The sequence below is a fragment of the Salminus brasiliensis genome, chromosome 4 (genome assembly GCF_030463535.1).
Source record: "Salminus brasiliensis chromosome 4, fSalBra1.hap2, whole genome shotgun sequence".
In the NCBI taxonomy this organism is placed as follows: domain Eukaryota; kingdom Metazoa; phylum Chordata; class Actinopteri; order Characiformes; family Bryconidae; genus Salminus; species Salminus brasiliensis.
This window is the reverse complement of record NC_132881.1, coordinates 13,108,071-13,180,159: the sequence shown is the minus strand read 5'-3', so window position 1 is coordinate 13,180,159 and position 72,089 is coordinate 13,108,071. Positions and strand designations below refer to the sequence as shown.

At 41.3% G+C, this 72,089-nt stretch overlaps 1 long non-coding RNA gene across 1 annotated transcript; it reads right to left on the bottom strand.

Moving 5' to 3' along the window:
- Positions 1 to 36,339: 36,339 nt before the first annotated feature.
- Positions 36,340 to 42,178, bottom strand: LOC140554452 (uncharacterized). The gene is made up of 2 exons (XR_011979613.1): positions 39,293 to 42,178; positions 36,340 to 38,139 (listed from the first exon to the last, which is right to left on the bottom strand). It is a non-coding gene; the product is annotated as an uncharacterized lncRNA (long non-coding RNA).
- Positions 42,179 to 72,089: the final 29,911 nt, after the last annotated feature.

The window sequence follows — 72,089 nt, the reverse complement described above, 5'->3', positions numbered from 1 at the left end:
TGTTACACACTTGCAGACAGAGTAGCGAGTCCCACACAGTTGCAGATGCAGACCCTTGGTTCATGCAGTCCGAAAGACCTATGAGACAAAAAAATAAAGTCAATACATGTATATAAACTGAATGATCACTTACCTGTTACACACTTGCAGCCAGATAGTAGCGAGTCACACACAGTTGCAGATTGACAGAACCTTGGTTCATGTGGTCCGAAAGACCTTTAAGACAAAAAAATAAAGTCAATACATGTATAGAAACTGAATGATCACCTACCTGTTACACACAGTTGCAGATGCACAGACCCTTGGTTCATGTGGTCCGAAAGACCTTTAAGACAAAAAAATAAAGTCAATACATGTATAGAAACTGAATGATCACCTACCTGTTACACACTTGCAGACAGATAGTAGCGAGTCACACAGAGTTGCAGATGCACAGACCCTTGGTTCATGTGGTCCGAAAAACCTGTAAGACAAAAAAAGAAAGTCAATATATGTATAGAAACTGAATGATCACCTACCTGTTACACACTTGCAGACAGATTGATAGCGAGCCACACACAGTGGCAACGCACAGACCCTTGGTTCAAGTGGTCCAAAAGACCTGTAAGACAAAAAAATAAAGTCAATACATGTATAGAAACTGAATGATCACCTACCTGTTACACACAGTTGCAGATGCACAGACCCTTGCTTCATGCGGTCCGAAAAACCTGTAAGACAAAAAAAGAAAGTCAATACATGTATAGAAACTGAATGATCACCTACCTGTTACACACTTGCAGAAAGATTGATAGCGAGCCAAACACATAGTGGCAATGGAAAGACCCTTGTTGGCTGTATGCACTATCAGGGAGCCATTGGTCCTGAAAGCCTGTAAGACAAAAAAAGGCAATACATGTATAGAAACTGAATGATCACTTACCTGTTACACACTTGCAGACAGATAGTAGCGAGTCACACACAGTTGCAGATGCACAGACCCTTGGTTCGTGTGGTCGGAAAGACTTGTAAGACAAAAAATAAAGTCAATACATCAATAGAAACTGAATGATCACTTACATGTTACAGAGTTGCAGAACACACAATTCAGACGAGTGAGCCACACAGTTGCTGATGAAAATACATTTGTTGGGTTGATGGGGTTCCTGAGAACCTGTAACACAAAAAAAAGTCAATACATGTATGGAAACTGAATATAGTGAGGCCGATGGGGTAGACTTGGAAAGGAGAGTGGGTTCCGTTCCCAGACCTTATGTGAGAAACTGTACATGAACTGAACAAACATAATGTAAAAGAGATGTTAAGGGGTCCAGCTGTGTCTGCAGCACGTAGACCATGTAAATAATGGTGGGAGCTAATGATGATTCCTTATGGATGAAATGCATATTCCTTATGGATGAAATGTAATGGACATCCTGCATATGAGAACAGTCCAACAACATATGACGTATAGTAGAGTATAAAACATAAGGTATTCCTTTGTCTGGGAGAGAGAGAAGAGGGGCACCCAGAATTGGCAGACTCTCTCCACACTGTACTTTTGATTGGAATAAAATGTTTCATTGTTACAATTGAAAGACGGTGGTCACGAGTCTCCTTTCAAAAGAAGTCCTCCAAAGAAGAAGAAGTAGAAGAACCACGACAAAGTTTATTGAGGTACCTGCTGAAACAGCCTGATAAAAGTGTGTTGCAATAATCTAACCGTGAGGTTAAGTGTGTACTAGCTTTTCTGCATCCTGCAGAAAAGGAATTTCTTAGTTTGGCAATGTAGGCTGTCCTAGTTATTTAGCTATATGTTGCTGAAATGATAGATCTGAATCAAATAAGACACCAAGATTTGTAGCTGCTGGATAATGAATAATGCAAAAAAACAGCCAAGTCTAACATTTAGTCTGAGTTTACTTCTAGTGTCTTTTGGACCAAAAAAGAGAACCTATGTTTTGTTACTGTTAAGGAGAACGAAGTCATGTGGCATCCAGAGTACATCCTTCACACAGTCCTAAATTTTCTTTAATCTAGAGTTACTATCAGGTTTGGCTGATATATAGAGCAGTGTCATCTGCATCTGTAAGTTAACATCCTGTCTGCTTATAACTGCCCTGTGGTAACATCTGTAATGGAAATAATAGATACCCTTAAATAGAGCATTGTGGAACTCCATATCGGACTTCTGTGTAATTTAGAAATACGGACCGATAGGGTTCGTTTAGATATGATTTGAACCACAATAGGGCTGTTTCTGTGATTCCAACCATGTTCTCTAATCTTTCAAAGAGAATGGTGTTATCTATAGTGTCAAAGGCTAAACTGAGGACGAGTAGGGCTACGTAGCCTTGATCAGAGGCAAGAAGAGATCGTTTGTAATCTTCACTTGGGCTGTCTGAATCCAGATTGGAATTTCTCATACATTTCATTTTTACTCCGGTATAAGCAGAGTTGTTGAGGCACAGCATTTTCTAATATCTTGAGATGGGTCTGTAATTGACAGTAATTAAGAAACCAAATCTTGGTCCTGGTGTAAAGGTTTTATAACTGCAAATTAAAAGGATTTGGTTACATGGCCTTAGGTAAGGGATGAATTTACTATTGTTAAAAGAGGTCTGATTATAATTGGGAGTAATTCTGTCAGTATTTTAAAGGGAATCGGGTCGAGTGTACAGGTTGTAAAATTTACTGAGGAAATAGTTTTTTGTTAGTTCTGGCTGTGGAAGTGAGTAGAAGACTTCCAGCCTTTGTTCTACAACTAACATTTTAACTCATGTTCTAAATCAGCTACATCAGGTGACAGCCATGTTTGCTTTAATAAGGAGTGTTGGATTTGTTGTCAAATGTTTTCGATATTATTATTAAAATTTTATTATAAAAATATTACTGGTTAAGGTAGTAGGGATCTGGGGTTGAGAATCTGCCCGGCATACCTGACTTACGTTGTATATTTATCAGTCTAAATTTAAATTTATTTGTGGAAGTTAGTGGTACTGGTAAGAATTGATATGTAGGTTTCCTTTTTTCCCCCAAGACTGTTAAAACCAATTTTCTGTTCTCAATATATGCTCGATACTGCAGGGTTTGTTTAAATGTGAGCAAGTGATACTAATATTACTTTTTTAATACAAGCAGAGAAAGGGAAGAACAAATGGTTTGAATATAGTAAATAATCACTTACCTGACAGATCTCAGGCAGCACAGGTGTAGCCTTTCTCGGTGGTAGAGGACAGAATGTTAAACCTGCAGTCAGCAGTGGAGCGCGAAGAGTCAGCTGAATGGCTTGCTTCCTCGATCCTGGCGTCTGTTTTCTTCCAAACGTGTCTGGAATTTAGTGTACTAGAGGTCTTCCAGGCCACAGGTACCGCAGCATTACTCTTTGGGCCCGATATTTAATAGGGTCTTACAATAAAATCTCCAACAATGAGAACACTGTCTGGAGTAGTTGCCCTCTCTGCTGGAGCATGCAGAGCCATAGACAAGTTGATAAAGACCCAGTTGCTTCAGCGTTGAACAATATCTCTCTCAGCAAATCGCTCAAAGAAAAAAATAAATATACATCAGCTCCCACCTTAGGCCTTCCACTTCCTTTCTGTTTTTCTTTTTTCTGGCCCAGGGAGAAAAAGGAAATTGCGCAATATGCAGAGGTGGTCAGAGTTAGGGGACATGTCAATAATAGGTGCCTTTTTCACACTTTTCTACATCTGTTGAAGAAAAAATTAAGAAAATTATCTCATTAACTTGTTTACTGTAAATGCAGTGTCTTGTCTGCTAATGATACTGAACATGTATACATCACTCTGTATTTAAAAGTGCAAATTAATTAGAACATTTTTGTGTTTTATGTAAGCTAATTACAAATAATGCTAATGGGTACAATACACACACAGTGCAGCATACAGAACGATGAAGCATCTGGTGCTAAGGTAGTGGTATGGGGGCCCCAAATGAAAATCTGCTTAGGGCCCCATAGTCCCCACAAGTCTTGGGCTGGCCCTGGTCACGCTGATGCTCCCAGTGCCTCTCCATGGCCACCAGATTCCTCGAAAGTAAACACAGAAGTTAGTTAGTGAGATAATGTCTTAAAAGCTGTGAGGGAGAAAGGAGGTGTAGTGTGGAGTGGAAGCAACATTTCCTTGTTTCCATACATGTCGAAGAAGCTGGTTGAGAGGAGGAAAACGTTCTGATTGGCGAAACAGCTGCTGCGTGACAAGAAAGTGAGGTTTCCTGCAGCGCTCCAGTTTGCGTGGAAGAGGAGAAACAAAGTTTGACGTCACAACAGAAGCTGTCAAGTTCATCAAGAAGCAAGTTACTGATGGAGAATAAACTATAAAACATCCACTAGCACAAGGAGACTGAGAGGTATGATTGGTCTGGATAGCTTTGAGTAGCTGTTTAGGCTATAACCTAGTAGACATCTGAGACATTCCACTGACCTAAGTTAAGTTCTCTTCTTTTTTTTCTCTTTGTTGTTAGTTTTGTGGACATGAATTTAACAAGAAGAGAATCCTCAGCTGGCTAATGGAGACATTTTTCTGTTCTGTTCAAGATTTTTGTTGGCCTGTTTGGCTATGTTGGTTCTATTTAGAATTACAGATATCCTAATAATGTTCACTGGTACAAAAGCAGTAGCCTATATTTTGAAATTAGGAAGGTCAGATGGCATGGAACGATTGCTATTCCAATCTTTTATTTCAGTTTTGTTATCTTATCATATGAATGGCAAATAGTGCTTATGTTAAGGTAGTTTCCTGGAATATTAATGGTTCTTATGGAGTTCTTATTTTGGTCCATAGGAGGTTGAACTTTGCTGAGAGAGTATAAGGATAGTAATGGTAGAGTTATTTATATAGAAGCCAATATAAATGGGGGGGGGGGGGGGGGGTGTAAATAACACTGTGTAATATCTATGCTCCTAACATGGAGGATCCATCTTTCTTTCATGGAGTTAATAAATTGGGAAATGCCCAAGGACAAATGCTTTTGGCAGGACTTCAATTAGGTCTTAAATGGGATATTAGATAAAAGTAAATAATCAGGTACCTCAACGCCGAAGGATAGAGCTGCCATTCACATGCTGATGATGGACAATGACCTGATTCAATCCTAGAAACCAGGAATGCACATTTTACTACCACTGCCATAATTCCTACCCAAGACTTGACCTTGATTTTGATCTCCCAGAGTCTAACCAATAATATCATTGATAGCACTATCACTGCTATTTCCCTGTCGGACCATGCACCTGTTTAGCTTTGTGTGAATATACATTCAGACAGGCTTAGAAGAGGTAGATGGAGAATGAACACATCTCTACTACAGATGTCTGAAAACCTGTATTAGACCTGATCAATATTCAGCACTAAATAAAGCCACCCCCGCTTGATATTCAAAAACACTATAAAATTCACTTTGTTTGAGATTCTCTACATTAATATATCAAATCCAGCCACAAATAAAAATACATTCACACTATTATTTGTAGGCCTCCAGCATCACACTCTGAATTTTTAAAAGAATTGAGTGGTTTTGCTGGCAGTGTGCAACAAGTTATAATAGTAGGAGACTTTAATATTCATTTTGAAAAAGCAGACGATCCATTAACAAAGGCCCTTGCATCGATCTTAGATAACTGTAACTGGACCCACACATTACTGTAATCATACCCTAGATTTAGTCCTGACCCTGGGTGTTAGCATTGATAATCTAAATATTCTACCTCAAGCTTAGTAACATCAGACCATTATCTAATCTCCTATGAGCTACATCTTAGGCAAAATGTTAATTTGGCCCCTTGCCACTTTCTAAAGCATGCAATAACCCAATGGCAATTGTACAGTTTACTAAAAACCTCCCAGACCTACCGACCTTAGCTTACACTCCGTCAGATTAAACATAGCTAGATAGATTAACAAACGGTCTATAAAATACCCTTCAATTAACCTTAGACAAAGTGGCTCCGCTCGCACAGTGGTACAGTGAACTCGTACCTTAAAACAAACAGCACAGAAACTAGAGTGAAAATGGTGGACAACCCAACTAGAGTGTTCCACTCTGCCTGGAAGGACAGCCTTAGTCAATATAGAAAGGGACTCATTAAATCTCTCTCAGCGTATTTGGCCTCACTGATCGATAATTACAAAAACAATCCCAGAGTATTTTTAGTGAGATCTCTAAACTTACTAAAAGCCAGGCAGATACTCAACCCCAGATTCCAGCTTCTTTAATCAGTAATGTTTTTATTTTAATAATAAAATAGAAAGCATTAAACAACAAATCCAACACTCCTTATTAAATCAAACATTTGACCTTAAATCAAAATTGCCTGGTACAGCTGCTTTAGAACAGAACTTGGTTGTAGAATAAAGGCTGGAAGCCTTCTACCCACTTCCACAGCCAGAACTAGAAAAAGATTTCCTCAGCAAATTGCACAAACTGTACACTTGACCCGTCTAAAATACTAAAAGAAATGCTCCCAATTATAATCAGACCTCTTTTAACAATAGTAAATTCATCCCTTAGCTTAGGGCATGTACCCAAAACCCTTAAATTAGCAGTCATGAAACCTTTAATTAAGAAACCAAATCTCCTAGTCCATCCATGAATAAGAAATTCCTATCTGGATTCAGACCCCATCATAGCACAGAGACAGCCCTAGTGAAGATTACAAAGATCTCTTTCTTGCCTCTGATCAAAGCTACGTATTCTTTATTAGCCCTACTAGACCGCAGTGCAGCCTTTGATACAATAGTTCACACTATTCTACTAGAAAGATTAGAAAAAATGGTTGGAATCACAGGAACAGCCCTACCGTGGTTCAAATCATATTTAAGGGAACACCATCAGTTTATAAAGATAAAAGATTTATCATCAAATTACACAAGTAAGATATGGAGTTCCACAATACTCTATTTTAGGACTGCTATTATTTACATTATACATGTACCATGTATACCACTGGGCAGTTATAATTTCCATTGCCATTGCAGATGACACACAGCTGTATATATCAGCCCAACATGTTGATAAATTCAGATTAAAGAAAATGGAGGACTGTGTAAAGGATATAAAACTCTGGATGTCACATAACTTCTTTCTTCTTAACAGTAACAAAACAGAAGTTCACCTTTTAGGTCCAAAACACACTAGAAATAAACTATTTTTATTCCTGGTCCAGCAACTAAAAATCATTTGACTGAAAAAAGATTTGAATAAAGTAAATCATCACTTACCTGACTGGGTAAGGTCTTGGTGTAGCACCTTCTCGATGTTTTCGGAGAGCACAACAGATTCCAGGCAGCAGAGGTGAAGCCTTTCTCTGTGATAGAGGCCCGGACGTCATACCCAATTTCATCACTTTAACTGGTGGTACTATTTCCACATATTTCTCAGACTAAGAGAAGCTTCATTTGCAAACACTAGTAAATGAAACTTCACAGAAATTAATCGGGCTGTCTTACTAATGAGCTAAAAAAAACACAGTCACTTGTTTGTACATCCAAGCACATTTGAGTTTAAGAACCTTGAGTTTGGAAAGCTCAGCCAACTTAGTTTGATATTGGATCATTAGATATTCACTTTGCCCCTCCTCTCACTCACAAACAATGTCCTAAAATCTCAAACATGACTTTAAAAAAAACGATGGAGAACAGAGAAACTACACTCATTATATTTCCTCAACATTTCCAGTCTTTCCATTTTGACAAGGATATTTAATCAGAATAGCCAGAATTCCTGCAACAGGTGCTGTTGATGGTAAAAGACAAAAACAAAATGTGCACTTTTAGCACTTTAGAGGTTCTAAACATGCATGTAGTGCATTTTCATAATGAATAAATCACTACTGTGACACTATCGTACAATATGCCTATTTTAACCATTTTAATGTAATATTGTTCCAGTTAAACATCCATAAAGCATATAAATCCAAAATCAGCTGTAGTGTAGAGAGACATCTAAAAAATATACTACTACTCTTAGAATAGCCAGATCACAATTTACAAAAAAAGTACTTAAGAGAGCCTGCAGATTTCTTGTGGACTGCTCACTAGTGCTTGAAGGTGGGTAAAATTTTGTCTGTACTCACCCTCTTATTAACGGTACTTACTTGAAGTCCATAGAACCAATCCAAAACATAGGAGTTGGAAAGCTCTCACAAAGTGGTTTGTATTCCAGACATCCTTCTTTCTGATAACAGTTTATAATCCTGGGTGTTTCCTTGTGAAAGGAAAGTCTGAACCATGGAAATCCCTGGTTTGAGTTGCTGAGAGTCAATTCAGGAGTGATACATTTGTCTTCTGTGTTTAAAGTTTATCCCAATGTCCATTAGAAGAGCAAGTTAGTTGTAAGGACTGCAAATAAACAAACAAACAAAAAAAAAATAACAAGAAAAAAAGTGAAGCTTTCTGCAAAAGCACAACAGAACAAAACCTCATGAAGCCACATCTAAACCACCTTGCTGCTTCATAGTTCCCTCCCTTTTGGCTTGTAACCTGGCCTACTTCCAATATACTGCCACATAGTGGATGGAGTAGGAATTACCATGAAAAAAGGTCACAACACTGGAGTCAAACGAGTGTCAGCTATGGCTTCAAGTAGGCCTAAGTTTTTGGATTTTTTTTTTTTTGCCAATATAGAAAATAGACAATAGGCAAGTGGCTTAAAGTTCCAACCACAACAGGCACAATGAGACCTAAAGAACCAGCACAACAGGCCCAATGATAATGATAATTACAAATCAACACATAACCAATCATCAAAATTACTGCATTTTCAACTAAAAAAAAAACATTCTGTTAATAGACATCTCATATGAAGACTTTTGTATCCTTTGAAAAGAACAAAATCTGGCATGTGTGACTGTCTCCTATAAATACTTATAAATAAATGAACACATTGTAAGGTGAATGCTGTGCCAAGCTCTCACAAAGTGGTTTGTATTCCAGACATCCTTCTTTCTGATAACAGTTTATAATCCTGGGTGTTTCCTTGTGAAAGGAAAGTCTAATCCATGGAAATCCCTGGTTTGAGTTGCTGAGAGTCAATTCAGGAGTGATACATTTGTCTTCTGTGTGTAAAGTTTATCCCAATGTCCATAAGAAGAGCAAGTTAGTTGTAAGGACTGCAAATAGAGAAACAAACAAACAGAAAACAAGACAAAAGTGAAGCTTTCTGCAAAAGCAGAACAGCACAAAACCTCATGAATAAAACATACACAAAGCTTGACTGAATATAGAAAGAATTAAATGATAGCAAACTTACAGTGAGTGTTAGAACCTATAGTTCCACCAGTAAGGATCTTCATTACAGTGAGGCCTGAAGTGAGCCACATCTAAACCACCTTGCTGCTTCATAGTTCCCTCCCTTTTGGCTTGTAACCTGGCCTACTTCCAATATACTGCCACATAGTGGATGGAGTAGGAATTACCATGAAAAAAAACAGTCACAACACTGGAGTCACACGAGTGTTAGCTATGGCTTCAAGTAGGCCTAAATTTTAGGATTTTTCTTTTATGCCAATATAGAAAAAAAGTTCCAACCACAACAGGCCCAATGAGACCTAAAGAACCAGCACAACAGGCCCAATGATAATGATCATTACAAATCAATACACATAACCAATCATCAAAATTATTGCATTTTCAACTAAAAAAAACATTCTGTTAATAGTCATATCTCATATTAAGACTTTTGTATCCTTTGAAAAGAACTAAATCTGGCATGTGTAACTGTCTCCTATAAATATTTATAAATAAACATTGTAAGGTGAATGCTGTGCCAAGGTCCTGCACAATTGTTTCTTATTTTAGTGACAAATAAATAGCAATTTACTACATTTATAACTATTTTACAAAGTTAGTGAGATAATGTTTACATCAATCCTGATGCTTTAAATCTCTCCCACATGGTGAGGTATACAGTTTATTTATTTAACAATGGTATCAGATCGGTACTGTGTATCGATCAATAAGTTTATGTATTGGTATCGATTATGTATGGTGTATCTGTAATTGTAACATATAGGAAACAGCATATGACAGCATTATTGTAAGGCATTTCTGGCAACTTCACTGGTTAATAGAATATGCCTACATTGATAAATAAATAAAGTTGCACCCTGATTGGTGAATGTTTAGCATGTCAAATGTATGCTTGAATGTGATTGGCTAATACCAACCACAATAATTGACATATCAAGTCCTCTGGTCAGACTATTATAGAACAGGCTAAAGATGCAGCATGTAAAATTGCAGGTTGACTGGATGAATGGTTTCTAAGAGTTATGTACTATTGGCCTCGCTTTCTTGTGACAAATGTCCACCAAACTTGACATACCCCCTCAAAATAATGTGCTGAACAGATTTTGTTAAAATGGGCTTGTTCAAAGTCAAAGTGTTCAAAATGTACAAGTTGACATTATTCATTATAATTATTATTAATTATAAATATTGCAGGTATTTTGCTACCAGATATGTGAGGATTGGTAAAAAAAAAAATCTTGAAGTAGGAAGGATCAAGAAATTACCAAAAAAAAAGAAGAATTTTGTGTGTAGGACACAGATGCTACAGACCAGATGCTATTGAATAAAAACGCTTAATGCTTTCCTGTAACGCCACCATCAAACCAGTGAATGTCATTTTTCTTGAAGCTGCTGTAACTTCTTTGATGTTTCTGGGATTTACGGCTCTTTATGGCAGGAGTAAACAGACCCAAAGTGTCATTCACAGTGCTGAGGCAAGACTTTCGTAATATGGTATGTGGCAGTGGATGGCATTTTCAGATGATGCAGTGGCCACTTCCTAGCGCCAGATGTTGATTAGGAACTGAACCCCCTTACAAAATGTGCCTCAGCTCTTTACGTATTGGATAGGCTTGACTCTGGGCTTAAGTTTTCTCGCTAATCGGAGGAATCCTGCTTTGTGAAATGCCCCCCATTAGATGAGCAGAATTACTGGATACATTTGATTCATTTTGTTGCTCTTGATGTGCAGGTATCCCACCAATGCAGAGTATGTCCAAGTTACCAAAGCTTTAATGGCGAAGAGCTCTTTTCTGAGGGATGATGAGGAGAACAGTTATGGAAGTTTGTTTAAGAACGATTTTATTATGGTTGATCACAGAAGAGTAGTTGGTGTAATATTGGTATTGGAGAGATTTGAGTAATTCTCTTTTTATGGTTGGGACTGATATTTTGTGTCTTTAATGAGGAAATCATGCGTTGTTGGAGAGGATACTATGTCTGAGGCCCACAATAAGGTGTTGCCTGAAAAACCTGATTTGATGATCGTGAAGGACCTTATGAAAGCCTTTGCATTGGCAGCATGGAGAACTAGCTGAGGGAATGACTATTGAAAAGCTCTTGGAAGATTCTTGGGGGTAAGTGGAATAATGTAATGGGGAAAAACAGCAGAGCCATCAAATGTGATGTGATGAACCAACTTCATATGAATAGTTGTGTCTTTTATAGTCTATTATAAGATATTTCTGACTGTTCTAGGTTCTTTACTCTCCACTACTGCCTTCATCACTACACTTTTTTGCAACATCATAATGAAGCTTATGTGTATTTTGAGGTTAATGTCATCCATCCTGTGATGGTGTACATTGTCACCGCTTCATCTGAAACAGTGCTTGGAGTTTTCCTCTGAAGGACTCCTAGGTGATCTTCAGGAGATGCTCAGCAAAAGTGAAAGCACACCACTTTCATTTCCACCAGCAGACCTACAGAAGACTCTTAAATTCAGTGCTGCTCTCAGAGGTGTACAGGGTCAAGGGGAGGTGCATCAGTGTGTATCTAATATTACACTAAATTATTAAGTATTCCCTTGATGCTATTGGTGTGTGGCAGATGAAGGTGGTGAGAAATTCCCAGCACCTATTTCTCATTTCTATCCAATAGAAATGAGAAATTTATTTCAGTGGACTTTGTTTACCTTACAATTCATAAAGTAATGTGAAGGAAAGGACACTCTCCCTCTCTATGGAGTTCACTTTTTCTGTACTCAAGAGTCTAATACAATGTCTTTAATATTCAGCCTCTAATTCACTCACTATTAAGGGCACAGAAGCCATGCACTTGAATAGAAAAGTGCACACCTATAAAGAGAGAAGGAATCTGTTTGGAAGAAACAGACATCTTCACCTCTGGTGTGTAAAGGAGTGATACAGGAGGTCATTCCTGCTGGTACTATTATATTTTTTAGTTCATCTGCTTTTGCCAGGCCTGCTGGCAACTGAACTGTCAGTCAGTGTCTCATCCATTCATGAGTCTTTCTGCTCATTCATCTCAGCCGCTGTACCTGTTGACATTTGTACATTAATGAATGTGGCTGCTATGATGATTTAAGTATAAATCAGTTTGCAAGTGCGGACCAAGCTAGCTAAGGCAAGGAGGCAACTTGAGAAATTTGGGCTGGAGTTCTGAGGGGCTTCAAGCAGATGGATTTCGAAACCAGACCCCCCTTGCCAGGTAGAGGTTGAGTAAAATTGGATCAGGAGGAGCAGGGGTGGTGGTGGGATGCAAGTTTCGGCACGAGAACGAGAAGGGAGAGGAACGGTTTTATAGCGTAGTAATTGAGGGGAAGAGTTTGGGCGTGGTTCTTCTCCCGAACTTTCAGTTATTACATAACTCCATTTTGAGGATAAGGTGTGATTTCACTTCTCTGCAATTCTCTCCATAACAGTACATTTTATGTAAATGTGCCACATTCTAATCGGGGGGAGGAGTGCAGGCAATGGAAAACAGTTGGGGTCTACCTGGGGGGGGGGGACTGGTCCTAAGCTTGAAAGGCATGAAGGCATATGCCTTCTTCTGCAGACATGGAAGGCCTGGCTGCTCACAACCATTGGAATGCTAATAAACCTGGCATGAGACGATGGGGAGAATACAGAGATAGAAAATGTCATGACATGAATGTAATAATGGAAATAATGCCATGAAACAAATACCACTGAAATCCTTCACTCGGTAGGGGTCATATCAGTGTCTGTAAAAAACATACAAAGCATGACATCCTGCCCTTCTATTACACAGAAATGAGGACAAATTTAGTTATTGCCACAGTTGCTGTCACAGTTAATGTTACTGTGTGATGGTAACAGTAATCCACGGATGAGGTCGTTTACAGTTGCAGTATTACTGCATAGTACTAAGTACTTAATGCAGAACTGCTGTAGTATTGTGCAAAAGATTACTAGAGCAGAACAGGCAGTGATGGAAATGCAGTGCAGGTGATATACAGATATCCAACGATGCTGAGTAACAGATTAATTTGATGGATTGGAGTGTAGATTTGTACAATCTGATGGCTGTAGGAAGAAATGACCTGTCAAAGTGTTTTTCCTGCAGCGAGGTCTGCTGCCCATTGGGTGCTCTCTGTCCATGTAGTGTTTTGTGGACTAGGTGAGAGTTCTTCATGATCACGGACACCTTTGCCAACATCCCATTACCCTCTCCAGCACCATCTCCACTGTGTCCAGTTTAGCCCCCAGGACTGAGTCGGTCAGTCTAATGATCCTGTTCAGTCTGTTTGGGTCTTTTGTTGTAGTACTGCTGCCCAGCACACAATGGCACAGAAAAATGATACTTGGCACCACAGATTTGTAGAAAGTTCATAGCAGCTAGGTTGTCACACCAAATAACCTCAGCCTTCAAAAAGTAGCTCTGGCTTTGGCCTTTCTTGTACAGCTTGTCCATGTTCACTTCCCATTCCAACTTGTCCCATAGATGAACACCCAAATATAGTCCAAGACTAAGCTTAATCCCTGTGCAGGAAATTGGAACCTGTAGTTTCATGGTTCTTTCATAAGAGTCTGGAATTTCATCTTCATACTGGATTTATAATCACTGTATGCTTTTTATCATCACCTACATTTGTTTAAAACTAATTATAACTGAAAATGATTCTGATCTGCTATTTTCATGTTTTTTTCATTTCACTTAGGTTCTCACTCTGTGTGGCCAGGCCATCTGATAGTACACCAGCCTGGTCCCTCAAAGCCCTGCAGGTACTTGTAAGATGGTTCCACTGTTGTCTCATTTCTTCCACAAGTAGAGCCTCTTCCTCGGTAAGTCTCTCCAGCTGCATCACCTTGTCAAAAACATTCTTCTTCATGTCTAAGTGTTTCAGAGGATATAGGTAGGGCTAGCTCGTATTGGGTTTCACAGTAAACAGGATGGTGCATTGGTAAGGACACAGGAATAAAGATGAGGGAACATCATTTCTTCTTATTAAACTGTATTGTAATCCAATAGTACTTCGCAGTACAACTTGACATTCAGCATTGCTCACAGTCTGAAATAACAAATAAAAAAAAACAAAACATCAAATCATATTCGAACAAATATTCTAAACTGCTGAATCAGACAAGAAATGATCACTTAATAAATAATAAGTATTAACATTCAGTTCTAGCAGGAATAGTATTTAAGGGACATTACGTTCTAGAGAATATGCACAGGGTTACATATAGAGCTTCCCTATATTTTTGGCGAACATGAGAACTGCACTACTATGTCCTCAGGCAGAAGCCATTTTCCGCACAGAACAAGAACTTTACTGCAGCTCGAACGACTTTCTTTGTCTCTTTATTCTTTAACATGGAATTAATTCTCACAAGGAACAAACTTGAACAGCCAACTAGCTGGCACTTACTTGTCGTCATCAACTCAGTGCATGGATATCCCCAGCTGAACGGAATTGGTTGGCAGGGGAGTGTAACTGAACTGAAAGGCGATGCACACAGCATCAGAGCTCCTGCTTCTCTCTCTCACTCCACATATCATTTCCAGTTCTCCTGCAGTGTGAGTGTTAATAATTTGACATCTGATGTTAGTGCTGCAGCTTTCTGTCCTGACTACACAGGCAACGCGTGACTGGTTTTACATTGTGGAGGAAGAAAAGCAGAAGCACTGTGACAGTTAATCAGAGGAGTCGGGCGTTCAGTCACTTCTCCTGACTCTGGAACATGGTCACTCTGTAAGGATGAAAGCACAGTTTAGTGCAAGTGGTCAAAAAAGGGGGTAAAAATGTCCGGTCTAATGATCTTCATGGTCAAAATCTGCACATTTCTACGGTCTGAAACAAATGAAAAGCACATAGACCTCTTTCCTTTAAAAGTCTGAGTTTAATGAGTTCAAATGAAGAGTCACGAAAATGGTTCATGTCAAAATTAACATACCAGAATCCCAAGTCATAACGTCAGCGAATACAAAAGTAATCGTCGCATACATCAGAAACAGCAGTGCTGCTAGAGTTTTTAAACATTGTGTCCACTCACTGTCCACTCGATTAGACACTCCTACCAAGTTGGTAGGTGTGTACAATTACAAGCAAACGTCTCCAAAGCAGAATGACAAGCTTGGTTTGTCTACAGAGTGAACAGTGAAAACTCCAACAGCCCTTCTGTGTCTGATTCAGTCACACCAGTGCAATAAACTGGTACTATCTGGGTGGTGGGTTATTCTCAGCACTGCAGTAACACTGACAGGGAGGTGGCATGTTAGTGTGTGTTGCACCAGTTGCACAAGTGTTCAGCAACTCATGAAAATGTATTTTACAAAATGACCTGTAAAGGAGGGACAAGGCACTGGTGACCCCTGTGTCCATCAGGGGGGTCAATGTGGACACTGTGGAGAGCTACAAATATCTAGGAGTTTACATTGACAACTAACTAGACTGGGCTAAGAAGACTGACGCCCTCTACAGGAAGGACCAAAGTCGTCTCTATTTTCTAAGGTCCTTCAATAACTGCCAGACTATGCTCAGGATCTTCTATGAGTCTGTGGTGGCAAGTGCAAGTGCATGCTGGGACAGGCTGAGAGTGGCAGACACCAACAGACTAAACAAACTGATCCAAAAGGCCAGTGATTATGTGGGTGTGGGTGTGGACTCACTGAGGCAGTGTCAGAGGGGAGGATGCTGTATAAGCTGCATGCCATTACGGATAATGGCTCCCACCCACAGGAGCACATTCAGTGCAAGACTCATCACCAAAATGCACCACAGAGCACCACAAGTCATTCCTACCTGTGACCATCAAACTCTAACTCCTCCCTCAATGTGTGACACTGTGGTTCATCAGAAAAATACTCAAATTATACTGTTTATATGTGCAATAATACTGGTAATGCAATTCATTGAAATATGTGCAATAAATCAGTGGTGCAATAATTTCAACACATTACACATTGTTTCACACATGGTGATTTAGATCAGAAAGGGCTGATTACCCAGACATGGATTGATCATCATTGATTTTTTCCAGTGGTGATCTTCACTTCACTCTTTTAGTCAAGGACTAGGTTTAATGCAAGTCTGGAAAACCAGCTCAGATAGCTCTAACATTCAGATGATTAACCTCAAATAATCAAATTAGCCCATTTTCACAAAACCCATCATTAACTCATCTGTCCACGTATCGAACTGGTCCCTGCAAGAGGCAGAGAAAGACACTGAGAATGCTTAAAATAAAAAACATCCTGACTGTTCTACAATTCATTTAATACAGTCATTTATCGAACTGTCCTAAAATTCTCCAAATGGATAAAAAAAATGACGGGTTAACAGACACATAGCTAGCTAGAGAGATAAATAGACAGATAAATAGTTAGAAAGATGAATTTTTCAGAGTTTTCTACTCTCAGTATAAGAGGTAAGGGCTAATTTAATTTTAAAAATTCTTGATATTTTTCTATTTAAATGATAAACAGCATTATCTGATTTCTTTTTTTTCATTACAAGAACCTGTGTTTGAAATTAAACAAAGACAAACACCCTGACTGTCCTACAATTTCTCCAACTGGATAAAAACAATGACCGGTTAACAGACACATAGCTAGCTACCTAGATAAATAGAAAGATAGAAAGAAAGATAGCTAGATAGATGGATTCCTTCGAGTTTTCCGCTCTCAGTATAAGAGGTAAGAGGTATTCTTTTTTTCATTACAGGAACCTGTGTTTGAAATGAAACAAAGAGAAACACTCTGACTGTCCTGCAATTTCACCAACATAAGTAGCAATATGGCCTAGAAGCAATAATACGGTAATAAATGTCGTCCCGCTGCTAGAGGGAAAAGCTAGAGCTGTGTATGTTGCCATGGATAACTATCGTGAACTGTATAACTGAAATCACTGTCTGAAAAGTGGATGACTCCCAGAGAAAAAAAAGAAACCAGTACCTTAGAATTGTAAGTCCAGACCTCAGACGTTGGATAACTGAACACAGCCCGGCATCCATAACACAAGCAGTGGAAGCAGCTGAAGCTTTCGTGGCAGCAAGGCAAGCTGAGAAGGAGTTCCTGCTCTGTGATTCCAGCATCAGAGTGTACCAATACGCGCAGACAAGTAAGTCTGGGGCTGGGGTCAGTTGTGGTCCTAAGCCGCTAGTGAATTTATCACCACACAGGGGCGCTGGAGTACTAGCAAAAGAAGCAAAGATAGTCAGGCAACAGATAATCGCCAAACTGTTTAAACACAGCTAGCTAAAATCAGGTTGGCCAAAAGATTTAAGATTGTCCTAAGCTTGTTACCAGCACAAATCATCTTTGATATGTTCCAAGACCCGAAATAAGCTTTCAGGAACAGGACAGTAGTGAGATAACCATACCTGTAAAAATAGGACACAAAACATTTAAAGCCCTTATTGACACTGGAGCTAGTCACATCCTGATAACACCACAGTGTCTTCCAGAATCCCAGTTTGTGAGTACAGGTAAACTTGGGGTCAGGTGTATACACAGAGATGAACAGGTATACCCCACAACTAAACTCACGGTTAACATCAATAACCAAAGCTAGACATAATGCAAAAATCTGCTCATGCTGTCGTTTTAGGCAAAAATATCCCGATTCTGGTAGATCTTTTAAACACTGAGCAGAGAACTGCAGAGGTTATGGCTGTAACAAGGTTGTAGGCTAGAAAGGTTTAAACTGCAAACAAAACAGTGGAGTTTTAAAAGAATTACCATATGTTGTCAAACCAAAATGCAAGAAAACAAAAAAGACAGGAAAAAATTAGAGGCACAACAATAGTGGAACAATTGGATACACCCATAAGTGAAACATTTGCCTTACCTGGTGACATAGCAACGTTGCAAAGGCAGGATGAAGCACTCAAACCCTTGTTTTTAGACTGTGCTAAGGAAAGAGAATAAGCTCAGAGAAGTCAACTCATTCTGAAAGACAACAAGCTCTAGGTCAAAAATGGTGTTGAGCGATTAGTGGTTCCCAAATGTCTCAGAGATGAAGTTTTAAAGCTGGGTCATTCGGACCCGTGGCCAGGTCAATTGGGTCAGGCTAAAACACACAGCAGATTTGCAAGTCGATTTTACTGGCCAAGTCAGCTGCTAGATATAGCTGAATTTCTCAGCATCTGAGAAAAAGTCAGACAGGGTGCCATTAATAAGTCTGACAGTTATTGACATGCCATTTTCACGGATTGCCACGGATATAATACGCCCTTTACCAAGAGGCCGGGCAGGAAATCGCCATATTTTAGTAATCTGGGTCTATGCTACCCGGAAGCATTTGCTCTGAGAAAGACTGAAAGGCTAAACATCCTGTCCTACGTTCTCAAGATAAGGGACAAGCTGAGGGAGCTGAAGGAAAGGATACCAGCTGGGCTGTTTAAAGAACAACCAGGACAGACAAGCCTCATGCAGCACATTATCTGGTACTGGTATCTGGTATCTGTCACTGGTAGCTGACTCATCACCAGCCCATACACAGTAGAGACTTGTGACTATGTGACATGTTAACTACCTGGTGATTCTGGGGGAATGAGGGCGCTGCAATTTCACCAACTGGATAAAAACAATGACGGGTGGATAGACACATAGCTAGCTAGCTAGATAAATAGATAGATAGTTGGATAGATGAATTCCTCTGAATTTTCTGCTCTTAGTATAAGAGGCAAGGGGTCATTTAATTCAAATAATTCTTTACATTTTTCTATTTAAACAATAAGCAGCATTTTCTGCTTTTCTCTTTCATTACAGAAACCTGTTTCTGAAATAAAACAAAGAGAAATGTCCTGACTGTCCTACAATTTCTTCAATTGGATCAGATCTGTCTAGTTAGGTAGATAGACAGATACGTAGCACGCGTAAATGTAACACAGGAGCTACGTTAGCTAACTCAGTGTCTACACCAACCGTTACGCCACAATAGGAATTACTATTGAGGGACAGAGATGCGACGGACCAGTGAGTACAGGGTTAAAGATACACTCATATATTTATTCACAGAAATGATGTGACCTTCTTCTTATGTGTGTGTGTGAATAGTTGTGAGTGGCTAATAGGAAAGAAAAAAACATATAAAAATGGAGTAGGAGGTATAAATGAGTTATAAGAGGAAACTGTAGATCAATGAGGCTCTATAAAAAATAAAATAACGGTACTGGAAAAATGCAGAAGTTCAGATTTAACAACAAAACCCAATACACATAAGGCCCTCAACAAAAGCTTAAATGGTAGTAAAATAATAAACTTCAGAGGCAAGAATTCGTGAGATATTTTACTCAACTTTAACAATATAACAGTCCTTTAAGTCTGAAATGTGAACCAACAGTTTTTTCCTTTTGTTATAATCAAAGTTCCTTTCTGGAGTAATATCGTCTCAAAGTGTCAGAAAAGTGTGTTTAAATCTTCACTACCCGGATAGACTAAGATTGTGTGTGTGTGTGTGTGTGTGTGTGTGTGTGTGTGTTCCCGCTTCTGACGTCACTCGCGCAGTACTCTGGGAAGTGTAGTCTCGGGTCGGCTCGCCATCTTGGACAAATTCGCTCGCTTTTCCCGTCAACAAAACAACCTGTACGATACAGCACTAAGTTCAGCAAGACTGTACGACAAGCATATTCATCTCAGCATGTCTCTGAGTCCGTAAACAGCAGGATTTAACACTTAACATCGTAGATTTACACTTAAACAAGATGCTAATCCCGCTAGCCTCTGCCTGTTAGCCTACAGCTTAGCAGCTGAAACGAACTAGCCGAGGTCTGTCTCCCACATTTATACTCCGGCTGTTTAATAATCTTTTAACTCCCTTATCAACACTTTCAACATCTTATCACTTGGAAATCTACACTTACTAACTCATAATCCCTCCTTAAACAGCCCTGTCTGAACTCACCGGTGTTTCTCTTCACAACTGAACAGAAACTGATGAGAGTTTATCAAACTCAGGACTAAAGAACACTGAAAAAACGAGGAATGGGGGATTTTATATCCCCTCTGGACCCTTAATCAGCTTTTAACTTCAATAACTGCTCACAAAAAATAGCACCACAGCATCAGCTCTGGACACAACACACACTCACACTTGAAGAGAGCAAGAAGTGAAGAGGGGGAGAGAAGGTGGGCGGGGCAAATGAACAGCCTCTGTAGAAGAGCTCAGAAAGAGGCTCCTAATTTTAACAGGGTTACAGACAGACAGACAGACAGACAGATAGAGAGACAGACAGATAGATAGACAGATAGAGAGACAGATAGATAGATAGATAGATAGATAGATAGACACCTTAAAACAAACAGTGCGGGAACTAGAGCGTAAATGGCGGACGACCAAACTAGAGGTGTTCCACTCTGCGTGGAAGGACAGCCTTAGTCAATATAGAAAGGCACTCATTAAAGCTCGCTCAGAGTATTTGGCATCGCTGATCGAGAAAAACAAAAACAATCCCAGAGTTCTTTTTACTGAGATCTCTAAACTTAGTAAAAGCCAGGCAGATTCTCAACCCCAGATCCCAACATCTTTAACCAGTAATGTTGTGATGACTATTTTAAAAATAAAATAGAAAATATTAGACAACAAATCCAACCCTGCTTATTAAATCAAACATGGTCATCACCTGATGTAGCTGCTTTAGAACATAACTTAGTTGTAGAACAAAGGCTGGAAGCCTTCTACCCACTTCCACAGCCTGAACTAGAAAAAATTATTTCCTCAGCTAATTATACAACCTGTACACTCGACCCAATTCCCTCTAAATTGCTAAAAGAAATACTCCCAATTATAATCAGACCTCTTTTAACTATTGTAAATTCATCCCTTTGCCTTGGGCATGTACCCCAAACCCTTAAAATAGCAGTTATAAAACCTTTAATCAAGAAACCAAATCTTGATCCTAGCGTATTATCTAATTATAGACCCATCTCCAACTTAACATTCGTATCTAAGATATTAGAAAAAGCTGTGGCCCAACAACTCTGCTTATACCTGAGTAAAAATTACATGTATGAGAAATTCCAATCTGGATTTAGACCAAATCACAGCACAGAGACAGCCCTAGTGAAGATTACAAATGATCTCCTTCTTGCCTCTGATCAAGGCTACGTATCTTTATTAGTCCTACTAGACCTTAGTGCAGCCTTTGATACAATAGATCATACTATATTACTAGAAAGATTAGAGAAAATGGTTGGAATCACAGGGACAGCCCTATCATGGTTCCAATCATATCTAACGGGACGCTATCAATTCGTAAAGATAAAATATTTATCTTCAAATTACACAGAAGTAAGATATGGAGTTCTGCAAGGCTCAATTTTAGGACCACTATTATTTACATTACACATGTTACCACTGGGCTCAGTTATAAGCAGACATGGCGTTAATTTCCATTTCTATGCAGATGACACACAGCTCTATATATCAGCCAAACCTGACGATAATTTAGACTACAGAAAATGGAGGACTGTGTAAAGGATATAAAACTCTGGATGTCACATAACTTCCTTCTTCTTAACAGTGACAAAACCGAGGTTCTCCTTTTAGGTCCAAAGGACACTAGACATAAACTATCTGACTTAATGTTAGACTTGGCCGATGCTTCCATCATTCCTGGTTTAGCAGCTAAAAATCTTGGTGTCACATTTGACTCAGATTTATCATTTGAGCAACATATAGCTAATATTAGTAGAACAGCCTTTATGCAGCTTAGGAACATCTCCAAACTAAGAAACTCCTTATCACTAGATTAGACGCAGAAAAGCTAGTACATGCTTTTATTACCTCAAGGCTAGATTACTGTAATGCATTACTGTCAGGTTGTTCCAGCAGGAACCTCAATAAACTTCAGCTGGTGCAAAATGCTGCAGCCAGGGTCCTTACTAAAACTAGAAAATTTGACCATATCAGTCCAGTTCTATCAGCACTTCATTGGCTCCCAGTTAAATTCCGTATCGAATACAAAATTCTTCTATTAACATGTAAGGCCCTACATGGCCTCGCTCCTGAATACCTGCGGGATCTTATTGTATATTACGAACCATCAAGACTACTTAGATCTCAGGGTGCTGGCCTCTTACTCGTGCCCAAAATTCAGAAAACCTCAGCAGGGGGAAGAGCCTTTTCTTATAAAGCCCCCCAACTCTGGAATAACCTTCCAGATAATGTTCGGGACTCAGACACAGTCTCAATCTTTAAATCTAAGCTGAAAACGTTTAGTTTAGCTTTTGGTAATTAATGTTTCTTAGATAAGGGTTGCAGGTCCAGGGAATTGTAGGGAATTGTAGGGAATTGTAGTACACTGAGATGCTGGAGCTGTCGTCTCGCTGCTTACACGCGATCACTCAGGTTTGTTGGAGCAGATAGATGCTGGTGTTTTCAGGGTGCTCCCGTGTCCATGTTACCTTCTGGCTCTCTCCTTTTAAGTAGGCTGTTATAATCAGTCCTGCCGGAGTCGTCAGACATACTCTGATGCGGATGCTCAACATTCTCCGCCCTCCATAAAATTCCTTTCAGAACTAACTTTCTCTTTCTCTTTTTACCTTCTCAGAGTAAATGGCCACCCAGCCCGACCTGCTGGAAGATTGCCCGCTGAGGTCCCCTGCGTCAAACCAGCTGCCACCTACCAGTCCGGCCAGCGACCCATGGCGGACCGGCGGCTCTCCCGCCTGCCGCTGCTGCCTGTTTGGTGGCCGTATTGAAACCTAGATGGACTCGTGTCTGTCTGCCACTATTAATATCACCACTATTAACTTTCTGTTGTATCTGCTTTGGTAATTTTTATCATTAATGTTTAAATAGTTCTGACCAAAGGAGGATGGGTCCCCCTTGTGAGTCTTGGTTCCTCCCAAGGTTTCCTTCTCCAGCTCTGAGGGAGTTTTTCCTTGCCACTGTCGCCGTTGGCTTGCTCACAGGGGTCTTTGATCCTTCATGTTATTTCTTCTTTCTTCTCTGTCTCTGTCCTTTATTAAGTACTAATTATGTAAAGCTGCTTTGTGACAACAACAGTTGTAAAAAGCGCTATACAAATAAATCTGACTTGACTTGACAGTGACTGAATGTGTGTAATTTAGCTTCATTACACCACCTCAGGGGATCTGAAATCAAGTAGTCACACAAATGAGCGGAGCCTTGGCATCGCCTTCCGCACTTTCAGCTTCCTCTGGTTTTTCTGTTCTTTCTGTCATTAGCAGTGCAAGCTGTTGTAGGAACCCGTGTGATGAGTATCACAGATCTGCTCCTCAAGGGTTGTTTTAACAACAGCAAGATTTATTTCCTACAGAAATGGTACATTTATCTTCTGAGGTGTATTTTTATTACAATAGACTAATTATTGTAACTGTGCGTAATTATTAAATATACATATTTTAGTTTCAGGATTCGAGAAATCATTCCTCTGCCGGTCAGTACAGCCTCAGGAGGAAACTAGTACCTACTAGACGGCTGAGAGAGTACTTGGAGGAAGCGTCTGCAGCTAAAAGTAGACATTCTAAGCCCAAAGCTCCAGACATCTCAATACAGGTGTTGACATGTCCCTGGCAATGAACCACATGATAATTGGAGCAAACAATTAGAAAGGTGTACTTGCTCTTCTCCTACTGTAATACCCTTAGTATGGGTTACACTAGCTTTACCTGTTAGTATCAGTTAGTTAGTTTAAATGCCAGAGTAGCAACAGTATTACATCAGTTTAACATGCTAGTGTTTAACATTTGATTAATAAAGATAAATTTATATAAAGATAAAAGCAAAACTTTATTCAGAGAAAAACGTCTCAGTAATGATCAATAAATATCTTTCCATAAATTTTAATCTGGCATATAAGTATGACAGCTGTGTGAAGATGGGCAATTAATCATGTGTGGGGGGGGGGGGGGGATAAAGGTGTCACTGCACCGGCCCGTCTCACCTACTTACACCTAGAGTCTTTATACAAGGAAGCTGTTACTGACATAATAATCGCTACATGGCGCTTCTTCCACCTGTCATTCAGTTGGGTGTAGAGACTCTCGATATGTCAGGTAAGTATAGACTGTGCTTATAAAAATAATATTATAATTATGTTATATTACATAATGAAAATATATATTACAATAATCCATTGATAATATAATACCAAACGTATATTTAAATAATTGTTTACTGTTGACTACAGAATATTGGTTCCTCAAAATACCACTTCCCTTCTATTACCATAAAGGTAACACTAACAAGTGATTGTCATTTTAGTTCATTTAGACTTTAATTTATTGTATTTATTCATTATTATTGTATTTGGTGTATTAGAATGTATTGCTTGTTTTCTAGAAAGAATTCATAATCCTGTGTGAATAATTCATAAGAGTATTTTATGGACAATCAATTCTTTAACAGGCTTATTTACTATTTAAGTGGTGAAAAATGCACAGACACATCAGTGGAATGCACCTCGCACCAGCAGGTGTTACAGTATAAGAGCATCACAAAGACTATAAACCTTTGAGAAACTGCCCTTCTAGAAAAAAAAAAAACAGCATACCCCAGCAAACCAGACCAGCATAAACCAGTTTAAACCATTTTAGATGAAGATGTAATCCTCAGTTTGGAAAAGTAGAGATTTTTTAACAGGTTTTGGGAGGCATCGTTGGCAGCTGATGATTAATAGCCTTTTATTAAAGATGAATGAAGATGACCTAGGCCCAAATATGTGATGTCCTCATACTTTATTAAAACTACTGTAATAAAAGAAGTGGGAATGTTACTTTTTACCTCTGGAAATAGATGAAAACAGACCACTTTACACAGTAAGCCCCAAATCTCAAAATCTCTTTATTTAACCAACTATGTTACAATTTTACTTGGTGAGAGCAACACAACTATGACATGTAACAAAAAAACAGGCCGTTAACAAGTATTATACTAAAAGAGAAAAATACACGAAACAATAAATAGAATAAATAATAAGTTAAAAAAGTAACAAAGAGCTGTAAAAATCTGTAGTCAGAAATCTGTACTTGTACAGGTATGAATACTGTACATAAATATGTAGCCCGAGTAGACATCTATATACAAACTATTATGTACAGATATGATAAACATCTACAGAAACTTAACATCTGTGCAAATAATCATAGTGCAAATGGTAAGCATGTTATGTATCCGTACTTTGTTGAAGTTAAATCCAGTTTGGTTCAGTGAAATTTAGAAGCTCAGTTCTAAAGAACTTTTCTTTAGAATAGGTTTATAGATTAGAGTGTGAACCCTAATGTAAAATTTGCAGTTCTATTATTAAGCTTATATTTCACAATTGCACATTTCTGTTCCAAAGTTCATGACAGTACATCAGTTATGAGAGAAAAAAAAAGTACATTTTAATAACAATAATAATAATAATAATAATAATAATAAGAATAAGAATAAGAAGAAGAAGAAAAAGAAGAAGAAGAAAAGTAGTTAAAATAGTAAAAAAGAGTTAAAAGTCATGTTTGCTGCTTTTCCTGATCTCAGTGTCTTCGCCTCCTCCTTTTCCTCTTGGGTTGCTTAGGCAGTGGCTCTCTGCTTGTGTCCAGTTCAAAGTGAGGGGCGAAGCTTGTCCCAGTTGGTGAGCTGAAGACCTCTGCGATCTGGACCTCCATACTCCGAGCAGGACAGCGGCACTCCTCCCACAGGCGCTGCTTAATTTCTCGGCCTAGCTGCAGGCTGTAGGGATGGAGATGTCCTGATGGAGTTCTGAGCAGAGGGTCCACCACAGAACCAGAAGTGAGGTCTCTCTACCAGTGGAGCTCATCACTGGGACTGAGTCAGGAGCAGTGGGTGGACTGACAACAGTCTGAATCAAGAAGCACAAAAAGAAGATTCAGATGGACAGAACCTTGTTGCCCGGGGGGCGTCCTATGAACCTGTAAGACAAAACAAATGACAATACATATATAGAAACTTTATGATCACCTATGTGTTACACAGAAGCAGACCAATTTAAAGCAAAAAACACACAGTTGCAGAAGGACAGACCCTCGTTGGCCACATCTACCATCACAAGTTTTGAAATGGAATGGTCACTAACCTTTCACACTTGCAGAAAGATAGATAGCAAGTCACACACACAGTTGCACATGGACAGACCCTTGTCCACCACATCCACCATCAGAACCTGTAGGACAAAAAAAGAAAGTCAATACATGTATAGAAACTGAATGATCACCTACCTGTTAGACAGTTGCAGACAGATAGACAGTGAGCCATACACAGATGCAGATGGAGGGAGGGGATAATGACATCCTCAGAACCTGTAAGACAACAAATAAAGTCAATACAGGTTTTAAAACTGAAAGATCACTTACCTTTAACACAGTTGCAGAACATTAGACAGCGAGCAAGACAGCTACAGATGGACAGACTGTGGTGGCTGGATGCATGGTCAGGGAGGGAGGGGCTCATGGGGTCATGAACCTATAAGACAAAAAAAGAAAATACATGTATAGAAACTGAATGATCACCTACCTCTTACACACTTGCAGACAGATAGATAGCGAGCCACACACAGGTGACTTGAAGGAAAGATCCACCATCAGGAATGGGGGGAGCATTGGGTCCTGAAAGCATGTAAGACAACAGAAAAGCAATACATGTATAGAAACTGAACGATCACTTACCTGTTACAGAGTTGCAGAATGATGGACAGCGAACCACACACAGTTGCAGATGAAAATATATTTGTTAAAAGGATACACCTTCAGGGAGAAGAAGAGGTTGATGAACTTCTTGAGAATCTGTCACACAAAAAAGAAAGTCAATACATGTATAGAAACTGAATGATCATCCACCTGTTACACACTTCCACATGGATAGTAGAGAGTCACACACAGTTGCAGATGCACAGACCCTTGAAGGACAGATCCATCATCAGGAAGGGGGGAGCCATTGATCTTGAAAGCCTGTAAGACAACAAAAAGTCAATACATGTATAGAAACCTGTTACACACTTACAGACAGATAGATAGCGAGCCACACACACAGTTGTAATGGACAGACCCTTGTTGGCTGTATGCACCATCAGGAAGGGGGGAGCCATTGGTCCTGAAAGCCTGTAAGACAACAAAAAGAAAGTCAATACATGTATAGAAACTGAATGATCACTTACCTGTTACACACTTGCAGACAGATAGTAGCGAGTCACACACAGTTGCAGATGCACAGACCCTTGTTGGCTGTATGCACCATCAGAAAGGCGGGAGCCGTTGTTCCTGAAAGCCTGTAAGACAACAAAAAGTCAATACATGTATAGAAACTGAATGATCACCTACCTGTTACACACTTACAGACAGATAGATAGCGAGCCACACACACACACAGTTGTAATGGACAGACCCTTGTTGGCTGTATGCACCATCAGGAAGGGGGGAGCCATTGGTCCTGAAAGCCTGTAAGACAACAAAAAGAAAGTCAATACATGTATAGAAACTGAATGATCACCTACCTGTTACACACTTGCAGACAGATAGTAGCGAGTCACACACACAGTTGCAATGGACAGACCCTTGTTGGCTGTATCCACCATCAGAAAGGCGGGAGCCATTGTTCCTGAAAGCCTGTAAGACAACAAAAAGGCAATACATGTATAGAAACTGAACGATCACTTACCTGTTACAGAGTTGCAGAATGATGGACAGCGAACCACACACAGTTGCAGATGAAAATATATTTGTTAGAAGGATACACCTTCAGGGAGAAGAAGAGGTTGATGGACTTCTTGAGAACCTGTAACACAAAAAAGAAAGTCAAAACATGTATAGAAACTGAATGATCACCTACATGTTACACACTTGCAGACAGATAGATAGCGAGCCACACACACAGTTGCAATGGACAGACCCTTGTTGGTTGTATGCACCAGGGTTATATACCATCAGGAAGGGGGGAGCCATTGGTCCTGAAAGCCTGTAAGACAACAAAAAGGTGTAGTGTATTTATTGGCTATACAGATGTCCAGAGGCCTGAAGGAATGGTATGGAGTTGAGGAATGATATGGTAAGCCACATGGGGTAGATGTGGAAAAGAAAGGGGGTCCTGTTTCCTGACCAAATGTGAAAACTATACATGAATCAACAAACATAAGATGCTGTTTAGATTTGGACATCCCTTTGGGTGTACATGACATAGATTTAAACGTGGTCCAGATGTGTCTGTGGACAATGTATGTAATGGTGTCACAAAACAATATTAAGACTACTAAGTACAATACAAATGTACAATAAGAAGTCAAAAACAAAAACAAACAAAATAAACAATGTAAAAGGCAATAACTATACAAAAACAGGGCAGTGCCTATTTCTATATTATTATGCTAAAGAATGTCACATTGAAGTTGTCCACGGCTGCAACTTCCTGAAAAACACCATAGAGAGTTTTCTTCTGTGTCTGTGAGCAGTCACAGTGTGTGTCCAAGTTATGTTTGTGAACATCAGCCAATGGTAGATCATCCAAGTAGTCCAGTGGTCAGTTGGTTCTTCGAGTCTGAAGCTTGGGTGCAATGTGTCAAAAACTATTCTTGCCATTCTCAATGAACAGGAGCACTGTCTGGCTCCAACTGATCTGTAACACAGAAGTAACATTGCGCAGTAAACTGTTCATTGTTGTTGGGAATTTTTCACCATTAGTTTACCTGCTCATCCCCACTATCTGTCCCTCAGAGGAGGCTGCTATGGTAATGCATAGTGTGTTGAAAGTCTTCACCAAAGGGTTGGCCCCTATGGCATAAAAACCATAGTTCTTCCCTGAGACTCTGTGCATTACCCACCTCTTCTCTTTACTGACCCTATTATTTCGTTCGGATGAGCAGATACAACCTTACAGTAAGAAACATGAATAACTGTTTCCTTTACATTTCACTGCTGAATCAGGGATTAGCATAACCTGAAATGGGCCACCCCATCTAAGTTCTAAGGACTGTTCATCACTGTTTCCTCACCAAGATCCATTGACCTTTCAGCAAGTAGCACAGTTTTGGCCAGCTAATCTTGTTAGTTCTGAAAACATTTCTGAAACACTAGTGTAACCAGGTAGTGTAATGCTAGTGTCACATCATCTGGAGAAATTTTCACACCATTATTTAGCCATATCTATTATTCCACAGATCAGTGGTTCACTCTAGTGTTCACTCTACAATCTATAATCTACAATAGGGCCATGTTGCCCAGGGTTATCTTTAAGCAGATCGTATAGTGGTTTTTAAAAATGTAGCATTACTTACAAGGCCTAAGAAAGCTTGGCAATTAGTGCACTGTGCTTGGCAGTGACATTGCGATAACTGCAGCTTCTCTACAAGGCACAATTCCTCTAGAACCCTGGGTAACATTGTCCAGAATATGTACACCAGCACAACACAACTGAACTGCATCAGGACTGACCTTATGTCCCTTGCTTACATAAAAAACAGTAAAAAAGAATAAAAAAAAAGTGCATTTATGCATTTGATATGCATTTTCTCATTCACACTACTTGGGTGTCATTAACATGCTACAGTAAGTATGGTGAGTTCAATTCTGTGGACAGTTTAGTTTAAACCACAGCAGGAGGAACTGTTGATGTCCCTATGACTCTCTGTATTCCATTGAATATCAGAAACAACTGCTCTGTGACTCCCTGCAAGGTCCTTAACGTCAAAGACAATTGCTCTTGTGAAATCCCTGCTGGGCTTCCCTGTGAAAACCCCCCAGAAGAATTTCCCACTAGGTTGTCTCTCAACCTTGCACCCATATTGTGGCTATCTGCCCGCTTTTTGCGACATACTCTAGAAAAGTGACCAATTTGATGACAGAAATGACACTGTTTCTTCTGATTAGAGAACCTCTTGCTTGCATCTGAGTTAGAGCTAGTCTCTGTGAGGACATGGATTGATGCTGGAACATGGCATGGTTCTAGATCAATGTCCAATCGGTCAAGTTCATTCTTAAGGTCACTCCACTTAGTTTGCCGCCAATTTGGAACAGCAGTCACCAGAGCTTGTTTTAGATCTGTCCGTAGTGACTCAACCAGCTGTCCAAAATGGGGACCATCAGTTGTACTGTCAATGTTATCACCATTGTATTGATGAATACCTGAGTGACGCAAAAAGACTCTTTCAAACCTCTCACAGAAGTCTGCTGCAGATTCTCCCTTTCTTTGTCTACATTTGGTTATCTGTGTCCAGTCAGTTGTTTTATGGCATTGACAGCTATTCCAATCATTGAAAGCTTTCCATCCCCCTTCAAGGTTCTGGCCATTGTTACCCATAGCATTTAACACCTTTTTAGCAAGCTGTCTACTGTCTGCAACGTTAAGTACCTGGCTTGCTATAGCTACAGCATCATTGGGGTGCAAAGAGTAGAGATTCCTTTTCTTATGCATGAGGTCAATGAAATCAAGCCCCATTTTCCTTGGATGCTTAAACTCCTTGGACAACTTGTCCAAAGTATCTGCATCTAAAGGAACATGACCAATTTCTACACTGGTTTCAGTACCTCGGCATTTTGCGTGATTAAGTACTTCAGAAGATACAATGGTTACAGGTCTCATCTGAACTCGCCTTGCACTAGCATGTTCAGAACCCTCGTCAGAAGATGAAGATTCTGATCCATCAGAATGAACAGTCTCATTGCCTTTGTCGTTTACAGATAATTCAGGATACAGCCTTACTGTTACTTGAGAATCTCCATCCTCTGTGTAACATGGCTGACCTGCTGGAGGGGCAACAGAAGGACACTGGCACCTTGATTTAGTTTTACAACTAGCAAGCTGCTGTTCAACTTCTGTCAGGTTTTGCTGAAGTGTCTTACATGTTCTATTGGCATTTATGGTAGCTGTTTTATGCCGTCTGCATTCACTAATTAGTTCTAAGATCTTTCCCTGAGCTTCCTTTAACTCATCTTCCATAGACTTTAACTTGCATTTCCAATATTGCTTAATTACAAAAAGACACTTCTTCACTGAGTCATGCTTAAGGCCATAACCTAAAGCTACCTTACACTCAGCAAAAGTCCATTCTCTATCAGCAGAGAAACCTTTGGAGGAAAAGTACTGAGTTATCTTTTGCTCATTAATATGTTTCTTCACTATGCCATTGATTACCTTTTCAAAATCAGAATCAGTCCACTGAAGCATTTCAGTCCCTCCCTTAACTAAGGTGCTGCTTTTATAGTTAAGAGGCTTCCATGAGTCTTTACCAAGATTCTGAGTATGTTGGCCTTTTCTGGACATGGTGAGGGAACAGGAGAACAAAACAAAGTTTTCTTCTTATTAACTACAGAAGAACAAAAACACTACTCATCAGTAACAAACAGACCTCTCTCTGTTCAGAGAGGATTCCGGTTACAAACGTTATGTTTAACAGTAACAAAACAAACTTCTCTCCTTTAGAGAGGATAACAGCCACAAAACACTAGGTTTTTGTCAGTGACAAACAACAAAACTTCCCTCAAAAACAGGATAACAGCCACAAACACTAGGTTTCTATCAGTGACAAACAACCAAACTTCCCTCAAACAGAGAGGATAACAGCCACAAAACACTAGGTTTTTATCAGTGACAAACAACCAAACTTCCCTCAAACAGAGAGGATAACAGCCACAAAACACTAAGTTTCTATCAGTGACAAACAACAAAACTTCTCTTCTTTCAGAGAGGCTAACAATTACTGACTCCTCTGTCTTAGGAAACCAGAATTTCTCTTCGATTCGAAATGGCGTTTACTCACCAAGAAGGTTTCAGTAGGCCATCCGGGTCACGGCACCAAATTGTTAGAAATCCGGCGTCCAGGAGACAGATTCAGGAGTCAGGAGACTGGATCTTCAGTGTTGATGAGTTTATTGGTACACACAGAGATGTACAACTCGATCGGTCACGGTCAACCCAGTCTGATTAGGGGTATTTTGAGAGGGCCTTATATACATTGGAAATTGTGGGAGGAGAAAGGTTGATGAAGAGGAGTTTAAGGAGGGGTAGGGGGGGGGTGAAGGATAGGTCACTTGGAGTGTCAAAAATAGGGGGTGATAGTTATCACTTAAAGAGGGGTAGAAGGTGGGTGAAGTTGAGGGGGGGTTGATGGTATACAAAGAGAGAGAGTGACCACTTTAGGCCGGCAGACGAAGGGTAACAAAAGGTGAGACAAAGGATTAAGATAACCATTTCATAACAAGTTGAAACCACATGAAAGTAATGTTAGAAAAGACCATATTTTCTCTCAAGAGGAAGACGAACCGAGATGACAAAGGCAATACATGTATAGAAACTGAATGATCACCCACCTGTTACAAACTTGCAGACAGATAGATAGCGAGCCACACACACAGTTGCAGTGGACAGACCCTTGTTGGCTGTATGCACCATCAGGAAGGGGGGAGCCATTGGTCCTGAAAGCTTGTAAGACAACAAAAAGTCAATTCATGTATAGAAACTGAATGATCACTTACCTGTTACACACTTGCAGACAGAGAGTAGCGAGTCACACACAGTCGCACATGCACAGACCCTTGGTTCATGAGGTCCGAAAAACCATTAAGACGAAAAAAGAAAGTCAATACATGTATAGAAACTGAATGATCACCTACCTGTTACACACTTGCAGACAGATAGCAGCGAGACACACACAGTTGCAGATGCACAGACCCTTGGTTCATGTGGTCCGAAAAACCTGTAAGACAAAAAAAGAAAGTCAATACATGTATAGAAACTGAATGATCACCTACCTGTTACACACTTGCAAACAGATAGTAGCGAGTCACACACAGTTGCAGATGCACAGACCCTAGTTCATGTGGTCCGAAAAACCTGTAAGACAAAAAAAAAGAAAGTCAATACATGTATAGAAACTGAATGATCACCAACCTATTACACACTTGCAGACAGAGAGTAGCGAGTCACACACAGTTGCAGATGCACAGACCCTTGGTTCATGCGGTCCAAAAAACCTGTAAGACAAAAAAAGAAAGTCAATACATGTATAGAAACTGAATGATCACCTACTTGTTACACACTTGCAGACAGATTGATAGCGAGCCACACACACAGTGGCAATGGAAAGACCCTTGGTTCATGCGGTCCGAAAAACCTGTAAGACAAAAAAAAAAAGTCAATACATGTATAGAAAATGAATGATCACTTACCTGTTACACACTTGCAGACAGATAGTAGTGAGTCACACACAGTTGCAGATGCACAAACCCTTGTTTTCATATGGTCCGAAAAACCTGCAAAACAAAAAAAGAAAGTCAAAACATGTATAGAAACTGAATGATCACCTACCTGTTGCACAATTGCAGACAGATAGTAGCGAGTCACACACACAGTTGCAGATGCACAGACCCTTGGTTCTTGCGGTCCTAAAAACCTGTAAGACAAAAAAAGAAAGTCAATACATGTATAGAAACTGAATGATCACCTACCTGTTACACACTTGCAGACAGATTGATAGCGAGCCACACACAAAGTTGCAATAGATAGACCCTTGTTGGCTGTATTCACCATCAGGAAGGGGGGAGCCATTGGTCCTGAAAGCCTGTAAGACAACAAAAAGGCAATACATGTATACAACCTCAATGATCACTTACCTCTTACACACTTGCAGACAGATAGTAGCGAGACACACACAGTTGCAGATGCACAGACCCTTGGTTAATGCGGTCCGAAAAACCTGTAAGACAAAAAAAAGAAAGTCAAGAAATGTATAGAAACTGAATGATCACCTACCTGTTACACACTTGCAGACAGATTGATAGCGAGCCACACACACAGTGGCAATGGAAAGACCCTTGGTTCATGCGGTCCGAAAAACCTGTAAGACAAAAAAAAAAAGTCAATACATGTATAGAAAATGAATGATCACTTACCTGTTACACACTTGCAGACAGATAGTAGTGAGTCACACACAGTTGCAGATGCACAAACCCTTGTTTTCATATGGTCCGAAAAACCTGTAAGACAAAAAAAAGAAAGTCAATACATGTATAGAAACTGAATGATCACCTACCTGTTGCACAATTGCAGACAGATAGTAGCGAGTCACACACAGTTGCAGATGTACAGACCCTTGGTTCATGTGTTCCGAAAAACCTGTAAGACAAAAAAAGAAAGTCAAAACATGTATAGAAACTGAATGATCACCAATTTGTTACACACTTGCAGACAGATAGTAGCGAGTCAAACACAGTTGCAGATGCACAGACCCTTGGTTCATGCGGTCCAAAAAACCTTTACGACAAAAAAAAGAAAGTCAATACATGTATAGAAATTGAATAATCACCTACCTGTTACACACTTGCAGACAGATTGATAGCAAGCCAAAAAATCAGTGGCAATGGAAAGACCCTTGGTTCATGCGGTCCGAAAAACCTGTAAGACAAAAAAGAAAGTCAATACATGTATAGAAACTGAATGATCACCTACCTGTTACACACTTGCAGACAGAGAGTAGCGAGTCACACAAAGTTGCAGATGCACAGACCCTTGGTTCATGTGGTCCGAAAGACCTTTAAGACAAAAAAGAAAGTCAATACATGTATAGAAACTGAATGATCACCTACCTGTTACACACTCGCAGACAGATAGTAGCGAGTCACACACAGTTGCAGATGCACAGACCCTTGGTTCATGCGGTCCAAAAAACCTGCAAGACAAAAAAAGAAAGTCAATACATGTATAGAAACTGAATGATCACCAACCTGTTACAGACTTGCAGACAGATTGATAGCGAGTCACACACAGTTGCAGATGCACAGACCCTTGGTTCATGTAGTCCGAAAGACCTTTAAGACAAAAAAGAAAGTCAATACATGTATAGAAACTGAATGATCACCAACCTGTTACACACTTGCAGACAGATAGTAGCGAGTCACACACAGTTGCAGATGCACAGACCCTTGGTTCATGCGGTCCGAAAAACCTGTAAGACAAAAAAAGAAAGTCAATACATGTATAGAAACTGAATGATCACCTACCTATTACACACATGCAGACAGATAGTAGCGAGTCAAACACAGTTGCAGATGCACAGACCCTTGGTTCATGTGGTCCGAAAAACCTTTAAGACAAAAAAAGAAAGTCAAAACATATATAGAAACTGAATGATCACCTACCTTTTACACACTTGCAAACAGATAGTAGATTGTCACATACAGTTGCAGATGCACAGACCATTGGTTCATGCGGTCCGAAAAACCTGTAAGACAAAAAAAGAAAGTCAAAACCTGTTACACACTTGCAGACAGATTGATAGCGAGTCACACAAACAGTGGCAATGGAAAGACCCTTGGTTCATGCGGTCCGAAAAACCTGTAAGACAAGAAAGAAAGTCAATACATGTATAGAAACTGAAGGATCACCTACCTATTACAAACATGCAGAAGATAGTAGCGAGTCAAACACAGTTGCAGATGCACAGACCCTTGGTTCATGTGGTATGAAAGACCTTTAAGACAAAAAAAGAAAGTCAATACATGTATAGAAACTGAATGATCACCTACCTTTTACACACTTGCAAACAGATAGTAGATTGTCACATACAGTTGCAGATGCACAGACCATTGGTTCATGCGGTCCGAAAAACCTGTAAGACAAAAAAAGAAAGTCAAAACATGTATAGAAACTGAATGATCACCAACCTGTTACACACTTACAGACAGATAGTAGTGAGTCACACACAGTTGCAGATGCACAGACCCTTGGTTCATGCGGTCCGAAAAACCTGTAAGACAAAAAAAGAAAGTCAAAACATGTATAGAAACTGAATGATCACCTACCTGTTACACACTTGCAGAAGGATAGTAGAGAGTCAAACACAGTTGCAGATGCACAGACCCTTGGTTCATGCGGTCTGAAAAACCTGTAACACAAAAAAAGAAAGTCAATACATGTATAGAAACTGAATAATCACCTACCTGTTACACACTTGCAGACAGATAGTAGCAAGTCAGTCACACACAGTTGCAGATGCACAGACCCTTGGTTCATGCGGTCCGAAAAACTGTAAGACAAAACAAGAAAGTCAAAACATGTATAGAAACTGAATGATCACTGTAGAAAAATGTCTACATAGTGTTGCCCGTACCCCACCCCTCTTCCGGGGCGCAACACCTTGCGTGTTCGTTTTGTGGAAAGAGTCGCAGACGAGTGGAGTGAAGTTAGAAGCAAACCAAAGTATTTATTTAAGAATGCTGGATCCAGGAGAACAAATGCATTAAAGACAGTGTATCAACCATCCCAAAGCAAAGTTCTGACCCCGTTCTCATCTGACTCCATGTTTATACCCCAAATGACGTGAAACCTGCCGATGAGGCGTTTCTACAGATTAGTCTATGTGAATATGCAAGATGGCACATGTTAGTACTCAGATTCACGTGTCTGACTCCACCATCATGCTTGACCTTGACTATGTTCTGTATTTTCTCAAAGCTGGACAGTGCAGCGTTCTCTATGTGTGTGCGAGGCAGCTGCAGGTTAGGGAGTTACCCACACAGAGAGAAGGCCGCTTTGTCCGACCCTATCAGCATCCCCTCTACCCACACAGAGAGAAGGCCGCTTCGTCCGACCCTATCAGCATCCCCTCCATATCACTTCAGTTCAAACAAAGTACACCAGTCCCAATTGGGGCCAACACGATGGTCCATGACAGTGACTTCAGACACATGGAGTGGCCTCACTTGTCATGCTGATGTATAGTTTTAGTAACGCAAATGTCTTTAAGCGTGAATCACCCGCCTTTACCATAGAACTCCATATGTTACATGTTAATGTGTCTCAGGAGGCCATGTCATGTGAGTTAGTAGGCCATACAATGTAATAAGGTTATAATATGTCTTATGAGTAAATATCATGTAAGTTAGTAAGTGGGTGAGTAATATGCCATGCAAAGTGACTCTATATGTCGCACACCAATACGTGTTACAAGTGGGTATTATGTGGGTTAGAAACAAACTATACATTGTTAGCTATGTGTGTAAGCCTACATGATATAAGTATCGGATAATCATTTGTATAGATGCATAGAAAATACAAGGTTTCACACAATGATTATGTAGTTGTTAATACTAAGTTGAGTAATCATTATTTAAGGATAATTTGTCAACAAACACAAGGTATAATAAACATTTTACTACAACAATCTCCCTTTTGACGTGTCCTCGAAGACACGTCAACACACTTGTAGTTCCTCCAAACATGTGTTTGACATGTGGTTTACATTTGTGAGAGCGAAAACCTGTCCGGCAGCCAACCAACCAATTTTGACAGGAAAAATTCTCTCACAACCCCTCTGCCCCAGGCGGCCAATTTTACCCATGTCAATGGAGGAAGTGACATTATTCCCATCCTTTGCCACCCCCTTTTCCCGTACCAAGCCATTATTAAACAACAAATGTGTTTTCCCTCTAAGTTTCCCTCTACTTAGTAAACTATTGTCTATAACCCTATATGTGTAAGTGTTAAAGTTACAATGTGTGTTTTTTTGTTTTTTTTTACAATCTCTTAGATAGTTCAAGGCAACCTGTAAAGAAAAAATGTTTTATTGTTCTGGGTCACCGTCAGTGCTGGACAGCTCCTCGGTGGCTCCCCTCGGGCCCGGGGGTGCTCGGATGTCGCTTGTCATCAGCTCGGTGTCAGTTGGTCAGGTAGATGCGCTCTTGTTGCGCGTCTCTCTCTCAAGGCGTGCTCAGATGGCACTTGTTGCTGATTGGATGCTTGCTTCTGCACCTGTTGGTCCCCGGGTGGCAGTGCTGGCTTGCACTGAGATAGGTGGTACCACGAGCTGCCTTTGCTCTGGAGTCGTACCGCGTGGCTGGTTCTCTCTGTCACCTGGAATGGACCTGTCCAGCGAGGCTCTGACCACTTTCGCTTCATGGCTCTCAGGTACAACCATGGGGCCACGGCCACCTCCGGGGGTATCTCGCGGTCCTCGTCTCCTCCTCTGTTTCTCCGTACCTGTACAGATAAATCCTCACACACTGATTTTAGTTTCAAAAACAGCTGTCGATATGTATCTGTTGTAATCCCAGGCGAGCCTGTATCGGGGCTCAATCTTGTTTTTGGGCCTGGAAATGCTATGCCTCTGACCAGTTCAAATGGGGAGAAGCCTGTGCTTCTATTAATTGAGTTCCGAATGCTGATCAGGGCCATTGGGAGGGCATCTAGCCAATTCATGCCCGTGGTCAGTGTAATCTTAGCTAGCTTGGATTTTAAATTTTGATTCATCCTCTCCACCTGACCCTGTGAGGCAGGATGATACACACAACCATAGCTATGGCGCAGCCCCAACGACTGCTCCACCCACTGCAGTGTCTTGCTCGTAAAATGACTCCCATTATCTGAGTGAACCTTCCTGGGGAACCCGTGTTGTGGTATCCAACAATTGATCAACATCTTGCACACAGACCTGGCATCCTCTTTTATGGTGGGAATTGCCTCCACCCACCCTGAAAATCGGTCTACTACCACCAGGAGATACCTGTATCTCCTTACTGAGTCAATCATGTCAGTATAGTCAATCTGAATTTCTTCTCCGTGTGAATCTGGCAATGGAAACTTTCCAGGTGTTAGCTTAAGTGCTTTTGCTACGTTCTGGGTGTTACAAATCTGACATTGGGTGATGTAATCTACCACTAAGGCTGACATGAATGGGTGCCACCATTGTTTTAGATTTTCCAGTGTTTGTTGTCTCCCTACGTGTGCTACTGTGTGTGCTTCTTCTAGAACTGCTTTCGCTAGTGACATTGGTAACACTGCTTGTCCCCTTTGTGACATCCACACCTGGCCGTCTGGACTAGCCCCCTTTGCTAGCCATGTTGACTTCTCCTCTGGACTTGCCTCATCCTGTAGGCGTCTAAGCTCTTGTCCTGTGGGAATCGGTTCCCAGGGTACACTGGAGTCCAACACAAACATGGTGTTGGGTTCCGTGTAGCCTGCTGCTCTTTTTGCTGCCCCATCTGCTGCTTCATTCCCTCTGTTTATCATTGTGTCTCCCTTTTGGTGTCCTTTACACTTTACAATTGCTACTTTGCTCGGTTTGTGTATGGCTGCTTCTAATCGCATTAATTCTGTTTTATGTTTGACTGGTTTCCCAGCGCTTGTGACATACCCAGCTTGCTTCCAGTGTGGAATGTCTACATGTGCTGCTGTCACTACGTATGCTGAGTCGCTGTAGATAGTGACGTCTCTCCCTTCTGCCAATTCTAGTGCTGCGATTACTGCTAGTAGTTCTGCTTTCTGTGCTGATGGATTTTGTTTCACTTCTTCTGCTATGACTGTCCAAAACTCATGTGCCTCCCCCCTTGCTTCCTGGACTACCGCGTATCCTGCTCTGACTCCACCTGTGTTTGTTCTGTACCCACACCCATCTGTCCACAAATTCCACGACCCTGGGATGGGTGTGGCCTGTAAATCTGGTCTTACTTTTCCTTGCCTCTCTACCTGTTCCTCACACTCATGTGGTGGGCCTTCCAGCATCCCCTCTGCCATGTTGACTCCTTCATGTGTGTAGGTGATGTTGGGTGCAGTCAGTGCTTTGTGAATGCGTCTCTGTCGCAAGGGAGTGAGTGTAAACATCTGTGAGTTTATGTATGCCACTACTCCGTGTGTGGTTAGTATGTGCAATGGGTATCCTGCTACCAGATGTGCTGTTTTCTGGACTAATTTGGTCAGTCCTGCTACATGTCTTGTGCACTGTGGTTGTCTCCTCTCTATAAGGTCCAATGGAACACTTAAGTACATTAGCACTGCTCTACCTTCCCCCTTTTTCTGAAACAGTACACCATTAACCAAAGTGTCTGTTTCAGAAACATCCAGGTAAAAAGGTAGTGAATAGTTAGGTCTGGCTAGGTCAGCTGCAGTAGATAAGGCCTGTTTAACATCTATAAATGCCTGTTCTGTTTCTACCGTCCAAGTCAGGTTACCAGACAAATTTCTCATCCCCACGGTTTTCACCATGTCCCTAAGAGGTTGTGTTCGTCCAACAAAGTCAGGAATGTATTGTCTACTATAGCCTGTCAGTCCTAAGAATGCTAACATGTCTTTAACAGTCTCCGGTCTTGTGTGTGACAGTATAGCGGACCTGTGTGTGGCTGACAAGCCTGTCGACCCCTGTGTTACTACCCTCCCCAGGAAAGTAACTCTAGATCTACAGCACTGTAACTTTTGTTTGGACACTTTGTACCCAGCCTTTGCTAAACATTCCAGCGCTGCCTTGGTGGCCTCAAGGCAGATTTCCGGCGTCGTGGCTGAAATAATGACGTCATCTACGTACTGGGTCAAAAGGGAGTGTTCTGGCAGTTGGCATGATTCCAGACTCTGCCTCAGAGCCTGATTAAATAGGCCCGGAGACAGGGCTAGTCCCTGAGGTAGCCTATTGTACCGGAATTGGGTGCCTTTGTGTGTGAATGCACAAATATCTCTGCAGTGTTCTGCCAGTGGCACACAGAAAAATGCGTTAGCTAAGTCAATGCAGGTGAACCACTTCATGTCTGGACCCAACTCTGATAGGGCAGTGTATGGGTTGGGAACTGGAACAGTGGCCGTAGCTAATGCTGCATTTATGGCTCTCAGATCATGGGCCATCCGATATTGGCCAGGTTCCTTTTTTGGAACCGGCAAAATCGGTGTGTTCCATGCTGATTGGCACGGTTCCAGGACTCCGGCCTCCACCAAGGCCTGGACCGTTTTGTCCAATGATTCAACAGCATCTGGCTTGTGTCTATATTGGGGAACCCAAATCGGTTCTGTAGTGGCCATGGAAAATGAGACTGGTGTCTGATCTATGTATCCTACATCGTCTGGGCCTGTGGACCACAGTGTGTCAGGCAGTGATGCCAATAATGCTTCTGTTAGCGGGTGATCAGAGTCCTCACAACCATGGTGTCTAGGTAGCAATTGATGTTGTAATGTGACTGAGATAGGTGAGTTATCAGTGATGTGGTATGTCTGTGTGGACTGTGAAAACATGACGCCGGGCAGCTGGGTCTGGACCCAATCCGTGGCCTCGTTTGCTCTTTTTACCATAGGGCCCAACTGCTTGGCCTCATGCTTCGGATGGAGAGCTAGTGAAATGTGTGGTGCTGCTGTGTCTGACATTTTGTACCAACAGTGTTGTTGTGGTGTCAGTGTGACTGGTGATGCCACCCCTTCAGGACCCACATAAATCCCTGTGGTGTCAACAGACCACTGAGTACCCTCTAATTCTGTCTGAAATGTGTCATAGTAAGTTAAATCTCCCCCTACATCATAGAACAGGGTGACATGGAACGGGTCGGGCGGCGGGATATAGGGTGCCATAGCCCCAATCCAAGGCGACCATTGTTGAAACAGGTCAATTAGTGGTGGTGTTGGGTCTGTTAGTTCAGACAATAGTCCCCAGTAAATGTCCACTGACTCATCCTGTTCTGGCCGTATCAGGTACATTCCATCCGTGTACCCCATCACACCCACAGTGTTATGTCCATCTAGCCATGTAAGAGTAATTCCGTCTGGTTGACATAAAATAGTGACCCCCATTTTCATCAATAAGTCTCTACCACAAATGTTCAAGGGTGCGTGTGGTGCAATCAAAAATGAATGTGACACAGTCTGTACACCAGTATTGACTGGTAACTGTCTTGTTTTTGGCAGTGATGTAGGTTTCCCCGAGAAGCCCCTAACCTGCACAGTTTGTTCACTCATCAGGTGTGCTGGTAATACTGTGGTGATGACTGACCATGTGGCTCCCGTGTCCACCAGAAAAGGGATTTTGGAGGCCCCCACAGTCAATGACAGCATGGGTTCTGCCCTAGCCCTGCTGTCCTGGTGCTCCTCTGGGCCCCGTCAGCGTCCACCCCATGGCTCCATGCTGTACTGTCCAGCAGGATGCTGCCGTGGGGCTGGTTGTGGTGCCGCGTGTGGGTGTGGTGCCTGGTGCGGATATGTCGTCTCAGGTGAGAGTGGTGCTGTACATTGTGCTGCCCAGTGGCCCATGGCCCCGCATCTCAGACATGCACCGGGTCCGGGCTGGCGCCCACCCCGCCACCGTCCACCACCCCGCCCCCTGCCCCTTGAGTAGGGCCGTTGTGGGAAGTATGGGCGTGGTTCATAACTATATGGTGGGTATTGTGTTGGCCATGTCTGGGTGGGCATGTATGCTTGTGTGGTCATGAATGTTTGTGGTGATGTTATCATCTGTGGTGTCTGCTCATTTGGCTGCTGTGTCTGTGATTGTGGTGCTGCAGTCATAGGCATCATGGTGTCAGGCCTCCGCATCTTTTTATTATCATTAAGTGTCTTCCTGGCCTCTGCCAGTTGAGTTTTTAGCAGTTCCCTTTCTAATTTAATCGTGTCCTTTTCTGTGTCATCAGCTTTCGCCTTATATTTGTCCATGTGGAACAAAACGTTCCTGACCCACTGGTCATGTGGTTTGTCAGGGCCCATATCAGGATCCTCATCAATTTTGTCCTTTATGAGGGCGGGCAAGCCTTTCAAAATGGCAGTTCTAAACCAAAGCACCTGCTGCCCCCTAGCAGGGTGAACACCTGTAGTGTTAGTCCAATCCTCAACTGCTTTAGCCATATACTCCCCTGGGTTGAGTGTTTCATCCCAGGTGTATGATGGTATTGTAGATGCTGCTGTGGTAGGCCACATCTCTCTCATAACGTCAGTGAGGCGCTGTGAGTGAGCGTGGAAAGGGTCATTGTTTGGTTGTGTATATGTTTGGGCTTGTCTTTCTACTTCAGCTGCCTCCATGGAGGTGGTAGACCTTTTTATAATGTTTCTGAAATCCCCCAGGGCTAGAGTCATGCCACCTGTCAGGCTGTCCAGCTTCCTTATCCAAGCTGCTGCTCCACTAGATAAAGGTGGAAGTTGATCAGCTAGAGTCTGTGCATCCGTTAGTGATAAGGGAACATATTTATGTACTCCTGTGCTAGTGGCCACTAGTGGACACATCATGTCTAGGTTCGGTGCACTCCCATATCTCTCAGGTCGGCGTCGAGGTCTGGTGCTTCTTCTCAAAGTGTCTGATATGTCTGTGTTGTGTGTGCCGCTCTCAAGGGCCTGTTGGCGTAATTCCAAGTCTCTGTGTTCTGCTAGAATCATCTGTTCCATGTCATGTAGGGTACGGTTCAAGTCAGCTACTGTTCTGTCCCTTATATGTCCCACTACCCTGCACTCGTCAGCCGGTATGCAGTCGTGATCGTCAGAGTCATCATCAGTTGTCTCATGTCCCTCTAAAGCTGCTGTAATAATGACTGTGGGTTTTGTTTTTTGGCGTAATGGGTTAATAGATGGTTTGGCCAATGTTTGTGTACAGTGATGGCGCTGTTTATCCTCAGTTCTATTAGTCCCCTTTGCATGTAGATCGTCATAACAGCGGGTGTCAGGCTGGTTGTCATTAAGGGTCTCATGTTGTCTGCGCAGTAGAAAGGGATCTGCAGTGTGTGCGTAACTATCTGCTGCCTGCTCTCTGCTGTGAGCTGTGGTGTCAGCTAGTGGTGTGTGCTCTCGGGCTGAGCCCCCCCTTTCCTGCTGCTCCACTCTGACTGTCCCTGTGTCTATGGTGAAGACTGGCAACAGAATATCTGCAGGTGGGATGTGTCTTGGGTTGTATGGCGGAGGCAGGGCGTCAGGCCCCTCCCCCTTGTGTTTTGTATACTCACTGTCCACTTCCGCCTTCTCCGCAGATGGTGCGTTCGCCTTCGGCCGGGACGGATCCTGTATTTTCAGTGTGACTAAATCGGGTATCATGCTCAGAAATGCAGTTGTGATAGCTCTCAGCTCTGCTAAGTCCTCCTGTGCTGCTTTAAAGCTATTTTTAGCCTTTGTTCTTTTTAACAAACCAGCCCGCTTCATTTCTGCTTCAGCCTGACCTGATCTGTCTTCTAACTCTTTCTTCATCTGATTAATGCAGTGTATTAAACATGTTCTCTCTCCCGTATGTTTTTGTCCCCATGTCTCAAACCTGCTGATCACACTTTTCTGCACCTCATCTCGCTGTTTCAGATTTATCACACCCTCTTTAACCCCCTGGGCTACCCTCTGTATTTGCAGTTCAAAGGGTTTCCATTCCCAGTTTCCCACGCCGTAAAGGGCATTTAGTTCTTTACTCAAATTTCTACTACTAGCCATGCTGTGTGCAAGGTGCTGATCAAGGATGGATCTCACCTGAATGGGTCTTCGCTCTACTTCTCTCTCAAATGCGATTACGTTAACACCGCAGGGTTTCACGCATTGAGATTTTTCGAGCAGTGTCCTCCCAGGGCTCCCCCTCTGCGCTTCTCCGCAGCAGCCGCTGCGCTCCGCGCTCCTCGGCGGTATATAACAGGGAAAGAGAAGAGGAAAAATTTCAGCTTTCAGCTCAGTGAAGAATTTCACAGTCTGATAATCCCCACAACATAGAGTGGTCCTTAAATTAGAACGACACTTTTGCAAATCAGTTTGCAGACGTGTCAACTGCCAAATCCACTGTCGAGCTAGACAGTATACAACCCTCACTGCGACGCAGTAAATAACCTAATTGTATCTCATCAGAAATCGTCAGTAAGTACCCAGCAAGTTAGCCATATATATTAAGTATCAAAACAGGTTATCGCCAAAATATGTCCACCGCTGCCCAACAACTAACACAAATAGAGTGCGCTACGAGCAGGACAGTTATCTTGCAATAATAAATCAAGCTGAAGGCTATATTTTAGGTAGGAAAGTATTTTCGGACGCATTAAACAGCCATATAGTTAAAGAAGGATATATCCTAGCCACGAAAAATTGCGACCGATTGGAACATAAATTGTCAGCGCACCGTAAATAGGCAGTTAACTCACAGTATACGTTCTAGCAAGGAAAAGTTCAAAGCGGGCAAGGAAATATTGTACAGGACACAGTAAATAGCAAGCACGTTAAAACATATAGAGATATATTTATATTTCAACCATGGGAATTAGGAAGGGAAACAATTGGAACCAAGCCGGAAAAATAACTCCTGGGCACAGTAAATATCAAGCCAGCCAGAGGAATTATTTTAGCAGCAAGCACGCACGGCCAGCTTGGCAAGTAGTGTCTAATCACGCGAGACAGCACAGAAGTAGCCGATCTGCTGCGGAATATGTTTTGTCAACCAATATGTTACTCATATGCTTTTCAAGCGGAATTATCAGATTAATCATAAAAATGTATCGGGGAGAATGGTGGGTTTAAGACAGATTGGATTTCACTCCCCACCCTCACAGTTTGAAGTTCACAGCGGACCGTGAACCCGCCGTCGGGTGTTGGGGAGGCGGAGAATGTCCGTATAATAAACAGGGCAGAGCCGTCCTGTTGGACGCGTCTAGTGTGAATTATTCTACTGTTTGGGCAGAGGTAGAGGTTTGTCGAAATTGCTGCACGCTGTTGAGAAGTACAACCTGACGCTGTTAGACGTGGAATACCGAAACTCCCAGAATTTCTCACCTCCGGTCTAAATATGTCATGCGTGTCCAGCACCCACGCCCACTCTTCAAACATTATTCGTGCATCAGTAGCGATTATATCTATTAAACCCTCTGGGATACCACCCCTGCCGCCTATCTACCGAGGCGCACCCTTTATCCGATGCTCTACTACCCTCCACTGTTACCCCAATATACAGCACCTATACCTGCGGAGTCGCCAATCCGAGTGAAACAAAATTAAACAGCTGCTTTAATACACAAAATCACAATAAAATCATACAATACAACCCTTTTAGCAGGAACCGCTTCTGCTTTATACAATTAAAAATACACAACAATAATAACCATGACTACTTTGCGAGTGGATCAATCTCGAGGTGAGTCTCCCACCTGGCAATTATCCGACCACCTCGTCAGATGTCGGGGGGATACGCCAGCTTCCAATCCTAACCCTTGCTCCGGAATCACCCGTCGGAGTTACCTTTAGCCGGAATCACCCATCGGCATTAACCATATAAAATAGAAAAACCCTACTCCGGAATCACCCGTCGGAGTTACCCTTAGCCGGAATCACCCATCGGCATTAACCATATAAAATAGAAAAACCCTACTCCGGAATCACCCGTCGGAGTTACCCTTAGCCGGAATCACCCATCGGCATTAACCATATAAAATAGAAAAACCCTACTCCGGAATCACCCGTCGGAGTTACCCTTAGCCGGAATCACCCATCGGCATTAACCATAAATAAATTGATATGCTTCCTGCTCCCCTCCAGACAGCACTCGGACCGCCTCACCACTCAAATTTCAGATATTCAATATGCAGAATTCGATTAACAGGCTCTGCTTACCTTTTTTGTGGTGTGCGCACGAGTGGATCAGTGCCGGATGCCGTCTTTCGTCACAACTTTCCCACACGTCGGAGGTCACCAATTTGTAGAAAAATGTCTACATAGTGTTGCCCGTACCCCACCCCTCTTCCGGGGCGCAACACCTTGCGTGTTCGTTTTGTGGAAAGAGTCGCAGACGAGTGGAGTGAAGTTAGAAGCAAACCAAAGTATTTATTTAAGAATGCTGGATCCAGGAGAACAAATGCATTAAAGACAGTGTATCAACCATCCCAAAGCAAAGTTCTGACCCCGTTCTCATCTGACTCCATGTTTATACCCCAAATGACGTGAAACCTGCCGATGAGGCGTTTCTACAGATTAGTCTATGTGAATATGCAAGATGGCACATGTTAGTACTCAGATTCACGTGTCTGACTCCACCATCATGCTTGACCTTGACTATGTTCTGTATTTTCTCAAAGCTGGACAGTGCAGCGTTCTCTATGTGTGTGCGAGGCAGCTGCAGGTTAGGGAGTTACCCACACAGAGAGAAGGCCGCTTTGTCCGACCCTATCAGCATCCCCTCTACCCACACAGAGAGAAGGCCGCTCCGTCCGACCCTATCAGCATCCCCTCCATATCACTTCAGTTCAAACAAAGTACACCAGTCCCAATTGGGGCCAACACGATGGTCCATGACAGTGACTTCAGACACATGGAGTGGCCTCACTTGTCATGCTGATGTATAGTTTTAGTAACGCAAATGTCTTTAAGCGTGAATCACCCGCCTTTACCATAGAACTCCATATGCTACATGTTAATGTGTCTCAGGAGGCCATGTCATGTGAGTTAGTAGGCCATACAATGTAATAAGGTTATAATACGTCTTATGAGTAAATATCATGTAAGTTAGTAAGTGGGTGAGTAATATGCCATGCAAAGTGACTCTATATGTCGCACACCAATACGTGTTACAAGTGGGTATTATGTGGGTTAGAAACAAGCCATACATTGTTAGCTATGTGTGTAAGCCTACATGATATAAGTATCGGATAATCATTTGTATAGATGCATATAAAATACAAGGTTTCACACAATGATTATGTAGTTGTTAATACTAAGTTGAGTAATCATTATTTAAGGATAATTTGTCAACAAACACAAGGTATAATAAACATTTTACTACAACACTATTTACATGCTAAACAGCATTAACGGATTCCGTCTTTTTTATTACAGGAACCTGTGTTTGAAATTAAACAAAGACAAACATCATGACTGTCCTACTATTTCACTAACTGGATAGAAAAAAGGGTTAATAGACAAATAGCTAGCTATCTAAATAAATTGACAGATAAAGAGTTAGATAGATGAATTTCTCCGAATTTTGTGCTCTCAGTATAAGAGGTAAGGGGTCATTTAATTACATTAATTCTTTATATTTTTCTATTTGCATGATAAACAGCATTATCTGATTTCTGTTTTTCATTACAGGAACCACACTCAGTACTGGAGTCCCACAGTTGTGTTCTTTCACCCCTTCTCTTCAGCCTGTACACTAATGACTGTGTCTCCAAAGATCCAGCTGTAAAGATCCTGAAATTTGCAGATGACTCCACTCTGGTGGGCCTCATAGCCAACAGTGATGAGTCTGCCTACAGAAAGGAAATTGAGCAGCTGGTGTCCTGGTGCAGCAACAACCACCTGCTGCTAAACACAGAAAAGACTGTAGAGATGGTGGTGGACTTCCGACGCAATCCACCCACCCTTCCCCCCCTCCACATCAAAAACACTGCAGTATCAGTGGTGGAGTCACTCAAGTTCCTGGGCACCACCATTTCCAGAGACTTGAAATGGGAGAAAAACACCATCTCCATCATCAAGAAAGCTCAACTACGAATGTTCTTCTTGAGACAGCTCAAGAAATTCAACCTGCCACAGACCCTGATGATCCAGTTCTACACAGCGATCATCGAGTCCATTATCACAGCCTCCATAACTATCTGGTTTGGTTCCTCCACCTCACTAGAAAGAACCAAACTCCAGCGCATCATCAGGACAGCAGAGAGGATCATCGGATGTAACCTGCCATCACTTCAGCAGATCTACACCAGCAGGATGAGGAAGCGGGCTGGCAAGATTACATCTGACCCCTCACATCCTGGACACCTCCTCTTCCAGACACTCCCCTCGGGTAGAAGACTGCGGTCCATCAAAACCAGCACAACACGTCATGCTAACAGCTTCTTCCCCAGAGCTGTAGCGCTCCTCAATCACAGTGGACACCTCCCACTGTAAACCTCAAAACTTACAACTGAACTGTACCAAACCGGACTGAACAGCTATTTTGCACTCTACCTATTTGCACTATGACTATTTGCACACCTGTACAGATGTTCTTTTCTGTAAATATATTTTCAGCTCTTTATTACCTTTAGTAATTTTTACTTTTTTAATCCCCTACCCTATTTATTGTTTAGTGTCATTTTCCTTTAGTTTAAGACTGTGTTCTGTGTTTTCTGTGTTGCTCTCACCAAGACAAATTCCTTGTATGTGTAACATACTTGGTGAAATAAAGAGATTCTGATTCTGATTCTGTGTTTGAAATGAAACAAAGACAAACACCCTGCCTGTCCTACAAATTCTCCAAATGAATAAAATAAAATGATGGGTTATAGACACATAGCTAGCTGGCTAAACATACAGATAAATAGTTAGACAGATGAATTTCACCGAATTTTGTGCTCTCAGTATAAGAGGTAAGAGATCATTCAATTTAAATAATCCTTATTATTTTTCTATTTCCATGATAAACAGCATTATCTGATTTCTGTTGTTCATTACAGGAACCTGTGTTTGAAATTAAACAAAGACAAACAACCTGTTTGTCCAATAATTTCACCAACTAGATAAAAACAATGACTGGTTAAAATACACATAGCTAGCTAGCTAGATAAATTATCAGATAAATAGTTCGATAGATGAATTTCTCTGAATTCTGATTCCTTTATTCTGAATTCCCGAATTCTGATTCCTGAATTTCTCTGAATTCTGATTGTCCAATATTTGATTCCTTTATTTTTCATTACAGGAACCGGTGTTTGAAATGAAACAAAGACAAACACCCTGACTGCCCAATAATTTCACCAACTAGATAAAAACAATGATGGGTTAATTGAAACATAGCTAGCTTGATAAATACACAGATAAATAGTTAAAATAGATGAAATTCTCTGAGTTTTCTGCTCTCAGTATAAGAGGTAATAGGTAACCGAATTGAATAAATTCTTTTAATAATAAATCCTTATTATTTTTCTATTTACATGATAAACAGCATTATCTGATTTCTTTTTTTCATTACAGGAACCTGTGTTTGAAATGAAACAAAGACAAACACCCTAATTGTCCTACAAATTCTCCAAATGGATAAAAATTGATGTGTTAAAAGACACACAGCTAGCTAGCTAGATAAATAGACAGATAAACAGTTAGATGAAGTTTCTGAGTTTTCTGCTCTCAGTATAAGAGACCAGGTCAATTGGGTCAGGCTAAAACACACAGCAGATTTGCAAGTCGATTTTACTGGCCAAGTCAGCTGCTAGATATAGCTGAATTTTGTAATGTCTGTCCAGAGTGTCAGTTAACAGCATCTGAGAAAAAGTCAGACAGGGTGCCATTAATAAGTCTGACAGTTATTGACATGCCATTTTCACGGACTGCCATGGATATAATACGCCCTTTACCAAGAGGCCGGGGAGGAAATCGCCATATTTTAGTAATCTGGGTCTATGCTACCTGGAAGCATTTGCAGGGCAGGGATACAAGCTGGGCTGTTTAAAGAACAACCAGGACAGACAAGCCTCATGCAGCACATTATCTGGTACTGGTATCTGGTATCTGTCACTGGTAGCTGACTCATCACCAGCCCATACACAGTAGAGACTTGTGACTATGTGACATGTTAACTACCTGGTGATTCTGGGGGAATGAGGGTGCTGCAATTTCACCAACTGGATAAAAACAATGACGGGTGGATAGACACATAGCTAGCTAGCTAGATAAATAGATAGATAGTTGGATAGATGAATTCCTCTGAATTTTCTGCTCTTAGTATAAGAGGCAAGGGGTCATTTAATTAAAATAATTCTTTACATTTTTCTATTTAAACAATAAACAGCATTTTCTGCTTTTCTCTTTCATTACAGAAACCTGTTTCTGAAATAAAACAAAGAGAAATGTCCTGACTGTCCTACAATTTCTTCAATTGGATCAAATCTGTCTAGTTAGGTAGATAGACAGATACGTAGTACGCGTAAATGTAACACAGGAGCTACGTTAGCTAACTCAGTGTCTACACCAACCGTTACACCACAACAGGCATTTCTATTGAGGGACAGATCAACCATAGGTTGGGATTCTTCTTGGGATTTTTAACAACAAAATCCAATACACATAAAGCCCTCAACAAAAGTTTAAATGGTAGTAAAATAATAAACTTCAGAGGCAAGAATTCGTGAGATATTTTACTCAACTTTAACAATATAACAGTCCTTTAAGTCTGAAATGTGAACCAACAGTTTTTTCCTTTTGTTATAATCAAAGTTCCTTTCTGGAGTAATATCGTCTCAAAGTGTCAGAAAAGTGTGTTTAAATCTTCACTACCCGGATAGACTAAGACTGTGTGTGTGTGTGTGTGTGTGTGTGTGTGTGTGTTCCCGCTTCTGACGTCACTCGCGCAGTACTCTGGGAAGTGTAGTCTCGCCATCTTGGACAAATTCGCTCGCTTTTCCCGTCAACAAAACAACCTGTACGATACAGCACTAAGTTCAGCAAGACTGTACGACAAGCATATTCATCTCAGCATGTCTCTGAGTCCGTAAACAGCAGGATTTAACACTTAACATCGTAGATTTACACTTAAACAAGATGCTAATCCCGCTAGCCTCTGCCTGTTAGCCTACAGCTTAGCAGCTGAAACGAACTAGCCGAGGTCTGTCTCCCACATTTATACTCCGGCTGTTTAATAATCTTTTAACTCCCTTATCAACACTTTCAACATCTTATCACTTGGAAATCTACACTTACTAACTCATAATCCCTCCTTAAACAGCCCTGTCTGAACTCACCGGTGTTTCTCTTCACAACTGAACAGAAACTGATGAGAGTTTATCAAACTCAGGACTACAGAACACTGAAAAACGAGGAATGGGGGATTTTCTATCCCCTCTGGACCCTTAATCAGCTTTTAACTTCAATAACTGCTCACAAAAAATAGCACCACAGCATCAGCTCTGGACACAACACACACTCACACTTGAAGAGAGCAAGAAGTGAAGAGGGGGAGAGAAGGTGGGCGGGGCAAATGAACAGCCTCTGTAGAAGAGCTCAGAAAGAGGCTCCTAATTTTAACAGGGTTACAGACAGACAGACAGACAGATAGAGAGACAGACAAATAGAGAGACAGACAGAGAGATAGACAGACAGATAGATTCATTTTTATCAGAGGTTTCTGCTCTCAGTATAAGAAGTAAGAGGTAATTTACTTATTTATATTTTTCTATTTACATGATAAACAGTAGTGTTGTCACGATACCAAACTTATGACTTCAGATACGATACCTGCCTAAATATCTCAATACCGATACTGAAACGATACCACAGCAAAAACTAAAACATTAGGAAAAGTAATGGAATAATAGATGATCGAAAATAGTTTTATTAATTAAAGGTCTCTCTCTCTCTCTCTCTCTCTGTGTGTGTGTGTGTGTGTGTGTGTGTGTGTGTGTCTGGTAGAGGGGAGAACAGAAAAGCTCGCCTGGTTAAAGGTCTTAAAAACACGCAAATAAACAAAACTTCATTATCGATGTCCTCCAAAATGATGGAGGTCATAATCATTGATCATCTGATCAGTTTCTAACGTAATTACTGCGACAGGTCTGTTTATAACTGCTGCTGATCTACTTGTGAACGCCTGATATTTAGCAGCATGGAGGTTCAGGTAAACATAACGCTACCAGTTCTCCACATTGGTAGTTATCAATAAAGAAAAGCCAGTTCACTTCAACAGCTCTCACTGCCCTAAACTCCTCCTGAAAAACTCCCCCTCCTCTGACTGGAGCTTGGTGTGACTGTTAGAGCTGTATCACTCTTCACTGATCTGACCTTCTCTGACCTCTTTAAACTCTGCAGGTCTGTCAGAAAGAGGCTGTGCTCAGTTGGAGGTGTTGGCTCCTTTGGTCTGTACAGGTTTAAAGCATATGAACAGCATGATCTGATTTCCCCTTTCATTACAGGAACCTCTGTGTGAAATACGAGAGTAAATGCAAGCTATAATAATGTGACGTATCTCTTAAACATAGCAATCTGGCAGCTGGAGTGCGGGAATCCATGTACCCTAAAAGACCAAGGTAAGCATCATACTAACCTATTAACGCCAATCAGGCAATTGGTCACAGATGGTTTTTTTTATTATTTTTCTCTGGAGCCTTTCCTGAATCATCACAAGGCAAGAATGCTCCCTGGAAAGGGTGCTACTGCACCTAGAGACACACACCTACAGGCAAGTAAGCACAGCCAATTCACCTACCATGTGGAGGTGGGAGGAAGCTCACTTGGACACAGGATGAACACACCAAACTTCTCACAATGACCAGAGCCAGGGTTAAAGCCACAACCTGGAGCCCCTGGAGCTGTGCCACCCACACCCTGCACCACTGCCATGCTGCACTAATGCTAAAGCACATTAGATTCAGATGAGTTAAACCAGACATCCAGGGAAAGGAAAACTGCCTCTCACAAAGATGAGTCTATCCCAGAACTTTCCAGTCGTCAGACACACTCTGATACTGCTCAACATTCTCTGCTCTCCATAAAATCCTCTCAGAACTAACTCTGTCTTTTTACCTTTTCAGAGTAAATGGCCACCCAGCCCGACCTGCTGGAAGATTCCCACTGAGGTCCCCTCTACCTGTGTCAGACCAGCTGCCACCTACCAGTCCGACCAGCAGGCCCCCCACCACCACCACCCATACCAGACCAGCTGCACACCCTCCTACCACTGCTACCTGTCTAATGACCATGTTAAAACCTAAATGGACTCTTAACTATCTGCCACTATTAATAACACCACTATTTAGTCTAGACCCTTTTTCCTCCACTAGTGATAATGATAGTGTTTGTACTGAATGTGAGCTCGTAGCTCTGTGGAGGAGAAAGTGGAGCAGTTAGAGGTGGAGCATCATGGCTTTACTAAAGGATAGAGAGCAGGAGTCACTGGTAGCAGCCCCGGATGCCTTAGGGAGAGCCAGCACCCCCCACTCCGGCGTTAGAGCCCTCACAGCGGGGCGAATGGGGGACGTCTCGGCGGCATAGCCGGAAAGCTAAGGCTAATGCTAGCGCTAAGGCCGATAGTAGGAGACTTTAATATTCACTTTGAAAAAGCAAACGATCCATTAACAAAGGCGTTTGTATCAGTTTTAAATTCTGTTGGCATTATACAAAACATAACTGGACCCACACATTACTGTAATCATACCCTAGATTTAGTCCTGACCCTGGGTGTTAGCATTGATCAGCTAAATATTCTACCTCAAAGCTCTGTAATATCAGATCATTATCTAATCTCCTTTGAGCTACATCTAAGGCAAAATGTAAATTCGCCCCCCAACACTGTCTAAAGCGCACAATAACCACAATGACAGCTGTACAGTTTACTAAAAACCTCCCACCCCTATCCACCTTAGCTTACACTCCATCAGACCAAACGGAGCTCGTTAAATTAACAAACGATCTAGAAAATACCCTTCGATCAACCTTAGACAAAGTAGCACCGTTCAAAAATAAAATGATGAGGCAAAAAAGGCTCGCACCGTGGTACAGTGATCAAACTCGTACCTTAAAACAAACAGTGCGAAAACTAGAGCGTAAATGGCGGACGACCAAACAAGAGGTGTTCCACTCTGCGTGGAAGGACAGCCTTAGTCAATATAGAAAGGCACTCATTAAAGCTCGCTCAGTGTATTTGGCCTCGCTGATCGAGAAAAACAAAAACAATCCCAGAATTCTTTTTACTGAGATCTCTAAACTTAGTAAAAGCCAGGCAGATACTCAACCTCAGATTCCAACATCTTTAACCAGTCATGTTTTTATGGACTATTTTAATAATAAAATAGAAAATATTAGACAACAAATCCAACCCTGCTTATTAAATCAAACATGGCCATCACCTGATGTAGTTGCTTTAGAACATAACTTAGTTGTAGAACAAAGGCTGGAAGCCTTCTACCCACTTCCACAAAAATTATTTCCTCAGCTAATTGTACAACCTGTACACTCGACCCAATTCCCTCTAAATTGCTAAAAGAAATACTCCCAATTATAATCACACCTCTTTTAACTATTGTAAATTCATCCCTTTGCCTTGGGCATGTACCCCAAACCCTTAAAATAGCAGTTATAAAACCTTTAATCAAGAAACCAAATCTTGATCCTAGCGTATTATCTAATTATAGACCCATCTCCAACTTAACATTCGTATCTAAGATATTAGAAAAAGCTGTGGCCCAACAACTCTGCTTATACCTGAGTAAAAATTACATGTATGAGAAATTCCAATCTGGATTTAGACCAAATCACAGCACAGAGACAGCCCTAGTGAAGATTACAAATGATCTCCTTCTTGCCTCTGATCAAGGCTACGTATCTTTATTAGTCCTACTAGACCTTAGTGCAGCCTTTGATACAATAGATCATACTATATTACTAGAAAGATTAGAGAAAATGGTTGGAATCACAGGGACAGCCCTATCATGGTTCCAATCATATCTAACGGGACGCTATCAATTCGTAAAGATAAAATATTTATCTTCAAATTACACAGAAGTAAGATATGGAGTTCTGCAAGGCTCAATTTTAGGACCACTATTATTTACATTATACATGTTACCACTGGGCTCAGTTATAAGCAGACATGGCGTTAATTTCCATTTCTATGCAGATGACACACAGCTCTATATATCAGCCAAACCTGATGATAATTTAGACTACAGAAAATGGAGGACTGTGTAAAGGATATAAAACTCTGGATGTCACATAACTTCCTTCTTCTTAACAGTGACAAAACCGAGGTTCTCCTTTTAGGTCCAAAGGACACTAGACATAAACTATCTGACTTAATGTTAGACTTGGCCGATGCTTCCATCATTCCTGGTTTAGCAGCTAAAAATCTTGGTGTCACATTTGACTCAGATTTATCATTTGAGCAACATATAGCTAATATTAGTAGAACAGCCTTTATGCAGCTTAGGAACATCTCCAAACTAAGAAACTCCTTATCACTACAAGACACAGAAAAGCTAGTACATGCTTTTATTACCTCAAGGCTAGATTACTGTAATGCATTACTGTCAGGTTGTTCCAGCAGGAACCTCAATAAACTTCAGCTGGTGCAAAATGCTGCAGCCAGGGTCCTTACTAAAACTAGAAAATTTGACCATATCAGTCCAGTTCTATCAGCACTTCATTGGCTCCCAGTTAAATTCCGTATCGAATACAAAATTCTTCTATTAACATGTAAGGCCCTACATGGCCTCGCTCCTGAATACCTGCGGGATCTTATTGTATATTACGAACCATCAAGACTACTTAGATCTCAGGGTGCTGGCCTCTTACTCGTGCCCAAAATTCAGAAAACCTCAGCAGGGGGAAGAGCCTTTTCTTATAAAGCCCCCCAACTCTGGAATAACCTTCCAGATAATGTTCGGGACTCAGACACAGTCTCAATCTTTAAATCTAAGCTGAAAACGTTTAGTTTAGCTTTTGGTAATTAATGTTTCTTAGATAAGGGTTGCAGGTCCAGGGAATTGTAGGGAATTGTAGGGAATTGTAGTACACTGAGATGCTGGAGCTGTCGTCTCGCTGCTTACACGCGATCACTCAGGTTTGTTGGAGCAGATAGATGCTGGTGTTTTCAGGGTGCTCCCGTGTCCATGTTACCTTCTGGCTCTCTCCTTTTAAGTAGGCTGTTATAATCAGTCCTGCCGGAGTCGTCAGACATACTCTGATGCGGATGCTCAACATTCTCCGCCCTCCATAAAATTCCTCTCAGAACTAACTTTCTCTTTCTCTTTTTACCTTCTCAGAGTAAATGGCCACCCAGCCCGACCTGCTGGAAGATTGCCCGCTGAGGTCCCCTGCGTCAAACCAGCTGCCACCTACCAGTCCGGCCAGCGACCCATGGCGGACCGGCGGCTCTCCCGCCTGCCGCTGCTGCCTGTTTGGTGGCCGTATTGAAACCTAGATGGACTCATGTCTGTCTGCCACTATTAATATCACCACTATTAACTTTCTGTTGTATCTGGTTTGGTAATTTTTATCATTAATGTTTAAATAGTTCTGACCAAAGGAGGATGGGTCCCCCTTGTGAGTCTTGGTTCCTCCCAAGGTTTCCTTCTCCAGCTCTGAGGGAGTTTTTCCTTGCCACTGTCGCCGTTGGCTTGCTCACAGGGGTCTTTGATCCTTCATGTTATTTCTTCTTTCTTCTCTGTCTCTGTCCTTTATTAAGTACTAATTATGTAAAGCTGCTTTGTGACAACAACAGTTGTAAAAAGCGCTATACAAATAAATCTGACTTGACTTGACAGTGACTGAATGTGTGTAATTTAGCTTCATTACACCACCTCAGGGGATCTGAAATCAAGTAGTCACACAAATGAGCGGAGCCTTGGCATCGCCTTCCACACTTTCAGCTTCCTCTGGTTTTTCTGTTCTTTCTGTCATTAGCAGTGCAAGCTGTTGTAGGAACCCGTGTGATGAGTATCACAGATCTGCTCCTCAAGGGTTGTTTTAACAACAGCATGATTTATTTCCTACAGAAATGGTACATTTATCTTCTGAGGTGTATTTGTATTAAATTAGACTAATTATTGTAACTGTGCATAATTATTAAACATACATATTTTAGTTTCAGGATTCGAGGACTCGTTCCTCTGCCGGTCAGTACAGCCTCAGGAGGAAACTAGTACCTACTAGACGGCTGAGAGAGTACTTGGAGGAAGCGTCTGCAGCTAAAAGTAGACCTTCTAAGCCCAAAGCTCCAGACATCTCAATACAGGTGTTGACATGTCCCTGGCAATGAACCACATGATAATTGGAGCAAACAATTAGAAAGGTGTACTTGCTCTTCTCCTACTGTAATACCCTTAGTATGGGTTACACTAGCTTTACCTGTTAGTATCAGTTAGTTAGTTTAAATGCCAGAGTAGCAACAGTATTACATCAGTTTAACATGCTAGTGTTTAACATTTAATTAATAAAGATACATTTATATTAAGATTAAAGCAAAACTTTATTCAGAGAAAAACGTCTCAGTAATGATCAATAAATATCTTTCCATAAATTTTAATCTGGCATATAAGTATGACAGCTGTGTGAAGATGGGCAATTAATCATGTGTGTGTGGGGGGGGGGGGGGGGGGATAAAGGTGTCACAGCACCGGCCCGTCTCACCTACTTACACCTAGAGTCTTTATACAAGGAAGCTGTTACTGACATAATAATCGCTACATGGCGCTTCTTCCACCTGTCATTCAGTTGGGTGTAGAGACTCTCGATATGTCAGGTAAGTATAGACTGTGCTTATAAAAATAATATTATAATTATGTTATATTACATAATGAAAATATATATTACAATAATCCATTGATAATATAATACCAAACATATATTTAAATAATTGTTTACTGTTAACTACAGAATATTGGTTCCTCAAAATACCACTTCCCTTCTATTACCATAAAGGTAACACTAACAAGTGATTGTCATTTAGACTTTAATTTATTGTATTTATTCATTATTATTGTATTTGGTGTATTAGAATGTATTGCTTGTTTTCTAGAAAGAATTCATAATCCTGTGTGAATAATTCATAAGAGTATTTTATGGACAATCAATTCTTTAACAGGCTTATTTACTATTTAAGTGGTGAAAAATGCACAGACACATCAGTGGAATGCACCTCGCACCAGCAGGTGTTACAGTATAAGAGCATCACAAAGACTATAAACCTTTGAGAAACTGCCCTTCTAGGAAGAAAAACAGCATACCCCAGCAAACCAGACCAGCATAAACCAGTTTAAACCATTTTAGATGAAGATGTAATCCTCAGTTTGGAAAAGTAGAGATTTTTTAACAGGTTTTGGGAGGCATCGTTGGCAGCTGATGATTAATAGCCTTTTATTAAAGATGAATGAAGATGACCTAGGCCCAAATATGTGATGTCCTCATACTTTATTAAAACTACTGTAATAAAAGAAGTGGGAATGTTACTTTTTACCTCTGGAAATAGATGAAAACAGACCACTTTACACAGTAAGCCCCAAATCTCAAAATCTCTTTATTTAACCAACTATGTTACAATTTTACTTGGTGAGAGCAACACAACTATGACATGTAACAAAAAAACAGGCCGTTAACAAGTATTATACTAAAAGAGAAAAATACACGAAACAATAAATAGAATAAATAATAAGTTAAAAAAGTAACAAAGAGCTGTAAAAATCTGTAGTCAGAAATCTGTACTTGTACAGGTATGAATACTGTACATAAATATGTAGCCCGAGTAGACATCTATATACAAACTATTATGTACAGATATGATAAACATCTACAGAAACTTAACATCTGTGCAAATAATCATAGTGCAAATGGTAAGCATGTTATGTATCCGTACTTTGTTGAAGTTAAATCCAGTTTGGTTCAGTGAAATTTAGAAGCTCAGTTCTAAAGAACTTTTCTTTAGAATAGGTTTATAGATTAGAGTGTGAACCCTAATGTAAAATTTGCAGTTCTATTATTAAGCTTATATTTCACAATTGCACATTTCTGTTCCAAAGTTCATGACAGTACATCAGTTATGAGAGAAAAAAAAGTACATTTTAATAACAATAATAATAATAATAATAATAATAATAATAATAATAATAATAATAATAATAATAAGAAGAAGAAGAAGAAGAAGAAGAAGAAAAGTAGTTAAAATAGTAAAAAAAGAGTTAAAAGTCATGTTTGCTGCTTTTCCTGATCTCAGTGTCTTCGCCTCCTCCTTTTCCTCTTGGGTTGCTTAGGCAGTGGCTCTCTGCTTGTGTCCAGTTCAAAGTGAGGGGCGAAGCTTGTCCCAGTTGGTGAGCTGAAGACCTCTGCGATCTGGACCTCCATACTCCGAGCAGGACAGCGGCACTCCTCCCACAGGCGCTGCTTAATTTCTCGGCCTAGCTGCAGGCTGTAGGGATGAAGATGTCCTGATGGAGTTCTGAGCAGAGGGTCCTCCACAGAACCAGAAGTGAGGTCTCTCTACCAGTGGAGCTCATCACTGGGACTGAGTCAGAAGCAGTGGGTGGACTGACAACAGTCTGAATCAAGAAGCACAAAAAGAAGATTCAGATGGACAGAACCTTGTTGCCCGGGGGGCGTCCTATGAACCTGTAAGACAAAACAAATGACAATATATATATATAGAAACTTTATGATCACCTATGTGTTACACAGAAGCAGACCAATTTAAAGCAAAAAACACACAGTTGCAGAAGGACAGACCCTCGTTGGCCACATCTACCATCACAAGTTTTGAAATGGAATGGTCACTAACCTTTCACACTTGCAGAAAGATAGATAGCAAGTCACACACACAGTTGCACATGGACAGACCCTTGTCCACCAGATCCACCATCAGAACCTGTAGGACAAAAAAAGAAAGTCAATACATGTATAGAAACTGAATGATCACCTACCTGTTAGACAGTTGCAGACAGATAGATAGCCACACACACAGTTGCAATGGACAGACCCTTGTTGGCTGTATGCACCATCAGAAAGGCGGGAGCCATTGTTCCTGAAAGCCTGTAAGACAACAAAAAGGCAATACATGTATATAAACTGAATGATCACTTACCTGTTACAGAGATGCAGAATGATGGACAGCGAACCACACACAGTTGCAGATGAAAATATATTTGTTAGAAGGATACACCTTCAGGGAGAAGAAGAGGTTGATGGACTTCTTGAGAACCTGTAACACAAAAAAAAAAGTCAAAACATATATAGAAACTGAATGATCACCTACCTGTTACACACTTGCAGATAGATAGATAGCGAGCCACACACACAGTTGCAATGGACAGACCCTTGTTGGCTGTATGCACCATCAGGAAGGGGGGAGCCATTGGTCCTGAAAGCCTGTAAGACAACAAAAAGGTGTAGCGTATTTATTGGCTATACAGATGTCCATAGGCCTGAAGGAATGGTATGGAGTTGAGGAATGATATGGTAAGCCACACGGGGTAGATGTGGAAAAGAAAGGGGGTCCTGTTTCCTGACCAAATGTGAAAACTATACATGAATCAACGAACATAAGATGCTGTTTAGATTTGGACATCCCTTTGGGTGTACATGACATAGATTTAAACGTGGTCCAGATGTGTCTGGACAACGTATGTAATGGTGGGGGCTGATGAGTGTTCCTTATGGATGAAATGCAAAGATTCTGCATATGGGAACAATCCAACAGAATATGACGTGTAGTAGGGTATAAAAACTCAAGGTATTCCTATGTCGAGGAGAGAGATCGAGGGGCACTCAGAATTGGCAGACTCTCACCACACTGTACTTTTGATTGGAATAAAATATTTCATTGTTACAACTAAAGACGGTGGTTACAGACTCTCCTTTTTAAATAAGAAGTCCATCTCCAGAGGAAGACGAACCGAGACGACAATTTTTGGCGCCCGAACAGGGACTTCAGCTGTGACTTCCGGCGGCACCAGACGGTTCTTCGTGGAAAACTTCTGCTCGTGAGCCAACATTACACGGTGAGCACTTTTCTCATTATTCGAGCTTGGGTTTCCGCGTTATACTGAGGTGTGTGAGTGAAATTGTAACATATGAGGTTGTGACATTATTTTTGGAGGAGACTCTGGTCTAAATTTGGGTCGTTTGTGGGTTGTGCCACCACAATACGGGGGTGTAAGAAATGAGAAATATATGTAGGGACAATGAGTAGTGACAAGGTATAAGGAAAATAAAGGGGTGTTGTTGAAAAAGCAGTGAGTAACGTTGATAAGGCCATGTTAATCTGCGCCACGCAGACTTTGAGAGCTAGGGCCCTTTTCTCTCTTAGGATTGTAAGACGTGAGCAGGTTCGGGTTACAGCGTGAAAGTTAGCTTAACAGGGTGACATAAGAGAAATATGGGGTGTTATAGAAGAAAAGTACTATGGGATGTTACAGAAAAACAAAGAGAAATATGGGGTGTTATAGAAGAAAAAGAGAAATATGGGAAGTTTAAGAGAAGGAAAGAAGGGGTGTTATAAGAGAAAAGAAGGGGGTTTTAGAGTAAAAAGGGTATTACTAGAGAAAACTAGGTGTTAAAAGAGGGGTGAGTACTTATCTAAGTGTCAGAAGTAAAGAGAAAAGGGTATAGTGCACAGAAGAGAAGACAGGGCTAGCTTAAAACAGGCGACTTGTGGTGTGTGTGTGTGCGCAGGGATTTCTATGTGTGTGTGTCAGTCTGCGTGTGGAGGCTTAGGGGCTGGTACCCTCCTCTCTTCCTTTGTCCTGTTCTGTCTGGGTTAAAGGGGATATGTTTGGTTAGAGGAGAGTAATTCTTAACCTCTCCATACTGTTGGCTTTTATTGACAAAAAAATAAAATGCACATGGCCAAATACCCGACCTCGTTGGCTCTGTGAGATCTTGTGCCTTGCAGGGGGACTTCTTCTGGCAAGAGTACGGGGCCTGAGAGTCACTCCTTACGGGGAGGAGGAGCTGTATTTGAGTTTGTGCACCAGAAGCAATAAAAGCCAGATTAATTGAGGTTGTGAAAAGATTTAAAGGGGACATGCAATTTAAATTAATTCTGATATTGTTTCAGACCATGTGTATCTTGTGGGAGGTTGTAAATTTAAGGAAAAATATGGGGGCCCATAGAGAGAGGAAAAAGGAGTAAATGTTATGTGTTGTATGTCTAGTCTGTGTTGTTGTTTAATGGCAAATAATAGATAATGGGATCCCATAAACATAGTTAAGTGATAATGATTATAGAACAGTGGTGTTAAATAAATAGGTTTCTTAGATATGTGGGTTGGAATGAGGTATAGGAAAATTAATGAGCCCTGTCTGGACGTCAGTGAGGGAGATAGGTAAGGGTAAATCTTCATAAACCACCAAAGCAGCTCATACTGGCACCAGGTCACGTACAGTACAAGAATACTGTTAATAAGTCCTGTGATTGTTGTATGGATCCTGGAATGTGGGTTTTTATAGTGTAATTTCAACCTACCATCTGAGAGACAGATTTTACTCAGTTCAAACACTTACACATATATATATGTGTATGTGTGTGTGTATAGAAGGTGTGTTACTAGTAGTATGCCTAATTTGAAGGAAAGTCTATATATGGTTGAGATAAGTGGTATTGTTCAGCAATGTAGGAGAATAGTCTCTGGTATGTTATGTATGGTATGTCTCTGGTATGTATGTTGAGATGGAATAAATGAAATTAATAATGATTGTAGATAATAAGATAGTCATAATGTGAGATAAGTAGAGGAGTGTATTTAATATACACTTTGTGTTTGCATATAATTATATAATGGCGAGCGGTTAATGAAGGAATTTTAGTAGTAGGTGTGTGTGTGTGTGTGTGTGTGGGGGGGGGGGGGGCTCTGTTTTGCAATGGCTAAGGCGTGGCTGAGCGCCAGATGTGTAATGCAGTGTTAATGACAAGATATGCAGGAGCACAGGGGCCTGGTGGAGTGAGATTTTTCCCCATGAGGAGAAATCATGGTTAAGAGTTTGGTTGTAGTGTCATATGAGATAATATATATTATAATAATAATATTAGTATTGTTAAATATGTGTTCATAAGAAGTATGACTAGAAGATAGTAATAGCAGAATGCTTGGTTGCTTTGCATGGGGGAAAAGATGTCTAAGGTTGTTGTTTTTTCCTGTGTTGAAGTGGGTCCAGTGGTGTTCTTGGTATGGCTTGTGTTGAAGAATAGACTATTATAGTGCTTCTTGCCAACTGTCTTTGGGATTAATATAACGGATGTGGTGATTTTCTTGGTGTCCTGTGTCAGTGAGTGCAGTGAGTGTGTGGCTTGGAGTGCTGATTGTGCTTTGCGAGTGCATTAAATCTAAACAATCATTAGATCCAGTGCAAACTGTAAATTGTTCAGGGTGTATAACAGACCATTATGATGATAATGTTGTTTTTACTAGTATCACTCATGTTTGGCATTTACCTTACACAGGGTTCATTTATGAGAGGATCTAGTGAGCCTCGATGGGTTAAATTAGTTTTTCTGTTTTGCTGGTATCTCTCTCCCTTTCTGCTCAGCGGGAGAAAGTGGTCTATCCAACGTACATACTAGCATGAAAATAGGCTTGGCACACATATGCTTGTAGTTGACCTGTGACCCCTGGCTAAGGGAGAGTCAGGCATGTCAGCATACATATACACTTAGGCTTAAGAAGTTGTAGAGTGTTAAATTGTCTGTAAAACAAATAGTTATCCCTTTGTGTTTTAAGTGTAAGATTAGCTTAAATTATGAGTGGAGTATGGAATTAATGAATAGTAATTAACATGTGTAAAGAGTATAAAGAGAAAAATTAAACACACTGAGAATTACCTTATTCTTTTCTATCTTTCTTCCATGCTAAGAAAAGGAGTGTAGAGAGCCCTCTATCGGGATATCCTATTTCATTACTAGATCGGAATAGTCTATGTTATTATAACAGTTGAGAAACTATGTTGGCAGTAGGCCAAGAGTCCCTTGGGGATATGAAGAATGGAGTTCAAGATGGTATTATAGTATGTAGGAACAGAAGATGGAAAACGTATGTTTACAGTGAATTGTTATGGACCTTGAGAGTTTATGACAATATTAACTCTGGCGTGATTCTCCTTTTCTCTTTTATGGGATGCGAGAGGAGGCAGAAAAAAGGAAATAAGGAGGGGCTGCTTGTGAGCGGTGGGCCAGAAGCGTCACGTGGACTGAGTGGAAGAAGCTGTGCTGACTGCAGATCAGGCCAGTGTGCTTATCCACAAATTACTTCCCTGTACACACCTGCACTTAAAACACACGTGTAGTCATATTTATAGTACTATTAATTGCATAATACTCTGCATGAAGCTTGGCAACAGACCGATTGGATAGTGAATTTGAATACTTAGGAGAAAACATTTGGGGGTTAAACATTTTGTTAAGATATGTAGTCTGAATAGAGATACATTGGAGCATTTACTATTGTAATATCTTGTGTTTTTGGGGAGATTAGATTCAAAAGTATTTGGTGGCATCAGTCTTACTTTAGGAGAACTTACTATTGCAGAGTGGTCATACATTTTTAAGGTCTGGGCTTCTGGAGTTGGCAACTCCTTCTGGAGTTGGCAACTCCTTCTGGAGTTGGCAAACCTTAGTATAATTTCAATAACCCATCCACTTAATTTCAATAACCCATTCAAGTAACTTATAAATAAATAAACATAGTATAATTGTAAGTAGACAGTGACAGGGTAGTAACTTCCATTATTTTAAGTTAATTTTTTTTGCACACTTAAATAACTGAGAGGCTATTAGTATGCCAACTATGGGTACCAATGCTTCAAAAGGTATTACTCCTGTTGATGTGGTTAAGAAAAATAATCCATTAAAGGCATAACTAAAACATCAGAGAAATGGCATAAGCATTGGCCTGACATTGACCAACCATGGCCAGTGGAGGGGACTCTTAATCCAGATGTCATTAAGGTAATGCAGGTGCTTGTGGCTACATACAAGGCAAACCAAAAGAAAGGTAAGAAGGGGGAACAACGTAAGGAGAAGAGACAGATGGAGCTTGGCATTCTTCAGTTGTTTGAACAAGAGGGACAGAAATTGGTCAAAGCAGCGAAGGATAAGAGAGAGAGGAGTGCGGAAGAAATAGAGAGACAGGTAAGGGGAATAGAAAAGCAGATGGCAGAAATTAGTGCACCATTTTCACATGTTGACCCAGTAAAGAATCCCCCACCATATGATTAGGAGGTGACTAAGGAGATCTATCCCCAGTTTTCAGTGATCACTCAAGAGGGCGACTATCATATCAGAGATGAGGAAGACCGAATAGTGGAAGCAGGAAAAGCGGAAACAATTATAAAGATGTATCCAATTTCCAAAAGTAAGAAGAAAACAACATGTTTGCAAATTGAAGGTGACATGAAGACCAGGAGGACAAAAGTTGGAGATGATGTGGATCAGAGTACTTAGGAAGAAGCCAGAGGAGGATATGATCCAGCAGTCAGACGGATCCTGGTGAGGGCAGAAAGGAGAGGAGGCAAGACGAGACAGTATGAGGACTCCACTGATGAGAGTTCTGATGAAAGTGAAAATGAAGATGACGGCCAAGACAAGGGACCAATGAGTCTTTGCACCTCAAGAGGATTCTTCCCAACCACAGCCAGTTCAAGAATAGAAGAAGACATAGACAGGGCTATGAGAAATGTAGAGAGGCGTATAGACCAATGCCTTTCTCATGTGGACACTGCTATGAGTTTAGAGAAGCAGAAAAGACTGGAAAAACAACTGAAGGAGCTACACATGCAGAAGAAGGAATTGAGGATGGAAGGCTCTCAGAAGGTGGACAACGGATATGCATTGCGCCCAAGAAAAGGAACATCATGTGACAAGATGTGTCCAGTGATCATCAGAGGACAGACTTTAGAATACAAGTTTTGGCAGAATACAGACATGTCTGATGTCCTGGAAAAATTGCCAACTCTTCAAGACGGAGCACATCCTTGGATCGCAAAGTTGGAGGAGATCATGGTGGGAACACAACCTGCTGTAGGAGATATTAAGAGACTTCTTGCTAGTCTCCTGGGAGTGCCGGCCATGGAAGAAATTCAGCAAAAGCTGGATTCGATCGCTACGTGGGAACAGTGGTGAATGATCCAGAACTGTTTGCTGCAATTAGAGGTTGGGTGTGGACAGCATTGAGAGACACATTTCCAACAAATATACATCCTGATAACATTCTCATTGAACCATTGGGAGAGGAAGAAAATCCTAGAGCATATTTGTCACGAGCCCATCAAGTGTGGAGAAATGTCACAGGACATGATCCGGAAGCGAACCAAATGGAACAGTCCATCCTTCAAGCTAAAATACAGAAAGGATTGCCTTTACCAGTGAGAAGCAAACTGGCAGAGGTCGTCGGGTTAGGAAGTTTAGCAAAAGGAGTTTACACTGACCATATTGCTCATCAAGTGGAGTTGTACAGGAAGAAAGAACAGGACCAAAAAGAGCAAGACCAAGAGACCCTCAGAAAGCTGACTCACATACAACTGGTGGAGAAGACAAGAAAAAAGACAAGAAGCAAGCCCTGGTTATACCAAGCCAGCCTCCACAAAATCAGCAAGATCAGCCCTCACAACAGCTGCAGCCAAATCAGGTTCATAACACAACCATCATCAATGGGTCCAGGTGTCTCCTGGTCACAGCCAGTCTTTGGTCAAGTACAGGTCTGGGGAGGAAGGGGTCGAGGAATCACAGGAAGAGGAAGAGGAGGAAGATTTGATCTGACTTTTCAACAGTCTCTTGAAGCATGCTACAACTGTGGAATGATAGGTCACTTTGCTCGAGAGTGCAACAGACCAAGAGAAAGTTTCAGGGGAAACTTCAGAGGAGGATTCAGAGGCCAGCCAAGGCCGCTCAGGGGACCGGTGAACCCTTATAGGGGCCCGGAACCAGGATTCTAGAGGTGCCCAAAGAACTCGAAAGGGAGGTGTCAGCTGGTAGCATCAGGGCTGGAGAGTGATCCAACCATTGAGGTGAAAGTAAATGATCGACCATTAAAGATGGCGGAGCAGCTTTCACCTGTATCCAGCCTGAAGATGCTATACACCTCCCCATGTCTGGTCAATAGATTCGGACAATCGGGTTTGAGGGAGTGAAACAGCTGATTCCTCTCACAGAACCAATAGAGCTCTGCTATAAAGATACTAAGATTACAATACCTATTTTGGTGTCAGAACATACACCGATAGCACTGTTGGGAAGAGACGCTTTGTGTAGACTAAATTGCACAATAAAATGTACACCAGATGGATGCTTGGTAGAGATGCCAAGTGATGTCATCCGCCAACTAATGATGACAACAGAAGCGGAAGCTTCATCAGTTTTTTGGATTGGAAATCTTACTACAGACTTCTTGGAACCAGCCAAGTTGTGGGAGAAGTTTATTGTGGCAAACCTGCCTGATGCAAAACCACCAGAGTATCCATTGCATTGTACACTCAAGTACTTCAAGGATGCTACTCAATCAAATGCAGAAGAATGGTTAAGTCACCAACCAAAGCAAGTTCAACTTTGTTCAAGCTGTATAATCATGGGACCACAAGGAGCAGCTATGAAGGTGGACAGCAATGACTATTTGCTCAAGGAGTTTGCCATTGGGAAAAGTGTGCCACATGTGACTCTGTTGGTAGCTAGAGATTATGAACAGAAACACGTTGGAGAGATGATGGCAGAAGCAGAAAAAGTTGTGTTTGTACCAATGAAGGAGAATGTTGCAATTTGGAGAAGTGAGGATCAGCGATTCATCAAGATCATGATCACTGCGCAAGGACAAGGACAACCACAAGCTGTGCGAACAACACATGAATCACTCAACAATCCAACAAGGAATTCCTTGAAAGAGCAAATGTTAAGATTAGTGCCAGAATGCCTGTGGTCTCAACATAGTACTGACATTGGTCGTGTAAAATCAGCTCAACCAGTGACCAGTTGAACTCAAACCTGGAGTTAGACTTCCATGGAAAAAACAGTATCCCTTGAAAGAAGGAGCCATCTTAGGGATCGGACCACAAATTGAAGGACTGTTGAAGGCAGATGTGTTGAAGTTAACCCAGAATCCTCAAAGCAACACACCTTTGTTGCCAGTGAAGAAGCCTGATAACTCCTATCGTTTGGTACATGATCTGAGAGCGGTGAATGAAGTACTAGCGGATTTTCCAGCAGAAGTCCCAGATCCCCATACTCTATTAGCTCAATTTCCTCCAGAGGCAACACATTTTACGGTGTTAGATTTATGTGGGGCTTATTTTAGTGTTCCACTGAGTGTAGAAAGTCAAAGGTTATTTGGGTTTACATATAATGGACAGTTCTATGAGTACATGAGATTGCCACAAGGGTTCAAGCATAGTCCTCACATCTTCAATAAAGTATTGAAAGATGATTTGGCAGGTATAGATCAGATATTAAACAGTACTGTAATTCAGTATGTTGATATAATTGTTACATCACAAAATGAGGAGACATGTCACAAAGACTCAATTAAATTGCTACAGATGTTGGCAGAAAAAGGGCATAAGGTCTCACAGAAGAAGTTGCAGTATTGTCAGAAGAAAGTAGTCTATTTGGGTCAGACTATAACGCAGGGACACAGAAGTATTTCTGACAAACAGTTGGAAGCTATTCACTACGCTCCCAAGCCTAGAACAGTCAGGGAACTGATGACCTTTTTAGGTATTGCGGGTTATTGTTCGGCATGGATAGAGGACTATGCCAGTTTAATGGGGCCTTTGAGGGCTATTATTAAAGATACTGGAAATGCCAAACTCCACTGTAATCTTTCCTGGACACAAGAGGGTCTTTTAGCATTTGAGACAGTGAAACAGAGGTTACAAGAAGCTCCAGCATTGACGTTTCCAGATTACTCCAAGAATTTCTTACTGTATGTGTCTGCTTCTACTGGAGGTAAATATGCATGTGCAGTCCTCTGTCAAGCGACAGGTACAGGAACAAGTCCACAGCCTGTTTTTATATTATTCCACAGCTTATTCAGAAGTTGAGTTGGGACTGCTATTGCGTTATAGAGCTATGGTAGGAGTTTATCTAATGTATGACAAAGCATCAGTAATCACGATGGGTTATCCAGTAACAATTCTTACCCATCATAGCCTTAGAAACCTACTGAACCATGGCAAATATACACTGACTATGCCAAGGCTTAGAGATTTTTATAGGCTTTTAGAGCAGGAAGATGTCACCCTAGTAAGGTGTGCCACAGTGAATCCAGCTGAAACTTTGCCAACTCCAGAAGATGGTGAGCCACATGATTGTGTGCAAGAAGCTGAGAAATACTCAAGGCTTAGGTCAGATTTAAAAGCCCTCCCACTGGAGAAGGCAGACCTGGAATATTGGACTGATGGGTCCTGCTATAGGAGAGGAGACTAATTGTGTGCGGGTTATGCAGTAGTAAAAGCCCAAGGAGAAAACTTTGTGGTTGAGAAGGCTGCAGTCATACCACTGCCGGCTTCAGCACAACTTGCTGAACTTGTAGGGTTGACAGAAGCATGTTTATTGGCAGAAGGTAAGCGAGTGACTATCTACACTGATTCTGCCTATGCACATAGTGTGCGTCACCTGTTTGGGGCAGTATGGAAGAACCGAGGGTTTAAGAAAACAGATGGTTCCCCTATACAGCATCATGAGCAAATGAAATTGTTACATGCCATGATGAAACCCAAAGAAATTGCTATTGCTAAATGTGCAGCACATAAAAGGGATATGTCAAGGGTCACACAGGGGAATAAAGCGGCTGATGAAGCTGCAAAGGCAGTTACAGGAGCAGACAAATGGGGTGAAGTCTTTTTGGTTACACATGAGGTAGACATGGAAGACAGAATAACAATTAACGATGTGACCTTAATGCAGGAAGCAGTTCCAGAGATAGATAAACAGTTGTGGCGAGATCGAGGAGCCACTCAAGACTACTGGCCTTTGGAGGAATCATGAGGGGCTGGTAGTAGCACCTCCTGACCTGTTGGGTCTGATGATTCATAAAGTGCATGGTTTAGCCCATGTGGCATGGGGCGAGGTAAGGAGGAAGATTATTAAGGAGTATGGGTTTTGGGCACCATATTTGCTTGAGCAGATAGACTATGTCATTGGTAGATGCACAATTTGCTTGAAAAACAATGTTCAAAGGGGTGTAATGGTTCCACCTGGTCACATCCTAACTCCAAGGGGTCCTATGAGTGAGTTAGTAGTGGACTTTGTTGACATGATAAAACCAATAGGAGGGAAGAGATACATGTTCGTTGTAGTGGACCGCTTTTCAAGGTGGCCAGAGGCCTGTCCAACCAAATGGAAAAATGCACAGTCCGTTGCCAAGTTTCTGTGCAGAGAGGTCATAAGCAGGTGGGGACTTCCAGATCGGATATCCTCAGATAATGGGAAGGATTCGTGGATAAGACAATGAAATTAATTTGGCAAAAATTGGGGATAAAACAGCGTCTTGGGGCAGTATATCATCCTCAAAGTCAGGGAATTTGTGAGAAAATGAATGTTGTTTTGAAAAACCGCATTGTGAAAATCTGTCAGCACACAGGTTTGAATTGGGTTGATTGCTCTTCCATTGGCATTAATGGTGTGTCGCTCAAGTGAGCTGCGTGATTTGCATATGAGGCCACATGAGTTGGCGACAGGCAGACGAATGCCAACACCGTGCCTGCGTACAGGGGGAAAGGGTCCAAGTCTTGGCCTTTTGGAAGATGAAATGAAAGCGTATGTGACATACATGGCTAATCCACATAAGAGAATATCCATGTATGTGTCTGACAGGCAAAAGAAAGAAGAGGTACAGGAGAGGCTGGATGAGCAAAAGAGGAATGTGGTGCAACCTGGGGACAAGGTGTTTGTGAAGGTGTTTAGAAGAAAATGATATAACGAATGCCGTGAAGGTCCTGAGGTTGTGCGTAGTACTGGAACTGCAGTCCAGGTTAAAGGGTCTCCAACGTGGTATCATTTGTCACATTGTGTTAAAGCACCTAGGGAAGAGGCAGCCCATTTGCTTGGAGGAGATGTGGAAGGCTCAAGGGAACCAGGACATACAGAAGGAGAAAGGCAGGAAGATCTCCAGGGTCAAATTCCAGAAGAGGAGATTGTCCATGATGTGGACAATGGTGATGACTCTGTGGGCATTGCTGATGATGCCGGAAATGACTCTGCAATTAATCAACAGGAAAGAAGGTTTGAGAACATTGAGGTTAGGAATGTCCCAGAAACAGCAGGAATCATTTCAGGGGAGTGTGAAGCACCAAAGGCTGCTGAGGGCACTGATTCCTCTATAGGGGAAGTCAGAGAGTCAAATAAACATCCAAGACCAGTTCGAAAAAGGGTCAAACCTAAACGTTACGAAGATTGAGGTAAATGTATCAGTGGGAAATTCCACTTTATTAACATTAAATATTACTAAAAGCATAAATGTGTCACATCCACCAGAATCAGCTGTTCAGGTGATTCCAGTAACAGTAACTCCTGTGCAGTTGGTAATTACAGTCAAACCAGGCAGATCAGTTCTTCTTCCATGTAGGTGTGGAAGATTTAATACTGGAGGTAATGATCCCCCTGAGTGGAGAAATAGTTGTGGTGAAGAGATTGTGTTAGCAGGGCCTACAGTTGATATGGTGCCTTACAATCAAAGAAAGTATGTTTTGTCCAATGACATTCAGAGTTAAATATGATTGTTCAATTCTTATGCGTAATGTTACATGGGAAGATCAAGGGGAGTATACATGTACTTACTTTGAGCCAGAGTTCAGCTTTGTACCAGTGCAGAAAGTGTGGA